The sequence below is a fragment of the Lagenorhynchus albirostris genome, chromosome 5 (genome assembly GCF_949774975.1).
Source record: "Lagenorhynchus albirostris chromosome 5, mLagAlb1.1, whole genome shotgun sequence".
Lineage (NCBI taxonomy): Eukaryota > Metazoa > Chordata > Mammalia > Artiodactyla > Delphinidae > Lagenorhynchus > Lagenorhynchus albirostris.
In genome coordinates, this window is record NC_083099.1 from 80,674,355 (window position 1) to 80,746,443 (window position 72,089).

Consider the following 72,089-nt stretch of genomic DNA (forward strand, 5'->3'; position numbering starts at 1 on the left):
TTGTTAAAGTTATTCCCAAGTGTTTCATCTTTTTGGTGCTATTGTAAAAGTGGTATTATTTTTATTTATTTATTTTTTTAAGGTACACGGGCCTCTCACTGTTGTGGCCTCTCCCGTTGCGGAGCACAGGCTCCAGACGCGCAGGCTCAGCGGCCATGGGTCATGGGCCCAGCCGCTCCGCGGTATGTGAGATCTTCCCGGACTGGGGCACGAACCCGTGTCCCCTGCATCGGCAGGCAGACTCTCAATCACTGCGCCACCAGGGAAGCCCTATTTTTAAATTTTAATTTCCAAATATTCACTACTATTAAATAGAAATATAGTTGATATTCATATATTGACCTTGACTTCTACAGCCTTGGTAAACTAATTTATTAATTAGAATTTTTTGCTTTTTAGTAGGTTCATTAGGATGTTTAATGTAGACAATTGTGTTATCTGCAAATAATCTGTACAGTTTTACTTTTTCCTTTCCAATCTATATGCCTTTTACTTCTTATCTTTGACTTATTGCAATGGCTAGGAACTCCATGTTGAATGGATGTGGTGAGAGCAGACATCCTTTCCTTGTTTCTGATCATAGGAGGAAAGCAACTTTAGCCATTAAGTGAAAGTTGTCTTTTATCATTAAATATAATGTTAGCTCTCTATTTTTTTGTAGATGCTTGTTATCCATTTGTGGAAGTTTCCTACTCTTCCTTGTTTGAAGAGAGTTTTTATGATAAACAGACACTGATTTTTGTCACTTTTTTGGTACCCATTGAAAAGTGTGTGTGTGTGTGTATTTTTTTTAGTATATTGGCTTGGTAAATTATATTGATTTCAAATACTGAGTGAACCTTGCATTTAAAAGGGTAAACGTCACTTTTGTCATTATTAATTATTTTTCTATATATTGCTGGATTCAATTTGCCAGTATTTTGTTAAGGGCTATTATGCCTATATTTAGAAGGGATGTTAGTCAGTAATTTTCTTTGCTTGTATTGTCTTTGTTGGATTTTGGTATCAGGGTAATGTAAGCCTCATAAAATGAGTTGGGGAGTGTTCCCTTTTTTTTCTGGAAGAATTTATATATGGAATTGGCATTATTTTTTCATTAACTGTTTGGCACAGTTCACAGTTGAAGCCATTTGGACCTGGTGTTATCTCGGTGGGAGAATTCTTAAATGCAAATTAATTCATTTTTAAAAAAATGAACATAGGGCTAGTCAGGTTATATCTTTTACAGAGAGCTGTGGTAGTTTGTGTCTTTCAAGGGATTTGTTCATTTCATCTGTTTCCAAGATATTAGCCTAAAGTTATTTATAATATCCCTTTATTATTCTTTTAATGTCTCTGGGATCTGTAGTTATGTCCTTTCCTTCATAATGGTAATTTATGTCTTTTATTTTCTTGATAAGTCTGGTTAGAGATTTATCAATTATTGACTTCTCAGAGAACCAGCTTTTGGTTTCAGTGATTTACTCCATTAATAATTTTCCTTTGTTCATTTTCATTGAATTCTACTGTTATTTTTATACTTTTCTCTTTTGAATTACTTTTTTTTTTTTTTTTCTTTTGTGGTACGCGGGCCTCTCACTGTTGTGGCCTCTCCCGTTGTGGAGCACAGGCTCTGGACGCGCAGGCTCAGTGGCCATGGCTCACGGGCCCAGCCGCTCCATGGCATGTGGGATCTTCCCGGACTGGGGCACAAACCCGTGTTCCCTGCATCGGCAGGCGGACTGTCAACCACTGCGCCACCAGGGAAGCCCTTGACTTACTTTTGATGTAATTTTCTTTTCCTAGTTTCCTAAGGTGGGTGTTTAAGTTTTTGACTATAAACCTTCTTCTTTCATACTGTGAGCATTTAGATGCTATTAATTTTCCTCAGAGTAGTGCTTGGTTGCTTGCCTTAAATTTTGATGTGTTGTATTTTCATTTTTATGCAATTCAAAAAATTTTCTGATTTTCCTTGTAATTTGGCCTTTGACCTGTGAATTATTTAGAAATTAATTTTTATAAATATTTGATGATTTTCTATATTTCTTTCTGTTGAGTTCTAATTTAATTCACATCCCTGTGTGATTTTAATGACTTTAAATTGGTTCAAATTTATTTTGTAGCTCAGAATATGGTCTATCTTGGTGAATGTTCCATGTGCATTTGAAAATAATGCGTATTCCATGATGTTGGGTAGAGTGTCCTAAAAAATCTCAGTTACATTAAGTTCATTTGTAGTGTTGTGTAGGTCTTCTGTATTTTCACTGATTTTTTCTTATTTATTGATTTTTATATATTTGTTTTATGTAATTGTCAATGACAGAAAAGTGTTCCACTCTCTGTGATTGAGATTTTTTCCTTTTTATCCTTTCAGTTCTATCAGTTTTTGCTTCATGTACTCTGAAGCTCTGTTGTTAGATGCATACACATGACTATTATGTTCTTGATGAATTGACCCCTTTATCATTATTTAATGTCCCTCTTTATTCCTATTTTGGTGATTTAGTTCTCTCTTCACATGCTACTTCTTTCAGACTCTCCAACAAGAAGGAAAGTCCTATTGGAGTTACCAGGCACCGTTGTGTTTGGTACATCTTTTGACAAGGATCTTATGACAGCTATTTCATAAACAACTGTCTGGTCTATATGTGACTGATTTGGTCAGGTGCTGATTTCTGGTATACAATCACTTGTAGCCAGGATGTGAATGAGATCCTGTGTTAAAACCATGGTGACCTATGTAAGGAATTGCTTCATTCTGCTTTCCCTGAGGGGAATTTTGGCTGTGGTAGCCATCATATTATCATGTTCATCATAACACTGCAAATCTTGCATCTGCTTTTGTGGCTTGCTTCTTTAGACAGCTAATTATAATCACATTACTCATTTTTACAAAAGGATTTGCAAACACAGATGTTCATAGGAGTCAGGCAGGGATCCTGACTGAGAAAAGTGGTATATTGTAGATAATAGGGAGTGGTGAGGATTGTGGCAATGTGGAGAGCTCAAAATTTGTGTGAAGGGGCGGCACTAATTAATTACCATGAGAAATTCAGGCCCACTATTACTCTTACAGTTTTTTAAGATAAGTTGGTAATCTAGAGTTTTTTATTATTTAATTGTAAGTAATTCGAAGTACTTAAAAACTCTGAGTGGGTCATATAATATAGGCCAAACAAAATATGTATGTAAATCATCTGTAACCTTGCCAGACTGTAGTCAGCCCTGTAAGGGAATTCCTAAATGGAATAGAACAACTATGTCCTAAGTCAGATGTAAAATTAGGGGAGGGTGATAATAATGGGAGACTTGCTGTAGAAGATTCTGATCAAGATCACATGGAGTGTTAGGAATTATTGCTGAGTAGAAGTCTCCCATATAATAGATATGCCGTGGCACGAAGGGGCCGAGTAGGCAGATGTATATACTTTTGATCACTTGAAAAGTGACAAAGGGGCATGCTAATGTAGAGTATGAGCATTGGTTCAGTACAAGGCCTTGGCCTCCCTCTGAACCTCTGTCTAATCTCTGGGCCTGCTCTTTGGAACTATACCTGAGGAAATCATTCCTGTACCTGGGTCCCCTGGCGTGCTGTTTGCCCTTGGCATGCTTCCTGAGGAATGTTTGTGGCTGAAGAGGAGGAGCCAGTGAGAATGCACTGCAGTGGCGTTTAAAGGGGCACCATAATACCATGGAAATACAATACTGTGATACCGTGGCACATGTATGGGGCTACAGTGCTCCAGTCAGAAGATGAGGATGTGTAATTTTATGGTAACCTGCCTTTGTATACCAGCAATAAAGTATGCATATTGTTTACAGAGATTGGCAGTCGTTCTGTAAATTGATTAATGTTGATGACCAGTGCATAATAAAGCCATCTACACTGATCAAATTAACCAGATATTTACTCTTCATTTAGTTTAGTGCTGTGTTGACGGCCAAAGCCTAATTTAATGGCAGTTAACACAAACATTGTTTTTTAGTTAAAATGGCAGTTAAAATTATATAATAATAACAATTGTAAAGATAATTTCATCTGATTAAAATTTGCTTAAAATATGAAGAGAAAGTGATTTCCTTAAAAATCACTACAGTAAAATAAATAGCTAGTGGGAAGCAGCTGCACGGCACAGGGAGATCAGCTCCGTGTTTTGTAACTACTTAGAGGGGTGGGATAGGGAGGGTAGGAGGGAGACGCAAGAGGGAGGAGATATGGGGATATATGTATAGCTGATTCACTTTTTTATAAAGCAGAAACTAACACACCATTGTAAAGCAATTATACTCCAATAAAGATGTTAAAATAAATAAATAAAATATTTAAAACTTAAAAAAATAAAAATCACTGCAATGTTAGAGACTTGTGTTATTCCATAATTTCCTTCAGAAAACGAGTATAGCATAGAATTTTTGTTTTTTTGAAATTTATTTCAGTCTGATGGATCTACAAAACTTAACTTGAACAGTTTAGATGGATTTTATAATTTTTATATGCACGAAACAGCACTTATGAAATCATATGGGAATCGTACAAGCCAATAGGCATTATGTGACCGCTGATATTAACATTTGGGGCAGAAGGACAGCATAGGTCCTCCAAAATGCCATAAGATCCTGTTGATGCTTTGCTGACCACGTTCCTGGAAGGAAGTGGTCTGGCAGTTGGGCTGATCCTGAAACATGAACACATGCTCCATAGATATCAGCAAACACTCTATTTCAACATCTCAGATTTTTGTGCCAGTTCTGCTTCTGAACTTCAGGTGTTCTGGCTCTGATGGATTTGTAGGGGAGGCCTTGTGTCCTTTGAGTCTAGCCAATCACTGTAAAATGTCCTTTGTGTCTTCTCTTGGCTATGCAGTGTGGATGATTCCTCTTCAGACTTCTAAGGATTCTTTGCTGCCAGCTTTTTTTCCTCTAATATGTACCTCTTGGTCTGAGAAAATGTGAATTTCTTCTTGCTTTAAATCTTGGGAAATAGAGGTCTAAAGAAAGAGTATACACAACTGTTATTTATGGTTTCAACTCCTGGGAGGAAATAGGGCCATGTGCTTTATGTCTTTCTTGTTTAATTGCTAGGAGTCATTCAGAATTCATGAGTTGACTTAATTTTTCTTGGGTGAATGTACTAAGAAAAGATTCAAGTCTGCAAAATGCTGCCAATTCAACTGTTAAATTATGCATTTTACATGTAAATATTGCAAATTGTAAGATATTTTAAATGAATTTTTAATTTAGTATTTAGCATTAAAGTTTAAATTCCTGCCCAGAATTTCAAACATGGAAATACACTCTAACAGAAAATAGGGTTTTTAGGGTTTTTTTAAAATAAAATAGAAAAAAAAGAAGCATTTAAAATGTGAAACACACCCATTTCCTTCCTTCTTACTCTTTCTAAGAAATTCTCAATTATATTCAGTTGAATCCGTATTTTAAATAGGAATCCTGAGACACAATCACAAAGCAACTTTTTGTCTTCCACATCTTTTAAAATTTATTCAAGATCCAGGTTTTTCTTTTTCTAGATGAAAATTTAAGCAGGTTACACAACTTTTCTGATCATTCTTAGGTTAAAAATAAAGCAAAGCAAGAAAATCTCAATTTATACACAGAAATATATGTGTAGTTCTCAGAATGCCAGTGACCCACGCTCTAGTCCAGAGGTCTGCCTCCAGCTTCTTTCTCCTGGAAGGCTCATTAGACAGCCCTCTGGGACAGAATCTAAGGGAACCCACATGTGATCCACTCAGATGCCCTTTGCCCTGACAGATTCAGGGAAAGTAGCCCCTTTTGCTGGGTGGGAATGGAATGGAACTTATAGCACACCACAGCTCTCCACAAAATCTGTTTCCAGACATTCATGCCTGATCCATTTATTCTCTGTGTAGTCGTAAAAGTTATATAGCCAGTTTTCATCTGTCTTTGTACAAATCCTTCAGGGTAGTTGATCTTAAAACTCGCTCTGAATGGGCATCATCAGAAAATCTACAAGCAACAAATGCTGGAGAGGGTGTGGAGAAAAGGGAACCCTCTTGCACTGTTGGTGGGAATGTAAATAGATACAGCCACTATGGAGAACAGTATGGAGGTTCCTTAAAAAACTAAAAATAGAACTACCATATGACCCAGCAATCCCACTACTGGGCATATATCCTGAGAAAACCATAATTCAAAAAGAGTCATGTACCAAAATGTTCATTGCAGCTGTATTTACAATAGCCAGGACATGGAAGCAACTGAAGTGTCCATCAACAGATGAATGGATAAAGAAGATGTGGCACATATGTACAATGGAATATTACTCAGCCATAAAAAGGAACGAAACTGAGTTATTTGTAGTAAGGTGGATGGACCTAGAGACTGTCATACAGAGTGAAGTAAGTCAGAAAGAGAAAGACAAATACCGTATGCTAACACATATATATGGAATCTAAAAAAAAAAATGGTCATGAAGAACCTAGGGGCAAGATGGGAATAAAGATGCAGACCTACTAGAGAGTGGACTTGAGGACACAGGGAGGGGGAAGGGTAAGCTGCGACAAAGTGAGAGAGTGGCATGGACATATATACACTACCAAACGTAAAATCGATAGCTAGTGGGAAGCAGCCGCATAGCACAGGGAGATCAGCTCGGTGCTTTGTGACCACCTAGAGGGGTGGGATAGGGAGGGTGGGAGGGAGGGAGATGCAAGAGGGTAGAGGTATGGGGACCAATGTATATGTATAACTGATTCACTTTGTTATAAAGCAGAAGGTAACACAGCATTGTAAAGCAATTATACTCCAATAAAGATGTTAAAAAAAAACAACTCGCTTTGAATGGGCATCATCAGAAAATCTACAAACAACAAAATGCTGGAGAGGGTGTGGAGAAAAGGGAACCCTCTTGCACTGTTGGTGGGAATGTAAATTGATACAGCCACTATGGAGAACAGTATGGACATTCCTTAAAAAACTAAAGATAGAATTACCATATGACCCAGCAATCCCACTACTGGGCATATACCCAGAGAAAACCATAATTCAAAAAGTCACATGCACCCCAATGTTCATTGCAGCACTGTTTACAATAGCCAGGTCATGGAAGCAACCTAAATGCCCATCGGCAGACGAATTGTTAAAGAAGTTGTGGTACATACATATATACAATGTAATATTACTCAGCCATAAAAAGGAACGAAATTGGGTCATTTGTAGAGACATGGATGGACCTAGAGACTGTCATACAGAGTGAAGGAAGTCAGAAAGAGAAAAACAAATATTGCATATTAACGCATATATGTGGAATCTAGAAAAATGGTACAGATGAACTGGTTTGCAAGGCAGAAATAGAGACATAGATGTAGAGAACAAATGTATGGACACCAAGGGGAGAAAGCTGGAGATGGTGGTGATAGTGGTGGGGTGAATTGGGAGATTGGGATTGACATATATGCACAAATATGTATAAAATAGATAACTAATAAAAATAGCTTTAAAAAAAAACTTGCTTTGATATCTCATATCTTATATCTGACATTTTAAGGTGTTGGTTGACTTTCAAAATTGTCTTTCATAGAGAATTCTGATAGCTAAAGAGCAAAGTAGACTTTTTATATTAAGTTCTGTATACATGAGACAGAGTAGAGCAGATATATTTACAAATAAATTGAGTTTTTATTGCTCAGTGCTGGTTCTGTTGGTAAAGAAGTATCTCTTCGCCTTAATCATACTACAAGTAATCGTATCATTTGTTTTCAGAGTTATGGTCTGTGGAAGAGTTTGGAATAGTAGAAAATATACTCTATCAGAAGTCAGAAGAAATAGGTCCTAATCTTAAAACCTTTGGCAAGGCTATCTCTTTGGACCCTAGTATCTTGGTGTGCAAATTGAATTAGATCAATTAAACAATATATATTTATTGAGTTCTTATTGTGTGCTTACAGTAATGGAATTACTCTGGAGTTAATGTACCTCACAGTATTCCAAGGATGTTATCTTAAATAATCACACTGATGAAAATATGATTACAAGTTTGAATAGTGTTCAGAATAACAGGAACACTGCTTTATGAGACCCTGACCTAGGCTGAGGGGTCAGGAAATGCTTATCTGTGAGAAGGTAGCACTTGAGCTAATATGAAGAATGAGTAGGAGGTAATATATTAAGTAAAAGATTGGGTGTGGAACAGAGAAGATCAGAGGAAAGACAGAGGACAGAGCAAAGGCTGTGATGGAAGTAGTCAAGAGAAATTTTATTGGTAAAATGGATCAGATTTGATCGTGGACTAGGTTTGGGAGATGATGAGAGAGTAGGAGGAATCAAGAAAGATTTCTAAATTTCTGACTTGTCCAACTTGATGGCTAGTTGAGCCATTTGCTAGCACAGGGAACTCTAAAAAGGAGCCAGATATACAGGGGACGCAGGCATGGGGGGGAAGATCAAGAGTCTGATCTTGGACGAGTTGACTTGAGGTATCTTTGAGATTTCTGTGTGGAGATGTCTAGGAGGCAGTTGTATATAAGAGGAGAGGTTTGGGTTGGTTAAATTTGGAAGCCATTGGCTTGTGTACGAGAAATGAACCCATGATAGTGAATGAGAGTCTGCAGGGAGAGAGTTTAGAATAAGAAGAGGCAGCCGGGGGCTTCCCTGGTGGCGCAGTGGTTGAGAGCCTGCCGATGCAGGGGACACGGGTTCGTGCCCTGGTCCGGGAGGATCCCACATGCCGTGGAGCGTCTGCGCCCGTGAGCCATGGCCGCTGAGCCTGCGCGTCCGGAGCCTGTGCTCCACAATGGGAGAGGCCACAACAGTGAGAGGTCCGCGTACCGCAAAAGAAAAATAAAAGAAAGAAAAGGCAGCTGATTGAGGAATGCCAACATTTAATAGCTGGGTAGAGAAGGGAGAAACAGCAGAAGAGATTGAGAAGTATCCAGAGATATGGAAAGAAAACCAGAAGTAAATTACATCACTGAAGCTAAGGGAAAGCTGTGTTTCAAGAAGGAGAGGGGAATGGTCATCACTGCTAGATGCTACTGAGAGTCCAAGAATGAATTCAAGAGTCATGGAGCCATCAGAAGGTCTCTGGGAAACCTAGGGAGAACTATGTTAAGAAGTAATGGTGGCAGGAGTGGATTGAAGACTAAATGTAGAAGAGTCTGGAGAGAGGGCAGTCCCTGGAGGGAACTGTGGGGTGGAGGGAGGGAGGAATTTTGTTCTAAGTGGAAATACTTGAGTATGTTTAAATGCTGTCAGGAAGTCTCCAGTGCAGAGCAAGAGGCTGAGGCTACAAGAGAGGGGACAGTCTATGATAAGGTTACTGAGGAGGCCAAGAGGATGAAATATAAAATATGCTCACCTGAGAGGCTGGCCTTAGATGAACTTCTCTAATCTAAGGGGAGAGAGGAAGAAGAGGCAGATCAAAGCTGACTTGGAAGCAGGAAGTTGAGGGAGTTTTTATCTGATGGCTTTATGTAAAAGTCCATACTAACTTAAAATTTGGTGATTGTATAATATAGTAGTGGTGATAAAAACAAACATTTATGGACTGATTTCTGTGTGTTATGTGTGGTCTTTAAGTATATGTTCTCTGTAGATAAACTGTCTGGATTTGAATCCAGAGCTTACCATTTCTTTGAGCTGTGTGACCTATAGCTGGTTTTTAGTCTCTCTGGGCCTAAATTTCTTATGGATAAGAAATTATATATGAAGTATAAGATACTTTATAGTATTAAATGAGTTTGTGTGTGTATACGAGTATGTACATGTATATGTTTACATATAGTGCTTCATGTGGACTCGCTATGTGGTCAGTGTGCCCTAAATGTCAGCAAGCAATAGTGGTGTGGTAATGGTCACTGTCAGCCGTCAGCATCTGGTATTGCCCTCATCCTACCCTTCTAACGATGTGATGATGGTGTTAGCCCTATTTTACAGGTGAGGCAATGGAATCAGAGAATAAGTGAGGCCACACAGTTAAGTAGATGAAAGAGCCAGATTTCAAACTAGACCTATCCAGCTTCAAACCCATACTTTTACAAGTTCTGAAAGCAGCTTATCTAGAGTATTTATTCTGCACCTGTCTCAATGCTTGAGATTTCAGGGTTAACCTTATGTAAAAATGTGAGATAAATAAAGTCAGTCTTTCACAGCTTCTGCCACCCTGGGGGCCCGCCCTCTGCCAGCAGATCTGCTCTGTTTCCCTCAGCTCCCACCCCGATCCTGTGAATCTACTCTTCCTTTACTGGAATCCTGTTGTATTTTGGTAGTTTTCCTATCTACATCTTTATCTTTCATTCATAGTCTGTATTGCCCTTTTTTTCTTTTTAAAATTTGTATCAAAGATTGTGTGAGTTCAGCTTAAAATTAGTAAATTGAGGGTGGGGGGTATATGTTATCCTGTATAATTAGTTTAAGGGGTAGCGTATTCCCTACACTTCTTCCTTGGAGTATTATCTGAAGAATGAAGTGATGGAGGTTTTTTTGCCAGTTTGGTTTCCACACTTACTTTTAAAAATCTCCATTGCATTTATCATAATGATCATAACATATATCCTCCGTTAACCCACTTCTACCCATGAGGTGACTTGTTCCTGCCATTGCCTGTTCCATGCTCAAGTAACCTCCACTTTCTGCCTCTTAGCACCTGAGGTTCATTCATCTTTCCTTTTTAAAACTTAGAGACTTTCCCTAATGTTATTTAACTTAAGACTTTTCCTGATGTTATCAAGTGCTTTATATTCTACCACAGATGGCTCATTTTATGAAACATTTTATCCTGTAAAGTTAACTGCTAAGAGCGTCATTGGACTATATGTGAAGAACACAAAGTTTTATGGAAGGAAGGTGTTATGTATGTTTATTTTTTAAACAAATTGTAATCATAACAGTATGTTATTGTGTTACTTTTTTGGGCGAACTGAGGTAATTTCACTTCAAAATAAAACAGTTTGAGTTACTGCCATGGACAGTGTATTTTTCATAGTTAGAATAGCTTCTTTATTGGATCCCTCTGACCTATTTTAATCTCCTGTTATTCCCATATTGTACTGTAGTCCCAGGGGGCAGGCATTCTTTTCAGAAAAGATGACAGTTGATTTTGACTTGTCAGGAGTTAGCTCTGGTAAGTTACTGTTTTCTTTTTTTTTTAATTTTAATAGCAATACTGCGGTATAATTTACATTCCAAAGAACTCATCCATTTAAAGTATAAAATTCAGGCTTCCCTGGTGGCGCAGTGGTTAAGAATCTGCCTGTCAATGCAGGGAACACGGGTTCGAGCCCTGGTCTGGGAAGATCCCACATGCCATGGAGCAGCTAAGCTCGTGTGCTACAACTACTGAGCCTGTGTTCTAGAGCCTGCGAGCCACAACTACTGAAGCCCACATGCCTAGAGCCCGTGCTCTGCAACATGAGAAGCCACTGCAGTGAGAAGTCTGCACACCGCAACAAAGAGTAGCCCCTGCTCGCCGCAACTAGAGAAAAGCCCGCGTGCAGCAACGGACACCCAACACAGCCAAAAATAAATAAATTTATTTATAAAAAAGTATAAAATTCAATTATTTTTAGTAAATTTATACAACCATCAAAGCAATACAGTTTTAGAAGTTTTCCATTGCCCTAGAAAGTTCCATTGAACCTATTTACATCAATGCCTTTTCCCTTCTCTGTTACCTCATGCAGCCACTGATTTGCTTCCTGTCTCTATAGATTTGCCTTTTCTGGACGTTTCACATAAATGGAATAATACAGTATGTAGACTTTTGAATCTGCCTTCTTTCACTTAGCAAAATGTTTTTGAGAGGCTCATCTATGTTGTAATATGTATCAGTAGCTTGTTGCTTTTTATTTCTGAATAGTATTTCATTGCATGGATAGACCACATTTTGTTTATCCATTCATCAGCTGATGGATATTTGTATTATTTCCATTTGGAGGTATGATATCAATAATGCTGTTATAAGCATTCATGGTCTTTGTGTGGACATATATTTTCATTTTACTTGGGTAGATTCCTAGGAATGGAATTTCTGGGTTGTATGGTAAGTTTGTTCCACGTCTGTGTTAAACTTTTTAAGAAACTGAAGCTGTTTTCCGAAGTGACTGTACAGTTTTACATTTCCACCAGCAGTGAATGAGGAGGATTCCAGTTTCTCTACATCTTTGTTTAGCACGTGGTTTTGTCTTGATTATAACCGTTCCACTGGATGTGTGATGATACCTTATTGTGGTGTGAAAAATAATGTTGAGCAGCTTTCCATGTGCTTGTTATTAACCTTTGTTGAAATACATACTCAGATGTTTTGCCCATTTAATATTAGGTTGTTTGTCTTTTTATTATTGAGGTGTAATCGTTCTTTATATATTCTGTGTACAAGTCCTTTATCAGATATGTAAATTAAAAATATTTTTTCCCAGTCTATACCTTGGCTTTTTATTTTTTTAATTAAGTCTTTTGAATCACAGAAGTTTTTAAAAATTTTAATCAAGTCCAGTTTCTTAATTGTTTTCTTTTACGGTTTATGGTCCTGGTGACATAACTAAGACCACTTTGACTAATCCAAGGCCGCAAATGTTTTCTTCTATGTTTATTTCTGGAAGTTTAATAGTTTTAGCTCTTACATTTAGGTCTATGATACATTTTGAGTCGATTTTTGTATATGCTGTGAGGTAAGGGTCTGAGTTAAATTTTTTGCATATTAATATTGAATTTTTCCAGAATCATTTTTTGAAAAAACTGTTTTTTCCCTCATTTCATTGTCTTGTACCTTTGTTGAAAAGCATTTGATCATAAATAAATAAGATTTATTTCAGAACGATCAATCCTGTGCCATTTGTCTGATGCTCTGTCCTTATGCTAGTATTACACTGTCTTGATTGCTATAGCTAATTTATAGCAAATTTTGAAATCAGATAGTGTAACGTCTCCAAATTTGTTCTTGTTTTTCAATATTCTTTTGGCTATTCTAGTTCTTTGCCTTGTCATGTGTTTTAGAATTAGCTTGTCAATATCTGCAAAAAGCACGCTATGATTTTGATTGGCGTTGCTCTCCATCGTAGATCTATTTGTAGAGGATTGGCATCTTAACAGTGTTGATTCTTCCAACCCATGAACATTGCATATCCATTTATTTAGTCTTATTTGATTTCTTTCATCAGCATTTTATAGTTTTCAGGATATACATCCTGAGCATATTTTGTTGGATTTATATATAAGCATTTAATTTTACAGTGTGCTATTGTGTAATGATTCTTTAAAATACTTTCAGTTTATTTCTTATCCCTCATCACCGTTGAAGCTTTGCTTAGACCCTGTCAGTTGAATTCTCCCAATCTGTATTTGAATCTGGCAAATATCAGATACCGTCTTACAAAATAGAATGTGTCTTCTAATATTTTTCCTTTATAGTTTCTAAGAGGTAAAAGGTTGAAAAATTTTTATTATTTTGACTCAGTGAGTGGTCAGTAGATGTTTAGTAAGACTGTCATATCAGTCTGTTTACATAACTGATAATATAAAACACACAGACCTTTTATGAAGAGATTTGGTCTATCACATAACCTCTTTGTTCCTCCTTCTGTAGGTGTTGCAGCTTCCCTGGAAGTCTCCGAGAGCCCTGGGAGTGTCCAAGTGGCCCGGGGTCAGACAGCAGTCCTGCCCTGTACTTTCACTACCAGTGCCGCCCTCATTAACCTCAATGTCATTTGGATGGTCATTCCTCTCTCCAATGCGAACCAGCCTGAGCAGGTACTTCTGTCCCATCCTGTGCTACCTCTGAAATTTTAATCTTTTCACAAGAGGTGGGTAGGAAAGCATCTTGAGTACATATTTGATTTCTAGAATAAGGTGATACTTCCACTGAACCTAAGCTGTTTTAAGTCCTACTCCTGCATTATTAGTCAACTATCAGAAGAAGCTATCCTCTTTGTAAAAGATTTTTTTTTTTTAGTTAAGAGATGTCAAGGGGATCCTTCCGAGGATTTTATGTAGGAACCTGGAATTTCATCAAAACACATTGCTGACAGGAAATACTAAGACAGAAAAAGCAAAGTATATTTTGACAGGGAGGGACTAGTACTAACATAGGTGGATGAGAGAGTACTTTTTAAAGATAGTGATAGGGCTTCCCTGGTGGCACAGTGGTTAAGAATCCGCCTGCCAGGGTTCAAGCCCTGGTCTGGGAAGATCCCACCTGCTGCGGAGCAGCTAAGCCCGTGCGCCACAACTACTGAGCCTATGTGCCACAACTACTGAAGCCCATGCGCCTAGAGCCCACGCTCTGCAACAAGAGAAGCCACCACATTGAGAAGCCCATGCACCACAACTACTGAGCCTGCACTCTAGAGCCCACGAGCCACAACTACTGAAGCCTGCGCGCCTAGAGCCCATGCTCCGCAACAAGAGAAGCCACCGCAATGAGAAGCCCGTGCACCACAACGAAGAGTAGCCCCCGTTCGCCACAACTAGAGAAAGCCCACGCACAGCAACGAAGACCCAATGCAGCCAAAAATAAATTAATTAAAAATAAATAAATATAGTGATAATATTAAGGAAGTAACATTAGGTAGTAGTACTTGATTTTTTTGGTTAATTGCACAAGTATTTTAAAATAAACAAAGCCAGGCACACTAGATCTCTTCCAAGATTCTCAAATAAGTTAGGGTACATGAAAATAGAAGCTACTATCTAATAAGGTGTATCAGTTATAGGTAAAAGATCCCATAATATGCGATACCCACTGCAGAAAATAATCCTCGGAAAATTAGTGAATTGTGAACATGACTATACCTTCATTCCCAAAATTAACTTATTTCTGTTATGAAGCTTTTCGGCATCAGTAAGCTTTTCACTACCTAAAAATATTTGATAAGCTAAGTTTTCTGATAGGAAATTTAAATTGATATATTTAATAGTAACCTCTTCTATTTCCTTAATCCATGGAACTTTAATAATTAGACTGAGCCTTTGAGATCATTTTGTTTAGATTCATCATTTTAGGAGTCAGTGATAGAGGCAAGAAAAGACTTGATAGAGGCAAGAAAAGACTTGATAGAGGCAAGAAAAGACTTGACCTCAATCTGCCAGACATTTAAGGTAGACATAAGATAAAACCAGGTACCTCACTCTCAGTCCAAAGGCTTTTTGCAGTACCACCGTGAGTCCTCTCCCATGAAGAGTTAACTTTGGTAAGGAAATTGACATAGATAAGCAATCATGGACTCATAACTCTTCTTCCCTTTCATGGCGGTCACTTATATTCAGTCTATAACTGTGAGCTATCATTTTGTGACCTAGTAAGCATGAGAATGGCAGTGTTAATTTTTTTTAACATTTTTTCTGGAATTAATTTTTGCACTGGTAAAAGTATCTATGAACTAATAGTAAGGTATCATAAAATGCACTTTCTATATTCTGTTGAGTTAGGTAAGGATACGATGTTATTCCAGTTTGGTATGTAAGAATTTAGAATCCCTGATATCTACAGATAGGTGCTGTAGTACAAAGTTGGTGACCTAGAGGGGTGGGATAGGGAGGGTGGGAGGGAAGGGATATGGGGATATATGTATACATATAGCTGATTCACTTTGTCATGCAGCAGAAACTAACAGAACATTGTAAAGCAATTATACCCAATAGAGATGTTAATAAAATAAAATAAAATAAAATAAAATAAAATAAAATAAAATGAAAAAGAAAGCCCAACAAATAATTAAAAAAAAAAAGTTGGTGGGGCTTCCCTGGTGGTGCAGTGGTTGAGAGTCTGCCTGCCGATGCAGGGGACACGGGTTCATGCCCCAGTCCAGGAAGATCCCACATGCCGCGGAGCGGCTAGGCCCGTAAGCCATGGCTGCTGAGCCTGCGCGTCCGGAGCCTGTGCTCCGCAACGGGAGAGGTCACAACAGTGAGAGGCCTGCGAACTGCAAAAAAAAAAAAAAAAAAAGTTGGTGACAACTCTAATATTAGAAATATAATTTTCCAATGTTTGGTATAGTCTGCTGTTTACTAGATAGTTATTGTTATGTGTCTAGAAGGAGATGCAGTGGCCAATTTATTTCTTTCGCTTTCCTTTGCAGGTCATTCTGTATCAAAGTGGACAGATGTTTGATGGTGCCCCCCGGTTCCATGGTAGGGTAGGATTTATAGGCACCATGCCAGCCACCAATGTCTCTATCTTCATTAACAACACCCAGCTATCAGATACAGGCACCTACCAGTGTTTGGTTAACAACCTTCCAGATAGAGGGGGCAGGAATATTGGGGTCACCGGTCTCACAGTTTTAGGTGAGTGACAGGAAAATGTTGCAGCTACCTTGGCTTTACTTACGAATTTACTCTCAAGCATATTTACTTCTGCCAGTTTTTCTGTACTCTCTTTCTGCTTGTGTCCTTTTCCTGTCCTCTCTCCTTTCAGCTCCATCTGGACTCTGCTTCTCCATGCTTCTTCCACATAGTCTCCCCACCCATTACTCCATTTCAGGTGGCTCTCGAAAGCTTACTTGTTAAATGACTTTTCCTCAAGGTGGAGAAAGGTGGTATAAAATACCATCAAAAGTGGCCTCTCACTTTTCCTAAGCTTTTATAGGATAGGACTTATTGTTGAGAGCAAATTAAATCAAGAACAATTGATTATAAGCAGGGAGCAGGGGTTTTAGCACACGTGAGAAGAAATTTACTACTACTTCATATCTATGTAATGCTGAGTAGGCCCCCGACAGTTCTAAGCTTTTGCCTCTTGTCCTGGAAGAATTTTAATAATACTTCCTTTTACTCTCAAAAGCATCCTTGTTTGAACGAGAAATTATATGATCAGTTTGGTCTTAATACCGAGATCAAATAGATTTAGAGTCTTTCCCAAGGTTTTATAGACCATGAACAACAATAAAGTTTAGCTTAAAATTTAGGTCTCTGTACTCAAACCAGTATTCTTTCTATTACACCATACAGATAGACTATCTCATGCTAAATTAAATTCATTCTGAGTACATTTTATTTCTCACTTGTGCTGCTTCTGAAATAAAGCGCTGCCTCCTAAATGGGTACTTGTGGTAGAAGTGGCTAGATTCAGCTCATCTGGGGAGGATGAGAAGTGCTTAGAGAAGCCTGATGCTCTGGACTGTCCTCCATCCTACTGAAGTCTCAGAATCGACTCCAGGATTCCTTGGTACATTCTCCCCCTTTTCCCTTCCACTGTTGAGTTACTTGAAGATACCAGTGTTGGGGGTTCTTGCCGTTTTCCTTCTTTGGGCAAGAAAATGCTATAGCCCTGGCGCCTTGTTCTCCCAGTCTTCAAACAGAATAAGAAAACCAAGGACAAGTGGGAGATTTCTGTCCTAGAACTATTATTCATTCAAGTATATTAAAATTATATAGACTTTAAAGCACTCTGAGTACTGAATAAAGAGTACTGTTGGAATTTAACATTATTTTGACGCTTACACCTGTAGTTCAGGTAGTGAGTGAGCTTCCCACATGATCCACATTTATTTTTTCATTTTTTAAAGGAAGAAAAAAACCCTGTAATTTATCTTATAGTTAGTACTACCTTCAAATAATTATTTTGGCTTTCCCCTCATAGCCTCATGATGTCAATGTTTAAAGCAGTAAATTGAGATTGGTTTATCCCATCACAGCAGTTAAGATTCCCTGAGATTTTTCAGTCTTTCTACCTAACCCTTTCATTGTTCTCTCTTCCCCCACCCATTTTCTTTGCCGGTTCCTGTGTGTAGTGCATTCATTTTCCACTCATTCATTCATTTTTGCAAGGTTGAACACATTTATTAAAAAGTCATTAGCATTACAAGTGCATCATCACTTGTATTTAAACTCTACTGTATGCATTATCAAATATGAGAATCCAAGCCATGGGCTTAGTTTATATTTTTATTTGCTTGCTTTTTCACTATAAACTATCACCTTCTTCCTTTAGTATTTTGTTTTTTGTAATTTTTTGTTTCACATCCTTTGTGTCCTTATCTGTATTAATGATTATAAAATGTCCATTGCATTACTATCAAGTACTAGATACACCTGAACCTTGCTCTGACTCCTCCCACCATAAAACAAGTTGGTATAATGTTGGCGTGTCTGGTTTTGTTTGTAAAGTAACAAAGAACTATGGTAAGGTGGTCTTAGGCGAGAGTAGCCGGCAGGGTAAGTGGATGCTGTTCCTTGAGATATCTTCTTTACGAGGGGGCTCTTTCATCAATTAAAAATTTTTAATTGTGGTAAAATATAACAAAATTTACCATCTTAGCCAACTTTTAAGTGAACAATTTAGTATATTCACATTGTTGTGCAACCAATCTCTGGAACTTTCTTCAACTTACAAAAATAAAATTCTCCTCATTAAATGACATTTCTCCCTCAGCTCAGCAGCTGGAAACCACTGTTCTATTTTCTTTTTCTATGAATTTGAGTACCCTAGGTGCTGCATATAAGTGGAATCATACATTATTTGTCTTCTTATAACTGAATTATTTCACTTAGCATGTTCTCAAGGTTCATCCATGTTGTAGCGTGTGTCAGAATTTCCTTATCAAGGTTAAATAATATTCCATTGTATGTATACACTATATTTTGTTTATCCTTCCATCCCTCTATGGACACTTGGGTTGTTTCCACCTTTCAGCTATTGTGAATAATGCTGCTCTGAACATGTGTGTATTCAGTAATGCTTTTAAAAGCAATATGTTGACATGAAGGATCTTAAGAATTCTTCGAATACTTCTTTGGAGGAAGAAGAGTGAAACTAAAGCCATAAGGTATCTTAAAAATATAATCAGAGGGTGTTGCCCCTTATACATATTTGCTCCCTGCCACCTGAAGTTGTAGGCCCTGTACCTATGGCCAAACTTGTGCATCGTACATACCATTCACTGGCTTTGCTCATGAGGTAGTCTTCTGATATGTGTCCCCAAAACAGTGTTACCTGAGGTTCTAGTGCTGAATGTTGATGTCTCCTCTGTCATCACTTGACTCATGGTAAATGTATTCTTTATTGCTTACCCTTCCTATTATAGTTCCTCCTTCTGCCCCACACTGCCAAATACAAGGACCCCAGGATATTGGCAGCGATGTCATCCTGCTCTGTAGCTCAGAGGAAGGCACTCCTCGACCAACTTACCTTTGGGAGAAGCTAGACAGTAGCCTCCAACTACCCCCAACAGCCACTCAGGGTATGTACGGTATTGCTTCGCCCATTTAATTCATTATCATGGAAAATTCTGACTCGCAGGCTCACAAAGTAATTGACTTTAATAGAGTTTGAAAAATAACACACTCTATTTGTAACTGCTGAAAAAGCTATCTGGATCGTTTTGTGTTTTTGACTTTAAAGAGAATAAAAATATCTTCTTTCATCTTCGCAATGCTGCGTTTATGAAATATATCTTATCCAGTGGTAACTATATATGGAAATTCTGTCTCTTTGTAGTGAAGACTTAAAATAGCTAATTGGTAGTTTCCTTGAATTGTTAACTGTAAGACAATCCTTGAAGTTTATAACTGAGAATCTACCTCCTACTTCAGAAAAAACTGCCTAATTTAGTATGAGAAACATCAGCATGGTCATGAGAGGGTTAATCATCCTGTTTTCAGCCTCAAGTCTAATTAGAGGAGGAAGATGGGAAAGAGAACAGGAAAAGGCCTCAGATCATGGGAGATCTAGGAGTTGATCACACCAGACAAGTAAAGATGGAGGAGGCATGAATATCACCAATGGTTTTCTGCATGTAAATCCAGCTGCTTAAATTGATATTAAAGGAAACACCCTTGAAAAATTGAGGAAAATTTATGAAATTACAGAATTATATATGTAATTTCTATTTCAAGAGAATAAAATTTAGCAGTCTTATGTGTTGCATGATCTCTAATACAGAGCATGTCTCTTCTAGCATTCTCAGGGCAGATTTACAAATCTTAACTTAAGGAGTTGGCAGTTAATGGAGAGGTCCCAAACAATCTTAGTTATGCCTGATAAGTTTGAATCATATTTTTGGTATAGACCTGTCATGGAAAGGAAAGTCCTAAGTTGTATGGTGAAGTTAGACATTAAAGAACCAGGATCACCAGCCTCTTAAGAGCTTTTAGGTTTCCTTTAAGAATCCCCACAGAAATTATTAATAGACCTTCCCATCACTTTTTAGTTAACTTAGCCCAGTATTATTTTAAAAAACTTCTTTTCAACATAATAACTTTTGGGTTACTCTAATAATGATTACTGCAATGCTGTTGTTGCCTACTGATTGTTCATTGCTAGATGTTTTAGCCATACTGTGGGCTAAATAGTTTTTTTTTTTTTTTGGTGGACTAATCTGTTAATATTACCATTGTAAGTGGCATGTTTAAATTAGCTCTTGTCTTGAAATCCTGAAAACTATATTCAAGTTCTAGATTTTCCAGTGACTATTTCTGTGACAGTTCACCTCTTTGTTGCCTTGTTGTAAAATAAGGTGATTTAACAATATCATCTCCAAGTTCCTCTGTATCAGCATTAAGATTCTATGATTTAAAAAAAAGATGGCGCCCCAGTGAGAGCCAGGCAGGGAGAGAAAGTCAGAGATGGTGCCCACCAGGCAGCAAATCTAGCTAAGTGCTACATCGGATGCCTGCCTCTCAGGCCGAAGCTCCAGGACAAGCAGACCAGCCTCCCCGACACGAGGTCTGGACGACCAGTGACTGCTTTGCACTGGTCCCTGGAGCAGCATTGCCTTTGAAGATATGTATGTGTTGCTAACAAATGACTGACTCTGGACCTGCACAATGGAAGCCACAGAATGAACAACATACCTGAACAAGTCACACAATCAGTTTTGTTGGAGAGACCTTCAAGATGGCGGAGGAGTAAGAGGTGGAGATCACCTTCCTCCAAACAAATACATCAGAAATACAACTACATGTGGAACAACTCCTACAGAACACCGACTGAATGCTGGCAGAAGACCTCAGACTTCCCAAAAGCTGTGTGACTGACAGAGTCCTGGTGCTCTGGCTGGGTGTCACGCCTGTGCCTCTGAGGTGGGAAAGCCAAGTTCAGGACATTGGTCCACCAGAGACCTCCCTTCTCCACGTAATATCAGACAGCGAAAGCTCTCCCAGGGATCTCCATCTCAATGCTAAGACCCAGCTCCTCTCAACAACCAGCAAGCTCCAGTGCTGGACACCCCTTGCCAGACAACTAACAAGACTAGAACACAGCCCCACCCATTAGCAGAGAGGCTGCCTAAAATCATAATAAGGTCACAGACACCACAAAACACACCACCGGACACGGTCCTGCCCATGAGAAGGACAAGATCCAGCCTCATCCACCAGAACACAGGCACTAGTTCCCTCCACCAGGAAGCCTACACAACCCCCTGAACCAACTTTAGCCACTGGGGGCAGACACCAAAAACAATGGGAACTACGAACCTGCAGCCTGCGAAAAGGAGACCCCAAACACAGCAAGTTAAGCAAAATGAGAAGACAGAGAAACACACAGCAGATGAAGGAGCAAGGTATAAACCCACCTGACCAAACAAATGAAGAGGAAATAGGCAGTCACCTGAAAAAGAATTCAGAGTAATGATAGTAAAGATGATTCAAACTCTTTGAAGTAGAATGGAGAAAATACAGGAAACGTTTAACAAGGACCTAGAAGAACTAAAGAGCAAACAAACAGTCATGAACAACACAATAAATGAAATTAAAAATTCTCTAGAAGGAATAAATAGCAGAAGAATGGATAAGTGACCTGGAAGATAAAATAGTGGAAATAACTACTGCAGAGCAGAATAAAGAAAAAAGGATGAAAAGAATTGAGGACAGTCTCAGAGACCTCTGGGACAACATTAAATGCATCAACATTCGAATTATAGGGGTCCCAGAAGAAGAAGAGAAAAAGAAAGGGACTGAGAAAATATTTGAAGATTATAGTTGAACACTTCCCTAATATGGGAAAGGAAATAGTCAATAAAGTCCAGGAAGCACAGAGAGTCCCATACCAGATAAATCCAAGGAGAAACACGTCAAGACACATATTAATCAAACTATCAAAAATTAAACACAAAGAGAAAACATTAAAAGCAACAAGGGAAAAACAGCAAATAACACACAAGGGAATCCCCATAAGGTTAACAGCTGATCCTTCAACAGAAACTCTGCAAGCCAGAAGGGAGTGACAGATGTATTTAAAGTGTTGAAAGGGAAAAACCTACAACCAAGATTACTCTACTCAGCAAGGATCTCATTCAGATTCGACGGACAAATTAAAACCTTTACAGACAAGCAAAAGCTAAGAGAATTCAGCACCACCAAACCAGCTTTACAACAAATGCTAAAGGAACTTCTCTAGGCACGAAACACAAGAGAAGAAAGAGACCTACAAAAACAAACCCAAAGCAATTAAGAAAATGGTAATGGAACATACATATCAATAACTACCTTAAATGTAAATGGATTAAATGCTGCAACCAAAAGACATAGACTGGCTGAATGGATACAAAAACAAGACCCATATATATGCTTTCTACAAGAGACCCACTTCAGACCTATGGACACATACAGACTGAAAGTGAGGGGATGGAAAAAGATATTCCATGCAAATGGAAATCAAAAGAAAGCTGGAATAGCAATTTTCATATCAGACAAAATAGACTTTAAAGCAAAGACAATTACAAGAGACAAAGAATGACACTACATAATGTTCAAGGGATCAATCCAAGAAGAAGATATAACAATTGTAAATATTTATGCACCCAACATAGGAGCACCTCAATACATAAGGCAAATGCTAACAGCCATAAAAGGGGAAATCGACAGTAACACAATCAGTAGGGGACTTTAACACCCCACTTTCACCAATGGACAGATCATCCAAAGTGAAAATGAATAAGGAAACACAAGCTTTAAATGATACATTAAACAAGATGGACTTAGTTGATATTTATAGGATGTCCCATCCAAAAACAACAGAATACTCTTTCTTCTCAAGTGCTCATGGAACATTTTCCAGGATAGATCATATCTTGGGTCACAAATCAACCCTTAGTAAATTTAAGAAAATTGAAATCATATCAAGTATCTTTTCTGACCACACGCTATGAGACTAAATATCAATTACAGGAAAAACATCTGTAAAAAATACAAACATATGGAGGCTAAACAATACACTACTTAATAACCAAGAGATCACTGAAGAAATCAAAGAGGAAATCAAAAAATACCTAGAAACAAATGACAAGGAAAACACGGTGACCCAAAACCTATGGGATGCAGCAAAAGTAGTTTTAAGAGGGAAGTTTATAGCAATACAATCCTACCTTAAGAAACAAGAAACATCTCAAATAAACAACCTAACCTTACACCTAAAGCAATCAGAGAAAGAATGACAAAAAAACCCCAAAGTTAGCAGAAGAAAAGAAATCATAAAGATCAGATCAGAAATAAATGAAAAAGAAATGAAGGAAACGATAGCAACGATCAATAAAATTAAAAGCTGGTTCTTTGAGAAGATAAACAAAATTGATGAACCATAAGCCAGACTCATCAAGAAAAAAATGGAGAAGACTCAAATCAATAGAGTTAGAAATGAAAAAGGGGAAGTAACAACTGACACTGCAGAAATACAAGGATCATGAGAGACTACTACAAGCAGCTATATGCCAATAAAATGGACAACCTGGAAGAAATGGACAAATTCTTATAAAAGCACAACCTTCTGAGACTGAACCTGGAAGAAATAGAAAATATAAACAGACCAATCACAAGCACTGAAATTGAGACTTGGTTAAAAATCTTCCAACAAAGAAAAGTCCAGGACCAGATGGCTTCACAGGCGAATTCTATCTAACATTTAGAGAAGAGCTAACACCCATCCTCTCAAACTCTTCCAGAATATAGCAGAGGGAGGAACACTCCCAAACTCATTCTTTGAGGCCACCATCACCCTGATACCAAAACCAGACAAAGATGTCACAAAGAAAGAAAACTACAGGCCAATATCACTGATGAACATAGATGTAAAAATCCTCAACGAAATACTAGCAAACAGAATCCAACAACACATTAAAAGGATCATACACTTTGATCAAGTGGGGTTTATCCCAGGAATGCAAGGATTCTTCAATATATGCAAATCAATCAATGTGATACACCATATTAGCAAATAGAAGGATATGAACTGTATGATCATCTCAATAGATGCAGAAAAAGCTTTCGACAAAATTCAGCACCCATTTATGATAAAAACTCTCCAGAAAGTAGGCATAGAGGGAACTTGCCTCAACATAATAAAGGCCATATATGACAAACCCACAGCCAACATCATTCTGAATGGTGAAAAACTGAAAGCATTTCCTCTAAGATCAGGAACAAGACAAGGTTGTCCACTCTCACCACTCTTATTCAACATAGTTTTGGAAGTTTTAGCCACAGCAATCAGAGAAGAAAAAGAAATAAAAGGAATCCAAATTGGGAAAGAAGAAGTAAAGCTGTCACTGTTTGCAGATGACATGATACTATACACAGAGACTCCTAAAGATGCTACCAGAAAACTACTAGAGCTAATCAACGAATTTGGTAAAGTAGCAGGATACAAAATTAATGCAGAAATCTCTTGCATTCCTATACACTAATGATGAAAAATCTGAAAGAGAAATTAAGGAAACACTCCCATTTACCATTGCAACAAAAAGAATAAAATACCTAGGAATAAACCTACCTAAGGAGACAAAAGACTTGTGTGCAGAAAACTATAAGACACTGCTGAAAGAAATTAAAGATTATACAAACAGAAGGAGAGATAAACCACATTCTTGGATTGGAAGAATCCAAGTCATTGTGAAAATGACTGTACTACCCAAAGCAATCTACAGATTCAGTGCAATCCCTATCAAACTACCAATGGCATTTTTCACAGCACTAGAACAAAAAATTTCAGTTTCACAACTGCTGCGGCTGGCAGTTGTGCATCATGAAAGATGAGCCAGAAGAGGTGAAGCCAATTTTGCATGATGCTCTTCATCTTGCCTATAAGACGGCCATCACTTACATTTATGATTTGATGGCCAGCTTATCATTTTTACGGGGTCAGCTTGAAAATGCGGAAAAAATTTTTAGAGCAACAATGAGTTACTTGCTTGGAGGGGCCATGCAACAGAAAGACAATGCAATAATAGAAATCTCTCTAAAGCTGGCCACTATTTATACTGCTCAGAATAGACAGGAATTGGCTCTTGCTGGATATAATTCTGCATTTCAGCTCTAGAGGAAAAAATTGAAAGAGAAAACGAATTATCAGAAGACACTTTGTCAGTGTAAGAGAAAGCCAACGCCCATCTCCTCTTGGGCATGTGCCTAGACACCTATGCCCGCTACCTTCTGTTCTCCAAGCAGCCATCACAGGCACAAAGGATGTATGAAGAAGCTTTACAGATCTCTGAAGAAATACTAGGAGAAAGACACCCACAGACCATTGTGCTGCTGAGTGACCTGGCTACCACCCTGGATGCACAGGGCCGCTCTGATGAGGTCTGTGTTCACGCACAGAGGGCATCAGACCTGACGAGACAGGTGGAGCACCCTGAGCTCCAAGTGCTGCTCAGTAATCTGGCTGCAGCCCTGATGCACAGAGAACGATATGCACAAGTGGAAGAGATCTGCTAGGAAGCACTGAAGCGAGCAAAGCTGAAAAGAGATGAGGTTTCTGCGCAGCACATCAGGGAAGAGCTGGCTGAGATGTCAAGAAAAAGGAGACCTTTGTTGTAGCCTTACCAAGCTCTAGACCCCTTTTTGTTGTAGGGAACGCCTAGTAACACCTCTTATTCCAGTCCCAGCGGCACCATAATCATTGGCTTAAATCCTTTGTCCTTGATACTCAAGTCCCCTCAACTTAGCCTTGGTGGAGGACAAGCTGTATACACTATATACACAGTCACTTCTGTTGTGCAAAGAAAACTTTCACTCCCACCTGATACTGCTTCTAAGGACAGGTGTCAGTTGTTGCTTTCCATTGTAACATGGTTGGTTAGGTGCTGTCCATGCTGGTCCGAGTATAGCTCTAGATTAAGAGACGCCAGTTTCCCTCTGGGGTAGAGTCTGGTATTTCAGCCAGGCGTCTCTCCCATAAGATTTCTGTCCACCGATTTGCTGCCTTCTCTTATTTTATCAATACCTGGCAGACCAGAGCTACCAGTCTCATGGCAAAGGGGGATGACAGTGAGTTATTTTCTCTTATCATCTATCTCCTGAAGCCCAGTGTGGGATTTAATGCATACAAAAGTAATATCTTGGCCTGCCACCAGCATCCAGCATGAAGTTTTAAAGTGGGATTAGGCACTTGAAAGTATAGTGCCCATTTGATTATAAATAAAAGTGAACTGTATGTTTTTGTATGTATCTGGTTATATACAACTATGAAAAAAGGAGGGCAAGGAATGACGACCTCCTGCATCCCTGCCCTCTGAGCATTCACTCCTCTGCATCCAGTCACAGGTGTCCCCAAACCCTCTGACTCCAAGTGGGGCCCTATAGGTGTAGTGTTGAAAGCTTCCCAGTCACTCTGATGTGTCCTACTGGTGCTGTAGAAGAACCAGTGCCCTGGACCCTAGCTCTGGCTTTTGGAGTTTGGGTCTTAGTATCTTCGTGTGTAGTGAGATTGTCTCTTAGCCCTGGGAGAATGCATTTGGTGGATGACCTTGCCTGGATAGGCTGCTATGTTGAGAGCTTTATCACACTGCCTCAGAGCGTGTAAAGTACACAACACAGGGGGCATCGATGATGTTTTCACCCCAGCAGTTCTGCAGTTCTTCTAGGTACCATGAAGGAACCCTGTTGTTGCTGATATGCCTTTGCAGAGGGTGTGGGTGGGCAGGATAAACTGAAGTTTGGGTTCCTATGTACATACTGGGAGAACCCTTTCATAATAAACTAGACACTCTGCAATAAAATAAATAAATAAATAAAATAAAATTATGTTGCAATAAAAGTTACCAAAAAGTTGTCCTCATATAGTTTACATGTGGATACTAGATATTGAGTAAATTTAGAACCAGCATCCTGTGGAGGTGTACTTTGATTTTATACAGAGGAATAATAAAGTGGATTTAGCATTGTTCTTTTGGTATATAAAACTTTGAATTCTAAAATAAGTGAAAACTATGTTTGATGGATATTATCTGAAGCAAAATATAGCAGTCTGGGCAGTGTTTCATTAGGCCTGTATAGTTGGCCCAGGTCCCATTAAGTGGAAACATAATGCATGAGACAGTTCAGCAGCCTCTGCATCAGTGGGTTCTCAACCGGGGACAGTTTAATTTGGCAGTGTCTGGAGACATTTTCGGTTGTCACAGCCTGGAGGAAGGTGCTACTGGCAGCTAGTAGGTAGAGGCCAGGGATGCTGCTGAACATCGTATATGCACAGGTCCGCCCCCACAATAAAGAATTATCCAGCCCCAAATGTCAACAAGTGAATTAAATTAATAGATTTTTCAAACATTGAAACACCCTTGCATTTCTGGAATAAAGTCTGTTTGTGATTAGTTTTTAATAAATTGCTAATATGCAGTATGCCAATTTTTTTTTTTTTTTTTTTTTTTTTGTGGTACGCGGGCCTCTCACTGTTGTGGCCTCTCCCGTTGTGGAGCACAGGCTCCGGACGTGCAAGCTCAGCGGCCATGGCTCACGGGCCCAGCCGCTCCGCGGCATGTGGGATCTTCCCGGACCTGGGCACAAACCCGTGTCCCCTGCATCGGTAGGCGAACTTTCAACCACTGCACCACCAGGGAAGCTCAATATGCTAATATTTTAATAGAACTTTCTCATCTGTGATCATAAGTGAGAATGGCCCATATTTTTCTGTCTTGTGTTATCCTTGGTTGAGCTTTAGTATCAGATGATAAAATGAGTTGGGCAGTTCTTCCTCTTTTTCTATTCTCTGAAACACTACGAATAAGACAGAGGTGTTTTAGGACAAAGAAGACAGTGTGTTTGGCATGGAGTAAGCAAGGCAGAGAATAGTAGGAGCTATTTTGTCCACTTACAGGTGCTACAATGGGGGTATGTATACATATATATTTCTTAAAATTTATATTTGTTGATCATATTATTCAAATACTTTATATCTTTACCAATATTTTATTTGTTTCAGCTACTATTTTATGTGAGAGATTTGTTTAAAAATCACATATTAGGATTGTGGATTTGTCAATTGTGCCTTCTTTTTTTTAACCTATCCTGGGCCTCTGTTGCTTATAGGTTGTTATATCTCACTGATTCTCTATGCTTAATATGCATTTTTGTGTTATTTTAACTGATATTAAAACCCCTGTAGTGGCTTTCTTTGGTTAATCCTTATTGTTATGTTTCTCTTTTATGGTTCATTTACTTTTGGATTTCCATGCTTTATGTTTTAGGTGTATCTCTTGTAAACAGTATGTCTGGATCTAGTTTGGTTTCCAGTCTATAATCTGAGAACATTTTTCCTTTGATTGAATCCATTTACATTAATTTTGATAATGGATATACTTAAGTTAATTTCTGATACCATATTTTATGTTTTTTATTTACCCAGCTTTTTCTTTTACACCCTATCCCATACCTTCTACTGCTTATTTCAATGTTCTTTATAAATTATGCATTTTTCCTTCATGGTTCCTAAGAAATCTTCTGTTGTCCTTATCCTTTCATGATTTAATGCAGCGAAAAGGGATGATTAACTCTCCTGCTTGCTTGAGAACTCTGTGCAGAACCTGGTATGGAGATCATGGATGGAACATCTTAACTGTAGTCCAAGACTATCGTGTTACAAGGGAGGAGACTGAGGCCCAGAGAGGATACCAGGTTTGCCCAAAGTCCACTGACAGAAAGCACTCCCATTCTCCTGCCAGGTTGGGAAGCCTCAGGAATCTTGATTCTCCTTCTTGAACTCCCACTCTGTTTCCCTTCCCAGTGAGAGTGTGTCCATTTTTCTCTCATGGGGAGCAGAAAAGTCTTCAGCCACTTAATTTGCCCAATAAACAGGGGCTTATTTCTTCTTCATCGAGATGTTATCCTGACCAAAGATAAGATTTCCCCTTTGTTTTGCCCTCAGACATAAAGAAGCTAGTCCTATGCAGTGTTCATTACTCCCTCTTCTGAAAAAATTAAATACGAGCGATTATCATAACTGTATTCATTTGTTAATACATTCATCCATTCTTTTAGTGTGTGTGTGTGTGTGTGTGTGTGTGTGTGTGTGTGTACACATACACAGACACAACACTTATTCTGTGCAACTGCTTTAGGGTAGAGTGTTGGGGAAGGTAAAGGAATATAAAAATAAAGAGATATATCTCCATTCTAGAGTTCACTGTCTAATGGGGGAGACCAATATAAAGAGATAACTACAGGGCTATGTATTTAATGCTATAAAAGTGTTTATAGTGCTATAAAATTAAAATGATAGAAGTATTAATTCTCCCTGAAGAGGTTAGGAAGGACTTTATAGGGAATGAAATTCCTGAGAAGAAAAGGATCTTAAGGGATGAGTAGATGTTTTACCAGGTAAAAGTGGTTATTATCAATAGAGAGAACCATGCATGCAAAATCTTACAAGTATAAAAGTTTGACCTTTTTTTGAAGTATAGTTGATTTACAATGTTATATTAGTTTCAGATATACAACATAGTGATTCAATATTTTTATAGATTATACTCCATTTAAAGTTATTGTAAAATATTGGCTGTATTTCCTGTGTTGTACATTACATCATTATATCTTATTTTTTTTTATACCTTGTAGTTTGTACCTCTTAATTCCCTTCCCCTTCCTTGACCCTCCACTAACCACTTTCCCCACTGTTAACCCCTAGTTTGTTCTCTGTGTCTCTGAGTCTGTTTTGTTATGTTCATTCATTTGTTTTATTTTTTAGATTCCATATATAAGTGAAAGCATACAGTTTTTGTCTTTCTTTGTCTGACTTACCTCACTGAACAATACCCTCCAGGCCCATCCATGTTGTTGCAAATGGCACAATTTCAATCTTTTTTATGGATGAGTATTCCTGTGTGTGTGTGTGTGTGTGTGTGTGTGTATCCCCCCCCCCCCCCCCCGCCACATCTTCTTTATCCTTTCATCTGTTGATGGACATTTAGGTTGCTTCTATATTTTGGCTATTGTAAATAATGCTGCTATGAACATTAGGTTGCATACATCTTTTTGAATTTATGTTTTCATTTTCTTTGGATGTATACCCAGCAGTGGAAGTGCTGGATCATATGGAAGTTCTATTTTCAGTTTCTTTGAAAAACCTCCATGCTGTTTTGCATAGTGGGTATAAAAATTTACATTCCCACTGACAGTGTATGTTCCCTTTTCTCTATATCCTTGCCAACATTTATTATTTGTTGTCTTTTTTACAGTAGCAATTCTGACAGTGTGAAGTGATAGCTCATTATGCTTTCAATTTGCATTTCCCTGATGACTAGCAATGTTGAACATATTTTCATATGTCTGTTGGCCATCTGTATGTCTTCTTTGGAAAAATGTCTAGTCAGGTTTTCTGCCCAATTTTTAACCAGGTTGTTTGCTTTTTAGATATTGAGGTGTATGAACTGTTTATGTATCTTGGATATTAATCCATTACCAGACATGTCATTTTCAAATATCTTCTCCCATTCAGTAGGTTATTTTTTTCATTTTGTATGTGGTTTCCTTCACTTTGTAAAAGCCTTTAAGCTTAATTAGATTCCGTTTGTTTATTATTGCTTTTGCTTCCCTTGCCTAAAGAAACAGGTCCAAAAATATTGGTAACACTTATGTGAAAGAGTGTATTGCCTATGTTTTTTTCTAGGAGTTTTATAGTTTTCAATCTTACATTTAAGTCTTTAATCCACTTTGAATTTATTTTTGTATGTGGTGTGAGAAAATGTTCTAATTTCATCTTTTTACAGGTAGCTGTTCAGTTTCCCCAACACCACTCATTGAAGAGACTGACTTTTCCCATTGTATATTTTTGCCTCCTTTCTTGTAGATTAACTGACCCATGTGTGCGTGAGTTTATTTCTGGACTCTCTATTCTGTTTCATTGATCTATGTGTCTGTTTTTTTGTAACATACTGTTTTGATTACTGTAGCTTTGTAGTATATTCTGAAGTCAGGGAGGATTATACCTCCAGCTTTGTTTTTTTTTTCCCCCCTGAAGATTGCTTTGGATATTAGGGGTCTTTGGCAGTTCCATATGAATCTTAGGATCATTTGTTTTAGTTCTGTGAAAAATGTCATGGGTATTTTGATAGGGATTGCATTAAATCTGTAGATTGCTTTGGGTAGTATGGACATTTTAACAATATTAGTTCTTCCAATCCATGAACACAGGATATCTTTCCATATCTTTGTATCATCTTCAGTTTTCTTCACCAGTGTGTTATAGTTCTCTAAGTATAGGCCTTTCATCTCCTTGGTTAAATTTATTCCTAGGTATTTTATTCTTTTTGATATGATTGTAAATGGGATTCTTTCTTGTATTCCCTTTCTGATAGTTTATTATTGATGTATAGAAAAGAAGCAGATCTCTGTATATTGATATTATATCATGCAACTTGATTAAATTCATTTATCAGTTTTAATAGTTTTTTGGTGGAGGATTTAGGGCTTTCTATATATAACATTGTGTCATCTGCAAATAGTGACAGTTTTACTTCTTCCCTTTTTAAATTTTTATTATCTGATTGCTGTGGTTAGGACTTCCAATGTTGTGTTAAATAGAAATAGCGAGAATGGACATGCTTGTCTTGTTCCTGATTTTAGAGGAAAAACTTTCAGATTTTCTCCATTGAGTATGTTGTTAGCTGTGGGTTTGTCATAAATGGCCTTTATTATTTTGAGATATGTTCTTTTATACCAACTATGTTGAGAGTTTTTTATCATGAATGGGTGTTGAATTTCGTCAGATGCTTTTTCTGCATCTATGTAAATGATCATGTGATTTTTATCCTTCCTTTTGTTAATGTGGTATATCACATTGACTGATTTGTGGATACTGAACCATCCTTGCATCCCTGGAATAAATCCCATTTGATCAAGGTGTATGATTCTTTTTATATACTGTTGAATTTGGTTTGCTGATATTTTGTTGAGGGTTTTTGCATCTTTGTTCTTCAGAAATATTGACCTGTAATTTTTAGGGTAGTATTGTTATCTAGTTTTGGTATCAGGGTGACAGTGGCCTCATAGAATGAATTTAGGAGTGTTCCTTCCTCTTTAATTTTTGGAATAGTATAAGATGGATAGGTATGAACTCTTCTGTATATGTTTGGTAGAATTCCCCTGTGAAGCTATCTAGTCCTGGACTTTTCTTTGTTGGGAGGTTTTTTTTTTTTTTTAAATTACTGATTCGTTTTCAATACTAGTAATCAGTTTGTTCAGGTTATCTATTTCTTCCTGATTCAATCTTGGAAGATTGTATGTTTCTAGGAATTTATCCATCTCTTCTAGTTCGACCAATTTGTCGGCATATAACTGTTCATAGTATTCTCTTATGATTGTTTGTATTTCTGTGATATCAGTTGTAATTTATTCTCTTTCATTTCTTATTTTGCTTATTTGTGTCCTCTTTCTTTTTTTCTCAATGAGCCTGGCAAAAAGCTTATTAATTTTGCTTATCTTTTTGAAAAACTAGCTCTTGGTTTCACTGATCTTTTCTTTTGGTCTCTTTTATTTATTTCCACTCTGATCTTTTCCTTCCTTTTTCTGACTTTGTTTTTTTTCCCTCTCATTTCTTTAGGCGGTAGGTTAGGTTGTTTATTTGAGATTTTTCTTGTTTCTTGAAGAAGGCCTGTATTGCTATAAACTTACCCCAGTAGACCTGCTTTTGCTACATCCCATAAATTTTGGAAAATTGTGTTTTTATTTTCATTTGTCTCAAGGTATTTTCTGATTTCCTCTTTGATTTCTTCATTGACCCATTAGCTTTTTGGTAACATGTTGTTTAGTCTCTATGTATTTGTGTTTTTCCTATTTTTCTTCCTATAATTGATTTCTAGTTTCATACAATTATGGTTGGAAAATATGTTTGATATAATTTATATCCCTTTTAATTTTGTTGAGACTTGTTTTGTGGCCTAACAATTGATCTATCCTGGAGAACATTCCATGTGCATTTGAAAAGAATATGCATTCTTTTGTTTTGTATGGAATGTCCTATAGATATCTATTAAGTCCATCTGGTATACTGTGTCATTTAAGGCCACTGTTTCTTTATTGATTTTCTGTCTGGATGATCTATCCATTGATGTAAGTGAGGTGTTAATGTCCCTTACTATTATTGTATTATTGTCAATTTCTTCCTTTATATCTATTAACATTTGCTTTATATATTTTGGTGTTCCTATATTATGTGCATATATGTTAATGAATTTTATATCCTCTTCTTTATATAATGACCTTTTTGTCTTTTTTTATAGACTTTATTTTAAAGTCTACTTTGTCTGATATGAGTGTTGCTACCCCAGCTTTCTTATTGTTTCCATTTGCATGGAATATCTTTTTCCATTCTCCCACTTTTAGTCTATGTGGGTTTTAGCACTGTGAGTCTCTTGTAGGCAGCATATAGATGGGTCTTGTTTGTTTTATCTGATCAGTCACCCTATGTCTTTTGACTGGCGCATTTAGTCCATTGACATTTAAAGTGCTTATTGATAGGTAAGTACTTATTGCCATTTTATTACTTGTTTTCTGGTTGTTTTTGTAGTTCTTCCCTGTTCTTCTTCTTTTAGTCTCTTGCCTTGTGGTTTGGTGATTTTCTTTAGTGTTATGTTTGTGTTTCTTTCTCTGTAGTTTTTGTGTACCTGTTGTAGGTTTTTGATTTGCTCTTACCGTGGAGTTCATACATGTTGACCTATAATTATATTTGCTTGTTTTAAACTGATAGTCACTTAAGTTTAAGCACATTCTAAAAGTACTACATTTTTATTCCTCTCCCCCACATTTTCTGTTTTTGATGTCATATTTTATATCTTTGTGTCAATCCCTTAACTGTTTATTGTAGTTAAAGTTGACTTTACAATTTTTGTCTTTTAACCTTTGTGCTCACTTGCTTAACTGGTTGATTCTCAGCCTTTCCTATATATTTGCTTTTACCAGTGGGATTTTTCCCTTCCTATAATTTCTTATTTCTTGTTGTAGCCTTTTTTACTTAAAGAAGACCCTCTAATGCTTCTTGTAAGGTCAGCTTAGTATTGATGATCTCTCAGTTTTTGCTTGTTTGAGGAGCTTTGTATCTCTCCTTCAATTGTAAATGATAATCTTGCAGGGTAGAGTGTCCTAGGTTGTAGGTTTTCTCCCTTTCAGCACTTTGAATATATCATGCCACTCCCTTCTGGCCTGCAAAGTTTCTGCAGAAAAATCAGCTGATAGCTTTATATTGGTTCCCTTGTATGTGACTCTTGGTTTTTCTCTTGCTGCTTTTAAAATTCTCTCTTTATCTTTAACTTTTGCCATTTTAATTCTTGGTGTGAGTCTCTTTGGGTTCATCTTGTTTGGGACTCTCTGTACTTCCTGGACCTGTATATCTGTTTCCTTTTTCAAGTCCAGGAAGTTTTCAACCATAATTTCATTGAATACATTTTCTACTTCTTTCTCTCTCTCTCTCTTCTCATTCTAGGACTCCTATAATGCAAATGTTAGCACACTTATGTTGTCCTTGAGGTCCTTTAAACTATTCTCATTTTTTAGATCTGTTTTTCTTTTTGCTGTTCTGATTGGGTGATTTCCATTATTCTATCTTTCAGATCACTTGTGCATTCTTCTGTATCACTTTATCTGCTGTTAATTCCCTCTACTGTATTTTTCATTTCACTTACTGTATTCTTCTGCTGTGTCTGGTTCTTTTTTATGTTTTCTAGTTCTCTATTAAAGTTCTCCCTGTGTTCATGTATTATTTTCCCAAGTTCAGTTGTTATTCTCATTACCATTGCTTTGAACTGTTTATCAGGTAAATTACTTATCTCTGTTTTATTAGGGTTTTGTCAAGGTTTTTTGTTTTTGTTTTTTGTTTGAAACATATTCCTTCCTCTTCTTATTTTGTTTAACTTTCTCTGACTCTGAAATTAGGTGAAACAGTTACCTTTCCCAGTCTTGAAGGTGTGTCCTTGTGTGGGAATGTCCCTATGCAGTCTGCATGTGCCCAGGGGCTTTGGTGGGAGAAGTGGATCTGAAATGAGCATGGGCTGTGTCTTCACCTGGGGTGTGCTGGCAGCTACCACCTTGATGGGTGGTAGGGCTGGAGATGGAGGGGCTAGAGCTGGAGCCAGGTGTGAGTTGGAGCTTCTCCTGTGCTCAGTGGCCATCACCATCCTATCAGGAGGTAGGATTGGAGACATAGGGGTTGGAGCAGGACCTCTGAGGGAATTGGATTTCTCCCAGGTGTGATGGCATTCTCAACCTTGGTTTGGGGTATGGCCAGGACCTGAGGATTTGGGGTTGTACTTCTATGGTGCTTTCACTTTTTCCCCAGTGTGTGCACCTGGGCTAGAGGCTAGGTCGGGGCCAGAGGGGTTGGTTCCACACTACTGGGCTGGCTCCCTCCCCAGTATGTGCAGAGACACGTGCTCAGGGGATGGCTGTTTCTGCCCTGGAGTTAGCCATTCACCCTTCTGAGAGTGTGCACCAAAGCGTGCACTGGCCATGGCTGCCTTTGCTCTGGTCAGAGGCAGGGCTGGGGTCAGACCAAGTTCTCTTCTCTCAAAGTGTGTGCACACTTGTTTGCAACAGCAGCCTCCACCTTAGTGGAGAGCAGATTTGGAACAAGAGCGGCTGGAGCAGGTTGCCATTGCCGGATGGGGGCATGCCAGGGTGGTCCTGGCAGGCTGGGCAGAGCTCCACACAGTTTCCAGTCTGCTGCTTCTGTGCTGCGACTGGCAGCAAGCAGGTCTATGCATGTACTCTTCAAGAGTGTAGTCTTGGTTTCTTACAGCCCTCCAGTAAGCCACGTTGGTTTTCAGACCACCAAGGGGGCTTGTCTTCCTAGTGCTGGACCCCAGGGCTGGGCTGCCTAATATGTGGCTCAGACCCCTCGCTCCCCAGGGAGCATCCTCGAGCCTGTGATATCCCCTCGTCTTCTATGTCCCCCTCTAGAGGTGGGGGTCCCAACCAGATCGCTTCTCCTCCCTTCCTACCAGACTCTGTGTGGATCTTCCTTTACAGCCTTGGTTGCAGAAGAGCCATCCTGCTGGTCCCCAGGTTGATTTCAGTGAGATTTATTCTCTATATAGTTGCAGCTTTGATGTATTCATGAGGGAGATGAGCCCAGTCCTCCTACTCTACCATCTTGATCCCACACACACTAAAAATTTTGACATTTTAAAGTGAGAAGAATTATGATTAAAGATTCACGAAGGTTTGACCTTTGATCGTGAATAAAGATTCATGACCTGACATAAAGATTCATGAAGGTTTGACCAGAGAGGAGGTTGGCAAGTTCAGGTCCAGATTGTGAGAGTCATTGTATAGCATTCAAAGAATTTGGGTGGTGTCCTTGAGACTGTGGATATTGACTGGCATTTTTATAAAGCCGGAGAAGATACCTAGATCTGCATTTTAGAAACAGCCTCAGCAAACAGGATGAGAGATTGGCAGCCAGGTCACAGATGGGAGGCTTTGATAATAGCTCCATCAAGAACTGAGGAGGGGGCTTCCCTGGTGGCGCAGTGGTTGAGGGTCCGCCTGCCAATGCAGGGGACACAGGTTCGTGCCCCGGTCTGGGAGGATCCCACGTGCCGCGGAGCGGCTGGGCCCGTGAGCCATGGCCGCTGAGCCTGCGCGTCCGGAGCCTGTGCTCCACAACGGGAGAGGCCACAGCAGTGAGAGGCCTGCATACTGCAAAAAAAAAAAAAAAAGAAAGAAATGAAGAGGGCCTGAACTAAGGACCTGCTCATCAGGATGGAGAATGGATAGAGGCAGGGTGGGATTCGAGAAAGATGGAAGCCAGAAATCAACAAGACATGGAGCTTGTTGATACACTGGGACTCAGAGAAGAGTCAAAGTTAACTGAGATTTCTGTCTTAAGCTATTGAATGAACAGTAACTATTAACTCAGAGAAGATATACTTAGAGTTTTGCTTGAGGGAAGCAGTGAGGTAGTGGTCCTCTGAGACCTCTAGATGGGGACTGAAATAATGATAATGGTAACAGGTGATGTTTCTTGAGCACTAAGCACTATTCTCCTTTGATAATTAAATCTTAACAATCAACATAGAGACATCTTGATCTGAAAGAATCTACTGATGTCAAGTTAAAAGCAAGACTGCTCAGAGTCAGCATTTCTGGGAACCTAGACCGAAATATGTAGGAGAAAAGTAGTCACAAGCTAATCAGTTAGTCTTAATTGTAGCTGTTGCCATGTTGTAAGTGTGTGTTCCTGACCCATCTGTTGCCAGTGATGAGCCATTATATTTTATACAAATGCCATGAGTGGTATTCCAATAAATAACAGATTTAAAAGTAAAATAAATCCTTAGCTTAGTATTTTGATGTGTGATTCTATGCAGTGTTATTAATACCAAGGAGATATAAATCTTGCATTATTCAAATATTGCCCAGTAATGTCCACTGGTGTTTTCTAGTGTTTGAGTATTTGCTGTAGACTACAGTTCTTTGAAAATAATAGCAGAAATGCAAAGAGAAGTAGATGGAAATGTTGCTGTAGAATACACTGACATGAAATCAGAAATAGATTTAAAATCTGAATTGGCAAAAGTAATACCTATTTCAATGACAAAATGAAAATCAGGGCAAAAAGGCAGAGTATTTTCATTGTTAAATAAAGGAGATGAACTAATATGAAGCAGTGTGTGTCTTCACGTGTGCGTCAGAGGTGCTTAGGATGTTCTCTTACTGGGGACAGGTTCTCTCTGTCTCCCCTGTCCATCTCCATCCTAATTCAACCAACATCAACACAGAAAGGAAATAAAATTTTCTTTCCATGTCTGGAAAATTTGGCATGAAACAAAGATCAAGACTGTTGGATACTTAATGCTGTATAGTGTTTTTAAATTTTCTTTTAGAATGACAGAGTTTAAATATTAAGTATTTGTGGGCTTCCCTGGTGGCGCAGTGGTTGAGAGTACGCCTGCCGTTGCAGGGGACATGGGCTTGTGCCCCGGTCCGGGAAGATCCCACGTGCCGTGGAGCAGCTAGGCCCGTGAGCCATGGCCTCTGAGCCTGCGCGTCCGGAGCCTGTGCTCCGCAACGGGAGAGGCCACAACAGTGAGAGAGGCCTGCGTACCGCAAAAAAAAAAAAAAAAAAAAATTAAGTATTTGTGATATTACCTTTGAATTTAAAATAGGTTTTATTTTGGCATTTATTTTGTGTTAATGTTCCCATTTTTACTATTTTTTATCATCAAATGTTTGTATCTGGTTGAGATAATTTTTTACATATTTTTGAAATATATAATATATCATAATATATTGGTTCAAATAACAATAAACCATGTATTCATTATTTTCTTCTACAGAGTACTTCTGAAATTTTTATATAAGAGATGACTCACTGTTTATTATTATGATCATGCATTATTATTGTAAAAATGCATAAATCATATAAAATATAGAGTAATTTGATTTTGGAAGTCTGATCTCTCAACCTCAAATCCTGAGTATTAATATTTATTGGAATTTGGAGACCTTCAACATTTTCCCAATTTCTTTTTTTTTTTTTTTTTCCAATTTCTTGATTTTTCTTATGAATCTGAAAAAGATACAAATTTCCCAAGTGATGCCAAGAGGGAATTCCAACGTGGAAGCCTTGCCAGGCACTATGCATTGTCTCACTCAGTCCTCACAGTAGCCTGTGATGTAGAAGCATGTTGGCAGTTCCATGTCACACACGAGGAATCAAAAACATAGATGCAGAAGAGGCAGCACATTCATGACCACCTAGCTAGCAGGTGGTAGAGCAGGTTCCACCCCAGGCTGCCTGAGTCTAGAACACATGTTCTTAGCCAGTGCACCGTCTACTAGGCAGCAGAGAAGTGGTTCTGGAGCTAAGGAGAAAGGATGGAAGTGGAAATGTGCACTTATATTTATTTCTGTCTAAATTCTGTAGGGCTTCTGGTCCAGGTACAAAGCTTGTGTGGGATACAGTCTTGCTGTGAACTGGGGTGTGATGCAATTTGTTGCTTTCCAAACGGCAGTTCCGCACTGTTGAACTTCCCCTATTCTTTAAAAGAAAGAAGATCTAAAGAATATTTATTCTCTAACTTCATTTCAACAAATTACTCTGCTCCAGAGCAGGCCAAGTGAAGTGACAGATTGAGGAATGAGCCCATTTCATTTCAGAAAGGGCCCTGTGCCCATGGCAGGGAGCAGTCAGGTGCTGGCTGCAGAGGTGCGTTGTTGCCTTGACTACCTCAGCAGCCCTCTTCTGCTTCTGGTTAGACCTGTCTTACTCATGTGTCTGTCCCATTCTCTGATTACGTTCTGAGTTCACTCCGGCGTGGTGTGTCAGCCTCACTGAGGAGGAAAGAACAGTGACTTCACCTTTTTTTTGAAGTTGTCATTTTATTTTATTTTAGAATCTTTACAGTTTACCTCTTTCTGCGTGCCAGAATGCTGCTTAGATCAGCTGTTAAAAATTTCCCAAATTCTCTCTCTGGAAGTGTCAACAAAATCACTGATTTGGTGTGAGCTGATCAAATTTCTAGAATTTCAGGATTTAGGAAAACAACAACACAGTGTGTGAAATTGTGGGGTTAGTTGCCCAGCGATTATGGTTTTCTTGCATGATGACATTTGCTAACGTATTGAAGGTGGAGTTAGACAGATGGCTTAGTTTAATACTCATAGCATTGGGACATTGATTGCAAGGTTAGGAAATATCCTACAGATGCATCCCACAGAATATTGTGGTTTTAAATACCTTACAAGAAAGTCAAGTGTGTGTATGGTGGTTATGAGCTTTGGACATGACAGACCTGATTTTTTGTGCTGCTACTTGTGTACTGTGTGATCTTGGACCAATTGCATAGCTTCTCTGAGCTTTTTTATCTTTGAAAAGTAGGGAATATAAAACTTAAGGTTTGTAAGATTAAATGAGACATGTGAAGCTCTTAGTGCAGTGTATGTGGTACACAATAGACACTCGAGAAGATAGCCCATTTATTTATTTATTGAGCACCTTTCTGTGTGCTGGGTAATTTCTGAGGATGATGATACAGTGATGAACAAGACAAACAAGAGTCCCTTATCTTAATGAGACAAGTAGGCAAGAAATTATAATAGTGGGGTAAGTTCCAGCACTAGGGATTACAGGGTGCTGGGGAGCACGTAGGAGGGATGGTTAAGGAGAGCACGGGAAATCAGATAGAACACGGAGGAGGAGAAAACAGTTTCCCTCCAGACGGACCCAATTATCTGAGTGAATTCACTGAAAAGCCTCATACATTGGTAGCCATCAGAGTTGTTTGTTTTTAAGGAAAAGGAAATAACACACAAGTGTGAACCAAATAACTACCAAGTATATTGACTTGGGTGTGTACAGTACAATTCAAATGTCCAAGTAAGACATAAGTATAAGTCAGTAAGATATCCATATAGTATGGGTTCGACCATTTAAATGCTCCCATTAAAAAACAAAAACAAAAGGAAAACAAAAACCCAACCCTCCCTTCCCTGGCCTGTATATTGAAGTTAATTTCAGTGTGTGTTTGATGAGTCATTTGTTAACATTACCCACTATATTATGTTAGAAGGCAGGGAGATAACCCTGAGGGCGGTTGCTGCCTGGGGGTCTTTCAGAATTTGCTCATCCTCACTAGATGCCCCTCTTAAGCACCCTGTATCCTCTAGTGATGGCGCTTACCCCACTTATTGTGATTTCTCACCTACTCGTCTCTTTAAGGTACAGGGCTGGGTGTGTCTTGTTCATCATGATATAACCATCCTCAAAAATTATCCAGCACACAGAAAGGTGTTCAATAAATATTTATTGGTTAAATGACTCTGCTTCTGCCTTTGATCTAAATAGAAATGAAGGTTACCAGAAGAAACTAGGTGACTAAATCTTAGTTTCATGTAAAAGTTGTCAGCACAGGGTAGAGATAGCTCCAGGTGTTGCCCTAGGAGTATGTGGACTTTGTGCCACCAGTGTGCCACCAGGAGGTTTTTCCTGATTTGCTGCTCCTTTTGAGCGGTGAGTGGCTGGAAGAGTTGTGCACTGCCTGAGGGAGACCGCAGTGCAGCCTGAGCTTAGAGGTCGGACAGCCCTCCGTTCAGTTCCTGTTGCCCAGCTGTGTAATCTTCACTCATGTAGAGCCTCGGTTTCCTTATCTGTTCAATGGGATTGATGATAACAATACTGCTAAGAGTTAGTGTAAAGATTGAGATCATACGTGTAAAAGCTGAGCCAGTGCTTGGCACGTAGTAATAACTATTAACTTAGGTTTTATTATCACTGTAAGTCATTTGTGTTTTGTTTGTAAGGAATAAATCCACTATCCTAACGTTGATAAGTTACTAAAATGTGAACCACTGCAATATTTCTTGGTAATATCAGTGTGGTCACCTGGGAAATGCATGGCTCAGATCTCCTGCTGTGGGAACATAATTGACTGACAGCCCCAGTGGCTTCCCACAGCATCCACCACTGCTTCGCACCCAGGCCATGCTTTGCCTGGGCAGCTCCCAGCCAGTCACTGGGCACAGTGGGGCTGCTAATGCAGGCCCATTCCCGCAAAGTCTAAGATGCCTTTAACAGGTGACCTTGGCTCAAGGACTCCCCATCAGCCTGGTGGAAACTTCCATAAGGCTGTGTTGCAGTCTGAGACGCTGCCTCCTTCCTTCCCTCTCCCCTTCATGGGGGCCAGACCTGTACTGCAGTCTGAGCCTCTCCTTGCTTCCTCCAGGTTCCTCTCCATTTCCCTTACTGCCATTTCCTCCAGTAAACCTCCTGCTTGTCTTGGTGTCCACTCCTTGGAGGAGCTGGACTTACACAAATGGTTATCGTAGTTGTTGGAAGGGAGTAGCAGTCTACACCCTTGAGCACACAGAGGATATGTTTTCCATCAAGTATGAAGCATACATTATTATAATGAGTTTAACTTTGTATGTTATTGCATTTCCTCAGAATTAAAATTTGGTGTTTTTGATCATAAATTCTCTAAAATAGGCATTAGCCAACATTTCCTCAGGGAAGGCTGCTCACCTTTAGGACCTCACACTAATCTGCAGATTAAGTTCTAAGACTGCCCTTATTTAGGACAGTCCTCTATAGCTCCGGGTCTTTAACGTATGTTATTATTTTAGTCTTTAACCTTCATGAACCAAAAACATCTCTCCAAAAAAAGGTATTGATAGCTCTTCACTGTTTATCTCTTTTTATAGTCTTCTGCTGATTTCTTTGGTTTTCTTATTTTCTTTCCTAAATCCTCACTTGACTGTTACTTTTGTGACAGACCAGGTCCAGGGAACAGTCACCATCCGGAACATCAGCGCCCTGTCATCAGGTTTGTACCAGTGCGTGGCTTCTAATGCCATTGGGACCAGCACCTGTCTTTTGGATCTCCAGGTTATTTCTCGTAAGTATATAAAATTCTGATGTCCACTCTGGGTCTGAATGCCAAGATCTTTGTTAAACTAGGGAATGAAAAGTTCTGCTTGTTTAGAGGTTGTTTGAAGATTAAATAGAAATTCTTTTGATTTTAATCATTACTGAAGATATTTAATAGATGTGTTAGTATACTTCTCAGCCTCAGCAATACGACTTCTTCTTTATGATAAAATGTCTTCCCAGGATCATTAGAATCAGATCAGTTTGATTATATAGTGCTATAGACATATTAAAAATTTGTAATGATCTTACAATCATGGCAAGACCTTCTTGTATTTTTTCCTAATCCCTTATATCTGCTTAAATGTTAGGTGCCCAGGTCATACATAAGCAGTGCAGAAATTTTCTCTTTAGTTGAGAATTCTGGGTTGTTTGAATTCCAGTTGCAAAAGGGAATGATCTGGCTGTGATGAGGTAGCAAGTTATCCTGCTGCTTGCCAGGTTCATTTGGGACAGGTCAGGCAAGTAGTCAGGTACGGTCTTTTTCCTGCTCTGACCTGGTTGTGGCGCTCCTACAGCTGTTCGTTTATTGAACGAATTGCTCATTTATTCAGTAAATGTTTGTGAGCCTGTTGTGTGTTAGTCCTAGCCACTGGGGATACAGAAAATTAAGTGAGGTTTAACTTTAAATGGATACAATACAGTAGGCAATTTTGTACATTTTAAGAAAATTCTTTGGTAGCCTTTTATGTTTATGAAGTTGTGTGAGCATATTCTATTTCTCTTTCTCTCTCCTTTTTTTTCTTTAAATATACCTTAAATATATTTTGCAGCCCAGCCCAGGAGCATTGGACTAATAGCTGGAGCCATTGGCACTGGTGCAGTTATTATCATTTTTTGCATTGCACTAATTTTAGGGGCATTCTTTTACTGGAGAAGCAAAAATAAAGCGGAGGAGGAAGAAGAAATTCCTAATGAAATAAGGTTTGTGTGTCAGATAATTTATCCTGACATTGGCATAGCCAATGTCTGTATTTCTATTCATTTTGGCAGCTAAGATTTCTTTGCTAATCTTATGACTTTAACCAAGGTAGTTAAAGTGGCCAAATGATAGTTTCTTGTATGTTATATCACTCTTCCTCATGGTACTTACTCCTCAGCTTTATTTACTGGATCGTGAAAGGCGGGAGGTGGGTAGGGTAGTCTAGCATGTGCCCAACTAGGAGGACACAAGTGAAGAATTCCCCCCTTTCCTCCCATAGCTTCAGGGTGGGTGGGGTTAGGTGGCTGCCATAGTAGAAAAGTGAGTTTAGAACATGTGTTTAATATTGGCATCTGTAAATGATGCGAACATAAAGCAAGAAAGAACAGCACCTGTACAGATAGACCAAAGCAGTATGGCTTGGTTGAAAACAGTTCAGTCAAGAATATGAACATCTTAAGGAAACAGTGTCAAATGATCTTGAAAGAAAGGTGACTCTTGCTGTATTGTGGAGATATGGGGGTTCAGGCTCAGTCTTAGATGGCATCGCATCAATAACCTTATTGAAAATGCTTTAATGACTCCAGTCTACGTAGCATGACATACACAGCCCTTCAGAATCTGACCCTTACCTGCTTCCCTGCTTTTTATCTCTCACAACTTCCCTGATCACTTTGTGTTCCAGCCTGTTGTCTTCTCTCATGCCTTAGGGCCTTTCCTGTAGCCTCCACCTTGTTCCTGGACCATATACTCCTTCCCTTTGCATCCATCTCTTCAGTACATTCCTTGGTCTGGTTTAAGTCTAGTCCAGGCATCACCTCCTCACATAAGTTGACTTAGGCCCTTGTCCAACCTTTAAGACTTGCAGATGTTCCTGCGTTGATTGTCACCCTCATTTGACCATAGGCTTCTTGGGTAGAGGAGCTGTCTTTTTCTCACATGAAACATCTAGTAAAATGCCTGGTACTCAGAAAATGGTAATTGAATTAGTTAACATCTTAAATTAACTTAATGACTTCTCTTAGCCTCTTATAATTCTTAAGGGTTTGGACCCTATGCAGGGACAGATTTCATCCCAGTGTAAGATTAATGAGAAAAACCTCTCATCAGCATACCACAGTGATTTCTCAAACCCCAAAAGGCAATAAAATCAGGCCAATTCTAATAGTTTTTTGAAGTTCCTACACCCGTAGTTTGGTTTCCTAGCTTTACAGCAGCTAGTTCGGTGGATTTCTTCATGGACTATTTTCCTATTTAGAGGAAAAAAAAATATATATATATATATACACACACACACACACACACACACACACGCACATATACATACACACACACATATATTTTTCAGTTATATTGGAAGACACAGTTTTTGAGAGATTTGATACTACTTTCTTGGTTACTCTTGGGGACTGAGAAGCTGAGGGAGAATTTTTCCTAAGCATTGTCTTAAAGGGAATGAATATCAAAGCCGAGGCCACCAGGACTGCCGTGTTTGCTTTCATCATAGTGTGGTCGTCCTGAGGGTTTGAATTTCACAGACATATTCACCTGAACATGGGAAGACAGAGTCCTGGGCAGGTAGGTAGGGTAAACCTCAAGTAAATCCTAACAACAGCTTTATTTTTTTCGTTTTCAGAGAGGATGATCTTCCACCTAAATGTCCTTCTTCTGCCAAAGCATTTCACACCGAGGTGTCCTCCTCAGAGAGCAACACATTTACCTCTTCCAATACCTATAACAGCCGCTGCTGGAGCAACAATCCCAAAGTGCACAGAAACACAGAGTCGCTCGACCACTTCAGTGACTTGCGCCAGTCCTTCTCCCTCCACTCGGGCCACGCCAACATACCATCCGTCTATGCCAACGGCAGCCATCTGGCCCCAGCCCCACCGAAGACCCTGTCAGTGACAGCCAACAGAGGGTCGTCGCCGCAGGCCGTGTCCAGGAGCAATGGCTCAGTCAGCAGGAAGCCCCGGGCTCAGTACACACACTCCTACACCATCAGCCAAGCAAGCCTGGAGCGCATTGGTGCTGTCCCTGTCATGGTTCCAGCCCAGAGTCGGGCTGGCTCCCTGGTCTAGGACGCAAGCAGATGGAGTGTGCAGAGAAGAAGCCAAGGGAGCCCCCATTCCAGCGGGGGGCGGGGTGGTGGCGTGTTGGGAAAGACACTTTCCTGACAATGATCCTAGTAAAAAGCACAAAGAAGGAGGCAGGGCTGTGACCCGGCCACTAAGATTGGTAAAATGAACTGGAGTGCTCCGGCATGAAGACTTGTTCGTTCCCCCACCCCAGCTGTCCCAGGATTCTGTTCAAAACGCTGGATCTCACAGATGTGCCAAGCCAAGGAAAAAGGTAGAAGAGCAGAATAGCATTAAAAACCCAAACTGCAGTCCAGATGGGCTTATTTTTTAATTCATGTCTAACGTAATAATTTTTCAAGAGACTAAAGTGCCAGATGGAGTTTAAATAATGAAATTATTTAAAAAGATAGGTGTCTTTAGAAACATACTGAGCAACCCTGTGTTACATCCTGCCTTTCCCCGTCCCCTCTTGATGTAGGGGACCAAATGGCATAAATGGCGAATACTGGTCCTAGCAGGGCTGGCTTTTGTATCGTAGAATCAAAACTTTTTACACCAACAGAATTCAGTAAGGAATGGGTGAAAACTATAAACTTCTTTGAGGAGCCCCTTCATATTTATTTATTTATCTCTTCCTGGACCATGAATTTCATATTTGGAATATTGCTATATGGACAGATTATTGCCTGTCTATGTTTTTCTAGGGTCTGTTATAGGTCCATGACAGTTACTGTTCATTATTTCCTGGGAAAATATTTTTTAAAAGAAAACTGTTGTTTTTAAAAAAAAAAATAGGAGAGAGGCATTGGGTTAGGAAGGAAAAGACTACTGTCAACGCCACGTCCAGTGAGCTTGTTCGTGGATTCCGGCAGGCGGCAAGACCTAGGTCGTGCAGGCAGCACAGGAGCAGGGAGGAGGGTGGAAGGGAATTCCTGGCAGCCTCTCAGAGCAGGGCCTTCCAGGTCTCCCTTGCTGTCACACCAGGTTACTCTTAATGAGGGCAGCACCCCATGCCTCTGTACTGGGGTAGATAACTTTCTCCTTGTTTGACAAGTTGAGGTTACTGGGTTGTTACAGGGAGGGCAGGAGTTGCTTTGTTTCTGTTTTTCTCAAAATGATTATTTTTGCAAAAGAGATAAGACTGAGACAAAAGGGATGTCTTCAGATATGCTCCTGGGAGGCTCTGCCCTGTTCTTGTCACAGCTCAGGGTTGCAACTTTGCCCAGATGTGTTTTACACCACTGTAAAAAGATTCTTTGTGATTAATTACCTGGCCTTGGGAGTTCACCAGGTAATTTGCAGACTCTCCACTCTATTTGTGCTCTGTAGATCTGGCTGTGCTTGTATCGGTGACTCTCTCGCCTTAATCACACTTTAAGCAACACAAATGATTTCTTCCCAGATTTGTTTCCTAAATTATTTATGATGCTGACCCCGGGATTGGATAAGAGCATCTTTTCTTTCCCCGAGGTAGTCTCTCATTCCCTCTTCCCACTATGCTTTTGCCCTCTTTTCCTGCAAGCACAGTCGTCACAGGAAGTGGCCTTCTGGTTTTCAGACTTATTTGAATAATGGAAACCAACAGCTGCTGCATACACTATTTTTCCAAGAGGGCTAAGCTCAGAACCTAACCATTGCAATCATTCCAATATTGATGAAGAACTGAATTTACTTTAGCATTACTTATTTTTTCCGTTTGACGGTTCTTGACTTTGTAAAAATTTAAATAAATGAATGTCTATACTTTTTATAAAGAAGAGTGAAAATGCCATGACAGATAAGATGATACTATCAGATGTTGTTTAGAAAGCATTTATCTTGCATTTCTTTATTCTTTCTAATGATCTAAAATTCAATAAAAGTTTTATTCATATAAAAACAAGTTGTCATTAATTGTCGTATACTAATGAATATATGATTTTGTACTTAGTGTTCTCTTAATGTTGTAAACATTTTCCATTCTGTTAAATAGTATTTATAATAATTTTAATGAGCATATAGTATTCCAAAAATTACTTAAGTCTACTCTTATCATTAGAAATTTGAGTCCATTTATCACATGTGTGATTGAAGATGTGATGATCCTTTTCATACACTGAGCCATTTTCATGTTTCTTTATCTGGAAGTTCATGAAGACAGGATCCATGGCTATCTTTTTCACCCTATATCTCTGTCACCTAGCACAGTGCCTAATATGGGTATTGAGTAGATAAATGATGATTTCTGAACTGGAGTTGCCAAGTTTCAGTTCAGAAAGTTATGGTCATGATTGTAGCTCTTGATGTATATTGGGTCATTGCTTTAACTTTTTATTTGAGATAATTATGTATTTACATGCAGTTTATAAGAAATAATAGAGATTCCCACATACCCTTCACCTAATTTTTCCAAAGGGTAATATCTTGCATAACTATTATACAGTGTCACATACTGATATGGATACAATCCATCTACCTTATTAGATTTCAACATTGTACATGCACTGCTGTGTGTGTGTGTGTGTGTGTGTGTGTGTGTATGTGTGTGCGTGCACATGCACATGCGTACATGTGCATCAGTTTTATGGAATTTTATCACCTGTGTAGATTTGTGTGGCCACCACCACACTCAGGCTACAGGATTCCTTGAGTTATTCTTTTATAGTCATAGCCCCCTCCTTCCTCCCCAAGTCCATAATCCCTAATCTCTTCTCCATCTCTATAATTTGTCATTTCAAGAATGCTATATGAGTGGAATCATGTAGTATGTAACGTTTGAGGATTGACTTTTTCTCACACCGCATAACTTTCTCGAGATTCATCCAAGTAGTTGCATGTATCAATAGTTCATTCCTTTTTATTGATGAGTAGAATTCATGGTACAGATATACCACAGTTTGTTTAACCATTTACCCACTGAAGGGTATGAAGGATATTTGAGTTGTTTCCAGTTTTTGACTACTACACATAAAGCTGCTGTGAACATTTTTTGCAGGTTTTTATGTAAACGTAAGTTTTCATTTCTCTGAGATAAATGCCCAAGTGTATAGTGGCTCCAGCAGTATTTATTGAAAAGTCTATTCTTCCTCCAGTGAATTGCTTTAGCACCTTTGGAAAAAATCATTTTAGTCGTATATGTGTGGGTCTCTTTCTGAGTTCTCTAGCTATTCCTCTGATTTTTGTGTCTGTTCCTTCACCAATACTATGCTGACCATTGTAGCTAATTAACAATATTTAACACCTAGTAGAGTGGTTCCTCGTACTTTATTCTTCTTTTTCAAAATTATTTTAGCTATTCTAGGTCCTGTACCCTTTCTATATAAATTTTGGAATAAGATGGTCTATGCCAACAAAACACCTTGCTGTTTTAATAGGAATTGCACTAAGCCTACAGATCAGTTTGGGAAGAACTGGCATCTTTACTATATTGTCTTCCAGTCCATGAACATGTTTTGTCTCTATTACTTAGGTCTTCTTTGATTTATTTCATCAGCATTTTGCAATTTGCAAGATACAGATCCTGTACATGTTTTGTTGGATTTATCCCTAAGTATTTAACCATTATGTAATGTCCCTTTTTATTTCTAGTAATTTTTTTTTGCTCTGAAGTCTACTTTCTGATATTAATTTACCACTCTTGCATTTAAAAAATTAATGTCTGCATACTCTTATAACATTACTGTCATTGTATTTGAAGGGAGTTTCTTATAGACAGCACATTGTTGGATTGTATTTTTGTGTCCACTTTGTAAATACCTGTCTTTTAATTGGTATATTTAGACCATTTACATTTAAGGTAATTATTGATATGTTTAGGGCTTAAAGCTGCTATTTTCTTTTTTGTTTTCTGTTTTTTTCCTCCTCTATTTCCTATTATCTATTCCTCTTTTCTTACCTTATTGTGGGTTACTTGAACAGTTTTTAGGATCTCTTCTTGATATATTTACAGTGTTTTTGAGTATATCACTTTGTATATTTTTAAAAGTTTATTCTAGGTATTACAATAAGCATGTATAACATATCACAGTCTACTTGTATCAAGATTTTACCACTTTGAGTGAAGTGTGAAAACTTACTTCCATATATATTCCTTTTCTTTCCCCACTTTTAAATATCTTTATCTTGATAAGATAGTGTATAATTTTTGTTTCAATCATGAAACATAATTTAAAAACTCATGAAAAATTTATTGTATGCACCCATATATGTGCTTTTTTGTTTTTCTTTCTTTTTTCCTGTTGGTCCAAGATTCCTTTTTTTTTTTTTTAATCATTCCCTTTGTGTTTGAAGAACTCCCTTTAGCCAATTTGTAAGGGTAGGTCTGCTAGCAAAAAATTCTATTAGTTTTCTTTTGTCCAAAAATGTCTTCATTTCCCTTTCATTCCTCACTGGGTATAGTATTCATGGTTGACAGTTCTTTTCTTTCAACCCTTGAAAAATTTGGGAAGTATTCAGCCATTATTTCTTAAAATACTCTTCCGGTCCCACCCTCTTTCTCAAATCTTTCTGAGACTCTGATGATGAATCTTTTATTATTGTTCCACTGGCTCCTGAGGCTCTCTTCATTTTTTCAGTCTATTTTCTCTCTGTTGTTCAGAGTAAATCCTGTTCATCTGTCCTCAAGTTTACTGATTTCTGTCTTCTGTTGTTTCCTCTCTTCTGTTGAGCCCATCCAGCAAGTTTTTAATTTCAGTCACTGTATTTTTTAGTTTGATAACTTACATTTGATTCCTTTTTTAAAGAAAATTTAATTAGTAATTTAAATTTCAACCTATATTATATTGAGATATAATTTATATAACAAAGTTCACTTATATAAAGCGTACAAATCAGTAATTTTTATTATGTTTACAGAGTTGCACAGTCATCACCAAAATTTAATTTTAGGACCTTTTTCATCACCCCAAAAAGAACCTGTACCCACTGACAGTCACTCCTTTTTCCATGCCATCTTCAGCCCCAGGTAACCACTGATCTACTTTCTGTTTCAATAGATTTGCCTACTCTGGGAGATTTCATATAAATGGTATCATACAATATGTGTATGTTTTTGTGTGTGTGTGACTGACTTAATTTACTTACCATAATATTTTTTAGGTTCGTCCATGTTGTAGCATATGTTATTACTTCATTCCTATTTCTTTACCAAGATTTTCTAATTTTTCAGTTTCAAAAGAATTCATAATTGCTTACTGAAGAATTATTGAAACACTTTTATTATAGCTGTGTTAAAAATCTTCTCTGATTCGTCTTGATGTTGGCATTTATTGACGATCTTTTCTCATTCAGGTTGTGATTTTCCTGGTTCTTAGGGTAATGAGTGATTTTTAATTTTCTCTTGGACAATTTGGATATTACATTATGAGATTCTGGAAACTTTTTAATATTTTATTTTATTTTTTAGCAGGCATTCTCTTTGTGGAGGTGTAGCACAAGGACCAGATGGGTGTATATGTTTAGTTGCCTGCTAGGCTCCACCTCAGCAGAAGTGGAGTGTTTACATGGTCTCTCTGCAGATGCGGGGGTGTAGAAGGATGACTCCCCCTCAGCTCGATTTCCCCTTCTTGGTGAAAGTGGAGCACACCATGCTGTTGCCTTCAAGTGGAAGTGTAAGCTCAGCTCCTGCTGGGCCTGCTGACACCCAGGAGGGAGGAAGCAGAGTGCTGACTTGCACCATTTGCTGCTGCAGGGGGGCAACAGAAACTCAACTCCACCCTGCCCCCACCAACATCAGTGGAGGTGGGGAGGGAGCTGGAGTGCACCTCACTGGTTAATGGTAGGTGGGGTGGAGGCTCCCCTCCCCACTGGGCCTGCTGAAACTGGGGGGAGGGGGAGGAGGAAGTGGAGTGACAACTACCCTACCTGTACCACCTCTTTCCACTTCATTGGTGCTGGGTGTGAGTGCAGGCTCCGCTCCCCTACTAGGGGTTGCCAAGGTCCCTAGGAAGTGTGTCTTCCTTCCACTGTTTAGAGTCTTCCTGTGCTTATGTGTTGTGTTATGTCCAGGTTTTTTTCATTGTAAGAGGGAAGACTGTCTTACAATAGGACTTATAATGGGGCTATTCCATCTTGGCTGGAACCAGAAATCCTGGAACTTTCCTTTTTAAAATAATCAGCAGTTAAACACATCTTGTAGTACTCTACTATTTGATAGCTTTGAGGATTCTCAATTGTGTTTTAAATAAAATTCTTACTCCTTGGCTTGACTCATTCCATTCCTTCCAGAAATGGTTCACTGTCTTTCCATTCTCAACTCCTGCTAGCCTTCTACATGCAAACTTTACTCCAGGCCCGTTTATCTTTTCTTGAATTAGCTTGTTCTTTTTTCCTTTTTCCTCTATATTTTTCCTACTTTATTTTTTTCTACATCTTCCACCTATCCCCACCCAAATCTTCCTGTACCACAAGTCCAGTTCAAATGCTCTGTCTTCCATAAATATTCTCTTTTTCAGTCTAGTGAGAAGTCACTGCTTCTTCTCACAAGCCATATAACATTTACTAACTTTGAGGGAATTGTCATAATCCGTATTATATTCCTGTATTTGTATACATGATTGAACTCCTCTGCTGGACTATAAACTGAGTTATGCTAGAATCTTTTTTTTTTTTTTTTGCGGTACGCGGGCCTCTCACTGTTGTGGCCTCTCCCATTGTGGAGCACAGGCTCCGGACGCGCAGGCTCAGCGGCCATGGCTCACGGGCCCAGCCGCTCCGCGGCATGTGGGATCTTCCCGGACCGGGGCACGAACCCGTGTCCCCGGCATCGGCAGGCAGACTCTCAACCACTGTGCCACCAAGGAAGCCTTGCCAGAATCATTTTTGATCCCTTACTATGTGCTAAACACTGTTCTAGGTATTGGAAATAAAAACAGAAAATAAGCAAGAAAATAAGCTGTCCTTGAGGAGCTCATATTACAGGAGGAATCAGCAAATAATTACACTTAGTATCACAAGTATATGAATGGATATATATACAAGTTCAGGCAGACAGTATGATCTCTTCTAGATCTCGGTGGTCATCACAACACTTAGCACATTGCTTCACTCAGAGAAAATGCTTGAAGGATATGCTAACTTGATAAAACTGAAAATATAGGGTTGGTCTCTTAATCTCAGGTATTAAAAGTAGTAGTCAGATATCAGTAAATTCCTAAAGTAATGGTGCATCAGAATCATTCATCCAAGGGGCAAATGATTGTACCAATTTCCTGGGTGGCATTTGCTCTTATACTAGAGATGCAGTATTCTTTGGGAAAGCTGTAGAGATAGTATACTAAATGCGGTGATTTGGAAGAAACCTGTGTTTTTCAGTCCTCCTGTCTGAGTGAACCCATGTCTGGAGGAGAGATACGGGGTCCTGGTTGTTTTGCCTTCTAACGGTCCTCTTTCAGACAGCCCTCTAACTTGTGTTTAGTAAAATAATATTCAATCTCACAGCAGAATGTGGAGAAGATGAATGCAATCTAGAGAAAGGGTGCTTGTAAATTCTGTGTGTATATAGTTATTTATAGCTTTTCCTCACAGCTCCCTTGTGAATAAGGTATTTGTCCCTATTTTAGGTAAAGGCAGGGTACAAAATTATGACTTAATCATAAGACATTAATGATAGAGACAAAAGTATTAAAGCAATAGGTGTGAGTGCCTGCTGTGTATTTAACACTGTGAGTTCAGTTGATAGTTGACTAATTTTGGCAGGTTGGATAACTAGATAATTTAGACTAAAAAAATTTCCATTGAAGCTACATTTCTATACCATCCATCACTGCTCCCCAAGTTCATCACATTTACAGCAGTTTTGCATTTTGGGCTTGGACAAATTTATATGTCCATGTGTATGTACATGGATGCATTGCAATTGTCCATTTTATAGGACAAGTTACAAAATTCAAGAAGGCTAAAATTCATCTATGAAACAGACATAACAGGGACTTCCCTGGTGGCACAATGGTTAAGAATCCACCTGCCAATGCAGGGGACACCAGTTTGAGCCCTGCTCCGGGAAGATCCCACGTGCTGCGGAGCAACTAAGCCTGTGCACCACAACTACTGAGCCTGCTCTCTAGAGCCCGTGCTCCACAACAAGAGAAGCCACTGTAATAAGAAGCCCGCGCACCACAACGAAAAGTAGCCCCCACTTGCCACAACTAGAGAAAGCCCATGTGCAGCAACGAAGACCCAATGCAGCCAAAATTAAATAAATACATTAAAAAAAATAGAGATAGGGCTTCTCTGGTGGCACAGTGGTTAAGATTACACCTGCCAATGCAGGGGACACGGGTTCCAGCCCTGGTCCGGGAAGATCCCACGTGCTGTGGAGCAACTAAGCCCATGCGCCACAACTACTGAGCCTGCACTCTAGAGCCCACGTGCCACAGCTACTGAGTCCATGAGCCACAACTACTGAAGCCCACGCGCCTAGAGCCCGTGTTCCGCAACAAGAGAAGCCGCCGCTCGGCACAAATAAAGCCTGCGTGCAGCAACGAAGACCCAACGCAGCCAAAAACAAGTAAATAAATAAATAAATTTATTTTTAAAAAAAGGTTTAAAAAAATAGAAATAACAGTAGCTACCTTTGAGGTTGTGAGGATTGGATGAAATAATGGACGTAAAGTGAATAGCATATTGTTTGGCTATAGTAAACACTCAATATTAGACATTATTATTAGTAGTTCAGAAGCTTACATTTCCAGGCTATAGTTAAGTCATTTACACCTACTCAGTATTCCAACTCTTCTTGCCAGAGATGCTATTTGAGTGCTGCTGCATATAAACTAGCCCTTAGAGATTCTTTTGGTTTAAGAGAAAGGAAAAGACTTGGCAATTATTGTCTGTCTGACCAAATAAACCCTTGTTTCCTATTTTCCCACATTTTATCCCCAAATAGCAAATCTATGTTCTGGTTACCATCGATTTTTAAATCACTGAGGAGAACTAAAAGGGAGGGTGGGAAAACATTAGCATTTATAGAGCACCTGCTGTATGCCAGCATGCTAATCACTTTGCGTGCATCCTATTTAATCCTCAGGACACACTTCCAAGTTTAGTGTCATGCTAATTATACAGATGAGGAAACCAAGGCTTTGGGTTAAGTAATTTGCTCAAGGTCACAAAGCTAGTAAGCTGTAGAGCCAACAGTATTACTCGTGTTGTCATAGACTACTCATCCATTAAGATAGCTGATAAATATTAAAAGTCTTGGCATTGCCTCAAATTTGGCATGGCATAGACAGAACTCAATACCTTTTAGTCATTCGTTGCCCAAGTGTTTTTAATGATTGGAGAAGATTTCCATCTCTGACCTTCTAGAAAATTAGATTAATTTTCTCTACACAGTCAAGGTTTTTGAGTCTTCCTTTTTAACTCCTATACATTAGGAAGCCCCACAGCCTTTTACTTTTTTTTATTGGTTTCCTAGGGCATTCGCAGTTTACATAAAATACTGATCCCCTCACCACCTTTAGCTCTCCATAGAGCTGTTGTGAGAGGAGGATGCATTTGAGGAAATTCTCTTAGAGGAGAAGTCCCTTCTCCTTTAGGGACAAGAAAGTCCCTAAAGGCACTGCGCAAATTTGGAAGAAACGGCTAACCAGACAGATGCACTGATTACCCTGGAACCTGAGCTTCAGTCCCTGCTCCATCACTTCCTAACTGACTTTTTAGGCAAGTTGTTTAGCCTCTCTGAGCCTTGTTTCCTTCACCTATAAGATGAAGATCATCATTTCTGCATCACAGTTCTGAGGATTCAATTAGATAATGCATGTAAAATGGCATAGTCAATAAATTGGAGCTGTTACTGTTTTGTTTTTTTTTTTAAGGGAGGTTGCAATTCTAATTTATTAATTTATTATTTATTTATGGCTGTGTTGGGTCTTCGTTTCTGTGCGAGGGCTTTCTCTAGTTGTGGCAAGCGGGGGTCACTGTTCATCGCGGAGCGCAGACCTCTCACTATTGTAGCCTCTCTTGTGGCAGAGCAGAGGCTCCAGACGTGCAGGCTCAGTAATTGTGGCTCACGGGCCCAGTTGCTCCGTGGCACGTGGGATCTTCCCAGACCAGGGCTTGAACCCGTGTCCCCTGCGTTGGCAGGCAGATTCTCAACCACTGCGCCACCAGGGAAGCCCCTGTTACTGTTTTTACTTTATAAGTAATTTATTTGAATTTTATAAGGAGGGGGGAAAAGTTCCGGTGGAGAGACTACAGAAGATCTGGGTCTCAGATACAACCAGTTCATCATGCTCACTCTTCTTTACTTCCTTTTCCCCAGTCATCAAGAAGGCGAGGCTGTGTCCACCCCTCCAACTTCACAGAGCTACTCCTTTATTATGATGTAGGTAGAGGCTATGATTTTCCAAGCCCCAATCCCTTTTGTGTAGGCATCACAACTTCAAATGCCAGATGTTAAGGAAATGAGAGGATTAGGCCAAGTGGGTGGTCGTGACCTGGAGACTGGCTCCATGCCCACGATTTAGCAGCTACTCAGCACCCACCTAGACTTGTCAGGAAGACTCCAGGCCTGCCCGGGATGGCCAAATCTCTCGAATCTACAAGAGAAGCTAGAAATGCTGATTTGTTTATCTCCTAAGTCATGTATGTTGATAATAACGTGTTTGGAAAGTTAAACCCTGTTCAAGTTAACTATGCATGTCTGTGGGCCTTAGTTGGCCTGTGGTCCAGTACTTAGTTAGAATCTCTCTTATAGAGCAGACCCAGTTCTAGCAGTGCCATGGGTTGATCCAGCCTGAGCTCTCCTCTGCTGTGTAGTGTCTGGTGACCAGAAACCATGTGCCAGGCACTCTTCTAAGCACTTCACATCTATTAACTCATTTTAATCCTCACAACAACGCTATGAGGTAGATACTATAACCACCCATTTTACAGATGAGGAGAAGAGGCACCAGCAAGTAAGTAGCCCCAGGCTACTTAATAGCGGCAGAGCTGGGACTAGGATTCAAATGAAGACAACCAGGCTCTTAATTGCCAGGTTTTCTTATTTATAGTGGTTTGTGATGTTTATGCTTCCAGAAGAAGGAGAAAAGTTGCCTTTCTGATCTTTTTTTTTGACTTTCTTTGAGGTTCCCCGGCCTCTCACTGCCGTAGCCTCTCCCGTTGCGGAGCACAGGCTCTGGACGCGCAGGCTCAGCGGCCATGGCTCACGGGCCCAGCCGCTCCGCGGCATGTGGGATCTTCCCGGACCGGGGCACGAACTCGCGTCCGCTGCGTCAGCAGGCGGACTCTCAACCACTGCGCCAGCAGGGAAGCCTCTTTCTGATCATTTTTAAATGAAGAGGAAGATTTGAATGATTTAGATCAGTACACCCCTCTCCACAGTTCTCCTCATAACAATCTGGGCTTCACACTTGGAAAGGAAGGGACAGGGCTGGTCCAGGAGCCCGACTTCTTGGACTAGGTTCTTCTGAAGTACATGGAACTGAAAGCCCCCATTGTGTAAACTCCCAGTCCCCCTCCCCCCAGTGAGAAATCATGAGCAAATCTTGAGTCTCTACATCTCTAGAGGCCTATGGAGGGAAACTCTTCATTAACAATGCATTGATTTGTGACTGTACTTTTATAAAAAGAACAGCTTTAATAGAGGCCTCTGCAGACTTTTTTTTTTTTTTTTTAAGGTGCAGTGTTTTTGGTTAATTGCAAAGCACTGAAGAGGAATTAACTTTCAGATGGGTACAAAGAATCTTCAGATGTGTTGCTGCTAGCACTTTTTTTTTTTCATTGAGTATATGGGTGAAAAGAATGTTACCTTTCGGGGAGGATTATCAGGAAAGAGAATTTCTTCTCATTGTTGAAACGCAGCCAAAAGGGGGGGGGAATCTTTCACCTAGCTTTGACTTTAATTATTCCATATGATGAAAAAATTTCCTCTGTCTTGTCTGAAAAAGAAAGTAAAAACTTGTTACTTTAGTCTTGCGCTAGCAAACTTATAAATACGTTTAAGAAGGGAAAACAGAGCTGGGTAGAAATTTTGGTCAGACAAGAGGAGGTCTGGGGCCTTAGTCACTGCTGTCCAGGAAAAGGAAGTGATTTATCGAGAGCTTACCATGTGCCAGACACAGTCCATACATTATCTTATTTATTCTCACTTCCAATCCATGAGGTAAGTATTATTTTCCCCAAGGTGTTCTAAAAGGCAGTCATGTTTCCCTCCTCCACCCTCAGACACTAGTGGCTTCAGGAAGAGGAGCTGCTTGGAGGTGGTACTCTACTGGAAAGTGGGCAACGGGGAGGAAGGGAAAGTGGAGGATTTTTCCTATCCTTCTGTTAGCATAGCAAATACCTGCTTTCATTTTACCTGTTTGTTTAGGAGGGCTGCAGGAGATTATGGGGGAGCTAAACCTCCCAGCACCAAACCCACCCTTTGCCACCACTGACTCCATATAATCCAGGCTGTGGACTCGACATTTCAGTATCCTTCCCCTCCTCTCCTTCCCAACTGCCTTTTCTTTAGCCTGTGTTTTTTCCCCCGTATTCACTTGGACTGTCATGATGGTCTCTTTAGCTGGGCTTCCTGCCTTCAGTCTGTCCACTTCCAATCCACTCTCCACACTGTTGCTGGTTGGAAATGTGATATTACACCTCTGCTTATTGCACTCCTTAAATAGCCTCTCATTGCCTACAGAAAGAGGTTGAGCAAACAGTAAAAAATGGTAGATCTCACACAGGACCGACAAATCAGTATTATTGGGGGGTGAGCCAGGCATCTGCAGTTTTTAAAGCTGTGCAGGTGATGATGATGGGCATCCTCGTTAAGATCCAAGGACCCAGAGTGTCCAGGCTCCTTGGCATGGCACACAGGCCCTCTGTGACCCTGCCCTTGCTCAACTCTCCAGCCTCTCTTCTCACTGCAGTCCCTACATTACCTTATGCTCCTGTCATACCAAGATGCCTCACGCACCCCCAATTCAGCCTGCGCGGTCACCATTCCCTGTTCGGCACCCCACTGCTCCATCCTTCTATCTGGAATGCTCTTCTTTTCTTCCTTGCTCCTTGGGGGCAAACACATCTTTTATCTCAGCTCAGGAATCATCATCTCTCAGCAGAAATGAGGACTCTCTCTCTTTGGGGTACCCATTGTACATCTTATGTCCATCTGCAAAACCAGCGCATTAATTTGTTTCAATGTCTGCTTTCCCATGGTAGATTTGGAGCACCTTTGCATTTTGAGTACTCAGCGCATAATGTTTATTGCTAATATAGGTTTATTGAAAAAAAATGAATCTACTTTACAATTAATTCAAGGTCACGTAGGGCTCTAGGACTGCCTAAATCACCTGCTCTTCTGTTCTGCTCCCTACAAGAAACTATGACAAAGAAATATTAGGCAAATTGTGGATACAATAAAGTACCCTATCTCTTATGTATAGCCCCAGAGAAACATCCCAAGGCACACATGCTTAAAAAACATTAAAATCAGGCTATATGGATAATTGATAACTTGATTTTTAAATCACTTAATATTATATTAATGTATTCTTACTGATTAAGTGGTTTTTAAGAAATATTTATGTAGCTAAATAATATTCCATTTTAGTGTTATCATATTTTTAATCTAGTGTTTCTCAGACTGTAGCTCACAACTCACTAACAGGTTTAGTGAGTTGCAATCAACACTTTAAAAAATGAAATTGAATGCATTGTATGGAGTAGAAACATGTATTGTCTCATGAAGCTTTTGTTTTGGATTATATATATATATATATATATATATAAAAACATGCAAATGTGTTTGGTGTGTGAATATATTTACAGTAGTCAAGAAAGTTCAAAAGCTACTGCCAATAGCAGGACATTTAGGTTACTTACATTTCTTACTATTGTAAGTAACACTGTAATGGATTTTTCTGTGGATAATTTTTTTTTTTTTTGGCCACACCACGCGGCTTCTGGGATTTTAGTTCCCCGACCAGGGATAGAACCGGGGCCCTCAGCAATGAGAATGCGAAGTCCTAACCACTGGACCGCCAGGTAATCCCCTGTGGATAATTTTTTGAGTTTGCTTCCCTAGAACATATAGATATGGCAAATAATTGGGTCAAAGATATTAATTTTTAACCTTTTGATTTTTTTGCCAAGTTATTGTCTAGAAATATTATATAGCAGGTTACCCTACCAGCAATAACATATGGTACATAAAGGCGATTTTTTAGAACTGGGCCCTGAGTAGTGAGCATTTCCAGGCATTCAATGAGGGAGGAAAGCACATTCCAGGCACAGAAAGCAGAATAATCAAAGGAATTGGGCCAGAGGTGCTAGAAGTACCTATTAATTTTGAGGAATAGCAGGTAGTGTTGTGTATGGGTGTTATTGAAAAAGAGCAGGAATTTAGTCAGATAGCTTAGGGCCGGGATTCAGGGGCTTTGTATGCCTTGCTACATTTTGGGTCTTTATTCTTTAAGAACGGGAGCACCATAAGGTTTGAAAGCAGAAAGTGAAGTGATGAGACCTATATTATAGAAAGACAAAATGGTGGAGAAACTAACCTTTAGAAATGAGTTAGGGGTTATTTCAGTGATTCAGGTAAGGAATGCTGAGAAACGGAACTAGAGTCAGAAAGTGGGGTTAGAAAAGAGGGTCCCACTTTGAGAGATAGTTCTGACATAGAATAAGACGACTTGAGAGTATATAGTTAGATGAGTCCTATGTAGTAACAGAAATGGGGACCCAGTTTGTTTGAAGAGAGTGGATGGTAATAGTAACACCCTAGCCCACCAGGCAAGTGCCATGGAATGCTGTCTTGCCTTCCAATGTAAAAGTCATGGAATGACCTACCTGAGATGTTCCATGGGACCCTAGAGCGCTCTTCAGCCTCTGGTCCTGATGCACTGGTTCCAACCTCCTTATGGCTTAGGTTTGGGGTGTGTTTCTGGAACAATTTGATAGTGGGATGAGATGGGACACAATTCAAGTATGCGACCACTGGGAAGCATACTTGGTTTTTCACTGGACTATGTCCTTCTCAAAAACTCAGGAAGACATTTGATGGACAAAACTTGGAAAACAATACCTTTGGGGGGGGGTGGGACCTTTGACTTTGGATACAAGATTCTGATCTGGAGAATGATCGTGAAGAACTTTAATATTTGAGTATGGCATTTATGAATGCTGGGGAGATGACAAGGGCTCAGGGAAAAGGCAGGATTTCCTACTGCCAAAAGTCTCATTTTCTCGTTCTGTTTATTGAATAGATTAAGATATAAAATGGAAGATATTTACCTCCATACTGGAAGTGACTGAGGAAAACATAGAAAGCTGAATTATGTAATGGCACAGTGTACCCATTTTCACTTGTGTTCCTTTCCCCTTTGCTGTTTTCAGGATTTCATTCATCATTTTTTTCAACAAATATTTATTAAGCATTTACTATGTGCCAGGGACTCTTCTAGGTGCTGGAGATGCAACAATAAACAGAACAAAGTTTCTTTCCTCAAAGAAACTTACGTTCTAGAAATTAGCATAAATCAGTATTAGGAAAGTCACCCCAGCCATATCAAATCATAGATATGCATCGCACTTTGAATTAACCAGAAAGTTCCATTTTTAAAATTATTTTAGATTCTAGATAAACTGGAGATTATGGTTTCATGGCTATTGAGACCTTTGAAACCATCATTTTTCAGTCAAAATTTACCTAGGATGGAACGTTCATAAGTTATACTAATATGTACATAAGACTCTGGTTCCTCTTCCACGACAGCAGAGTGTGTTCTGGACTTGGATTCAGAAGAAACAGTACTTGGCTGACGACCTGTGCAACCTGGTCAATTGACTTAACCTCTCCGGTCTAGTTCCACTTTTCTGAGACAAGTACAATAATATCTGCCCTAGTCATTGTACAATGTAGTTATAAATTTCAAATGAGATTACACAATGAAAAATATTTTGAAAAGTATAAAAGGTAAAACAAATATAAGGTTATTATCTCCCATGATCTTATATAGGCCTGAAAGGGCTTGTTCAGACCTAGGGACAGTCAAGTTCATTATGACTGTTGATTCTGGAAAAGAGCAAAGGAGGCAGGGAGAGGACAGTGTGCTATTAGGGGTAGCATTGCATAGAGAAAGAAGATTCCAAATCTGAGTGAAAATCATAAGGACTTGGGGAATATCAAAACAACAGAACAAGGACTACCTTTGAAAAATCTACTTTAACATTCTGTCACTCTCCATCGCTTAGCACACAGCTGTTGTCCTACAGACACTTCCTGATTGATAGTCAAAGGGAGGAGGGTAGAGTGAGGAGAAATAATCTGCTAAACAGCTGTTATCTGCAGTGTAATGTGAAACGGTGCAATGGTTTTGCTTTTTTGTTTTTATTTTGTATTGTGAAATGTAGGTGGTGTTCTGCATTACGTGATGTGCATTACACTGGTTCTCTCTCTTGATACTGTCAGGTCCAGGCATTGATTGTTCAGTAGCTCTCGGGTGACACTTGCTGCAAATTGTAGGAACTGCACCACTTAAAAATTCCACATTTGGGTTTCCGCAGGCTTCTGAGGTGTGACGGGTTAGTAATAACACTGATTCCATAAACCTCCCATGAAAACCAGTTTCACTGTGCCACGGCATACCACATTCCTGTTTAATTGATGTACACCTGGGAATTAAAAGCGCGTCAATATACATCACCGAGCGCCCACACTGTGCACTGTGCTGCCACCGTGTGGCGGGACAGGAGTGGGGCGTAGTGGGGCGCCCTGGCCTTGGAATCAGGCAACCTGCAGCTCTGTAACATTTCTGTGGGTCATAAACCTCCCTTGCCTACGCAACTGGGTTGTTATGTGGTTTAAATAACGTGTATGTGACAACTTTTGTAAATTATGTATAATGTGGTTATCCTAAGACGACCTAAGGGACTTACATTCTCGTGGAGTGTAACATAAGCAGTAAATGATAACGACACAAGACCCATACACAATACGGCAGCAGGAATAACAACACTAGTTAACACTTTGTGGTGGTTTCACACTGGGACAGCTGTGCTCAGCTGGCACCATCACCCCAGGTTTCCTTCCTTGCCTGGTTGTGGGTTAGGGCTGCCCGAGGAGAAATCCACGCGAGATTTGGAAGGCGGAAGTGACGCGGCAGCTCGCGTGCTGGGCGGGTTGGTGCAGGGCGTAGAAGAAGGGTGGCTCGCGCTGTTTTGACTTCGCTGCAGTCAAGCCTCAGCTGTGACTGTGGCGGCTCCTGCTCCCACCAGCTCTCCTTCGGCTTCTTCCGGTTCAGGTAGGTACATGCTGCTCGGCGAAGGCACCCGCTTCTTTTTCTGGTCACCAGCACTGTGTGGTTAAACGCTGTGAGAGGCAGTCGTGGGTTCCAGTTTTCCTTGCTTTCCTCAGCTTTGGTCTCGAGTTTCTTCCCCATCGGCCTACTCTTCTGACCTAACTCCTCCAGCAGATTCAGAGGCAGCCTTCTCAGCACTGGTCTTCTTCGTCAGCTTTCCTTTGTGGTTCCTAATAAGTGATTTTTCTCTCATCCTCCAGCGTTGCAGACCTTTACTTATCCAGATTTCCCCACAGTTGTGTAAGGGAATCCCTGTAATAAAACCCTTATTCCATTATTAGTCATATGGTTCTGCTTCCCTGATCGCACCCTCCATGATACTCGCATATGGACTCTTCTAAGCATTTCACTCATGTTTACATATTTGATTTCCAACACAAGCCTGGTGAACAGGTCCGTTTTATCTGCATTTTGAAGACGAGAACATTGAGGCATAGAAAAACTAAATTACTTATTTAACATCATAGAGTCACTAAGGGGCAGAGCTGGGATTTGAGTCCCAGCTTCAGTTTTTCCAGAGTCTAGGGTCTTATTCTCTGTACTATACAGTCTGTCCTGGCATTATTTTCATTGCTGCTGCCTTTGTTCAGTGTCAGGGGAGAGCCATGAGAACTGAAGTTGTCTCTCAAGGGCAAGGAGAGTTGTGTGAAAAAGCTGAGCCTGAAAGTGCTGGTCCTGAGAACCAGAGCAAAGGTGACCTCTAGGCTGCAGCACCAATCCACAAGGGAGAAAGGATGGGCAAACGGTCAGAATTGAATCTGAGGTCCAGGGGCTGAATGGAGGAGTGGGGTTTATTAGGTTCTCTGAGGAATCCCATGCAGGTTGGCATGAGAGAGATCCAGCCACAGGTGTTGAGAAGCTGCTTAAAAGGACCTGCAGGTCAGGAATGGGAATCCAGTGGGAATTCATCTTCTGGACACGATTATGGTGTAAGCCGAAAAAGAGGAACTGGTAGTCAAGTCAGCTGTTAGTACCGACCTTCCTAATTCCCCTTGCCTTGTCACTGAGTCCAAGGTCTTGGGCAGTTTAAGCCCACAGTGGTCGTTAAATGGATATATGTGATTTGTGCCACATCTCTTCCTTTGGGGACCCATCTTCTGAGATTCTGTGTGATTCATGTGGGTCTGATCGGTCCCCTCATTCCACCCCCAGCTCCAGAGAGGAGCATGTGACCAGGTGTGTGCAGTCAGAGCCTTGTTTGCCCGAACTATTGTAGACAATGTAGGTAGGTTGGAGTTGGCCCTGTTCCCCTGGCCTCAGTGATTGGTTATGGATTTTCAGGAGAACCAAACAATGCTATCAGAACAATGTTGTCTTCTCCTCTGATACCGTGAGCTACAAACACAATATAAGTTGGAATTACTTGTGGGTCATCTTGCCTGGCCAAATGAAGGTATCTCTCTTTTGGGAGAGGATGAGCCCAATATGCAAAGAAAAGCAAAGCTGAGAGAGAGCCCAAACCACACTGTTGAATGCCTGGATCCAGCTAAACCTGAAGGTCTAGCTCTAGGCCTGTGCTGTCTAACATGGTAACCACTAGCACGTGTGAGCACTTGAAATATAGCTAGTCCAATTTGATATGTCCTGGAGATGTAAGATAGACACCAGATTTTGAAGACTTTGTGTGTTAAAGAAAAAGAGTAAAATATCTCAAATAATTTTAACTTTCTGATTAAATGTTGAAAGTAGGATAATTATAGATATATTGGATTCATAAAGTATACTATTAAAGTGAGTTTCACCTGGATCTTTTAACGTTAAAATGTGTCTGTTAACAATTTTAAAATTATATATGTGTTCACATTATATTTCTATTGCTTAGCACTTCTCTAGACTCTTTACTTACAGTAGCCAATGAATTCCCTTTTTACTGATTCTGATTTGAATTGAGTTTTTGTCATTCACAGATGAGAGTTAGGACAGGCACATATTGGATCTCAGCTCAGGCAGATAGAAGTTGGGAGTGCTGCCACACAGAGCCCTGCATACATCATCAGGATGGAGACTGCAGAACATTACGCGCTCCATGTATGTGGCTTCTGTGACCTCCTAAATTGTATCTCTTTTCCTCATTCGTTTTCTGAGCACTAGGCACAGATTAATAGATGTTAGGTAGATATTTCCCTTTGGCCATTCCCTACCGCAAAGTCAGCATGTTTATAACCAAATTGCCAGGTCTTTCTGGTCAACCATATTCAAAGATTTGAAGTCATTCTTGATCACACCACCTTTCCCTACTTCTTGATTTTCAACGAAACAGACTTTTGAGCCAGAATGAACTTCTTAAGTTCCTGTAGTGGGGTGTAAACTCAATTCATAGGTATGAAAACTGATTAGTCAGGAAGTTTGTTAAATCTTTCTCCATGCTGTTTGCCTGTCCTAAGTCTTCCCAAGTGATGAGAGCAAGCAGTTGCTGCATTCTGGCCGTCCTTTTCTCCAGGAGGAAGCCCCTGGCCTCCTCCTCTGACTCCTGGCATTGTAACTGCTTGGGTTAAATGATCTGCTTGATTGCACTGCCCCCTTGTGGTACCAACAAACGTTAGTTAGTGGTGCACCCTATAAAAAAGAATAGTCAAGGATTAGAAAAGTTATATTAATTTGGTTTTCATTTACTTATTTGTTTTCATACAAGAAGAGACATATAACATTTGACTAATTTACTTATCAAATTAATTCTTGAGAAGAAATCTTATTCATTAAGTTAAAAATAATTAAAAAGCATACTTCAATATTAAGGGTGAAAGAAAGGAAAAGAGCAGAAAAGGGAATGATAAGGAGTAAGAGACAAAGGCAGACCTTAAGAATGGGGCAGAGAGAGAATAAAGAAAATATATTTAAAAAATAAAGAGACAGGAAAGTTAGAGTGAGAAACACAGAGACACCCAAGGGAAGAGACCTTTAAATGAGAAGAGCCATCCCTGTGGAATGAGGCTTCTGCAGAGTCCAGCACTGTCTTCCCAAGAAGGATTGTTAGCAGTTCAAGACAAGGACTGGACCCTTTCTGGGTGGTGATTAATTGGGCCTTCTGAGAAAATAGTCAAGAGGCATCAGGGAACTGCCAGCTGAGACTGTTCAGGGCCTGGTGGGCAGGGTGCGGTGGGCAACAACACTTGATGCTCCTCCCCTAGTGCCTCTGACTTTGCTTCCAGTGGGGCATCTCTGAACATCTTGTAGGAAGGACTGTAAGGAACTGAGGAAAGAGGGCCACAAACTTAACACGTGACAAGGCAAGTCCATCCTGTTTGGGACTATATTAGTCAGCTCAAGCTGCTGTAACAAAATACCACAGACTGGGTGGCTTAAACAACAGAAATTTATTTTCTCACAGTTCTTGAGGCTAGAAGTCCAAGATCAAGGTGCCAGCAGGGTTGGTTTCTGATGAGACCTCGCTTTGTGGATTGCAAACTGCTGCCTTCTCACTGTGTCCTCACACAGTGGAGGAAGAGAGAGAGTTTTGGTGTCTCTTCCTCTTATAAGGACACCAATCTTACCAAATTAGGAGCTCACTCTTACGGTCCTTATGACCTCATTTAACCTTAGTTACCTCCTAAAAGCCGCATCTTTAAATGTAGACATATTGGGGGTAAGGGCTTCAGCAAATGGATTTTGGAGGGACCAATTTAGAATGTTGGAACGTTAGTGATGAGACAGTCCTCTCCCACCTCAGCAGTGTGGTCAGTGTGGGAGAGGTCAGTGAGGCACCAGGGAGCGGAGGGATGGCGGCAGTGTGGCGATCATGAGGTGGGAATGGCTGGCCCAGGGGGATGAGGCCTACCTGCATCAGCGATGGGTCAGGTCCTCACATCACCTGCCATGTAACAGAGACAAGAATAGTAACTTTAAAACTAACGCAACATTGTAAAGCAACTATACTCCAATAAAAATTATTTAAAAAAAATGAGAAAATAATAATTTCAGCTCCAAGAGGACCAGAGGAGACATTTGCTCTATGACCATAAAGGTGAACTTGTACAGTAATTACTCTCAGGCATAATGACCCACTCAAGAAGCCTGTCAGGAAAAGGGAGGAGCTCTGGCAGGACTGGATTCTAATGTTTTCACTGGCAAGGACTTAGTTTCATTTTGTAAAGCTGCCCACACCTTTCTCAGTCTTGTGATGGCTAGGAGACATAAAGATGGCGGTGCTGAGGGAGATAGCAGGGGTGTGGGCTGCTGGGTGTCTGAGGATTGACTGAGGGAAGTAGGAGACAGACTGAGCCACACACACACACACACACACACACACACACACACACACACACACACACACACACACACACACACACACACACACACAGCGCTGAGCTCCAGATGTACTAATAAATCCAGAGGTATCTTCTGTAACAGACAGCCTTTATTATCTGGCCTTCTGGTTTACCATGGTTAAAGACCTAAATTCAAGGTCATGTTTTCCCAGTCACAGGTGTGGGGGAAATGACTCTTGGTCTTTGCTGCTGAGATGGACGGCATTGAACTGAATGCTGGGATCTGGTTTGGGGACCAGGGGTCCCTTTGTATTCACTCCCTGCCGAGTGGAGCTGGTAGAAAGCCCACTGGAAGACTCCTCCCACCATTTCCTCATAAGCAGCTGCTCTTTGAGACGTGGTTAGGCCCCAGTGCATCCTGCAACCAGCCTCTCCTAACACCAGTGAAGAGTGTAGCTGAGCAGAGTCATAATCTGCACGTTCACACATCAGTTAGGGATGTTAGGAGAAGCGGGAGGTGACTAGGAGCTCACACTCAGAAGACCCGGGCCTTTTTGCCATTGCTGGAGGGAAGGCAACAAAAGGGACTGGGGACTAATGAAAATCAACTTGCCATGTAAGTTCAGATACCTCGAAGATCTTGCCTAAGCCCTTTAGAAAGCAGGGCACACCCGGGCCAGTTTCACAGAGCTCAGTATCCCTGGACCAGTGACCGCCTGTGGTGGGTGGACACAGCCACCTTCTCAGAGGCCAGGGTAGAGGAGGCATCGGGCAGTCATCAGGGGAGCAGCACGGCCGGGGCCACGAGCCCCCAGAGCTCCCACGCAGCACCTGGTGCAGCGACCCTCAGCCCCGAAGCCTGCCGTCTTCCCTCCCTCGCGTGCAGATCCATGAGCTAGCTAGCAAGGGGAGCATGTTTAGCAGCAGAATGACCAAGGCAGGAGGTTTCCTCTGTGGGGGGCTTTGTGTGCAGGAGACTGAATGCCACCGGCGAGCTAGGCCAGCAGGTGAAAGAGCCAAGAGTTTAGAGATGGGAGTGAGAGCAAGTTGAGGGACTCATTGGTGCCTGGGGGAGAGTGCGCCCGCGCGCGTGCGTGCGTGCGTGCGTGCGTGCGTGTGTGTGTGTGAGGTCACTTGCCTCTCAGTTCTCACATTCCCGAAATCCTGTGTCTGTATTTGCTGTTGTTATTTACTCCTTCTGGGGTAGAGTTGAAAGCCCAGTCCCTTGGAGAGGAGGGTATTTCTTTGCAAGGTTTATTTCAATTATATGGTTGGTAACATAACTGTCCCCGTGTTCAGAGGTCCGAGGGTGAAAGTCCCCAGGATTACACTCCAAGTGCCACATCTTGTTAGGAGGGCGGGAGCCAGTGTTGGGTGTCTGTATTGTGGCTTGGTGCCTCTGAAGACACTTGTCTCCTGAGATTCTGCTGGCTGGGTGGCTCTGCTTTGACCTTTCGGCCATATAAACGCTAGAGACCCGCCTGACCTTTGGTTGCTTGCTGATATCATGATAGTAGGAGACGCAATGCAAAAGGACCTGCTTGCAGAACTAAACTGTCCCAGGATTTTACAAGGTTCAACTCCCTCCTTTAGAGGAGGGGTTGGCCTACTTTTTCTGTAAAGGGCCAGGTAGTAAACATTTTAGCCTTTGTGGGCCAGTTTCTGTTACAACCAGTCAGTTCTGCCATTTGTAGTATAAAAGCAGCCGTAAACAATATGTAAACAAATGAGCATGGCTATGTTCCAGTAAAACTCTCTTTCCAAAAATGGGGGGGCAGGCTGCTGCCTGGATTTGGCCTACAGGCCACAGTTCGCTGATCCCTGCTGTAAAATATCTTTTATATAATACTCTCCCTTCTTAAACTCCTGGCATCACCAGAACAACCTGTATTCCATAGTTATCAGGAGAGGTGGGAGAGGCTGGAAAATCCAGGGTATTTGTTTAGACATTTCTCACTGGGGTCTTGGCCTTGATAAGCTCAGGTTATGTACCCCTGATCAATCAGCATTTGAAAACCCTCTGGGCATGAGTTACTGAACAGAGTTCTAAGTGTCCTCCCCACTGTCCTGTAGCAATAGACAAGTCAAACACGGGATTATATTGCTTCTACCTAGAAGTGTGGGGATGATGATGAAAGGAGTATCTAAAGTGTTTCCAGTTAAAAATAGAATTCAGGATAAAGATAAGGAAATGTGGGTGGTATAAACGCAAACGTAGTTTTACTAGAGGTTGCCATTTTGCGTATCTGCCAGCTAAGAATCAGAGCAAATGTTTTCCTGTAGCCTCACCCAAAGGGTTTATGATTAGACTCATGGGCTTTGCTGGGAAATGGTGTATCAGTGTTGTTTTAATTTGTGTTTCTCCCGTTAGGAGTGAGGTAAAGGTCATTTCATATGTTTATGAAATGTTTCTTTATCTGTGAATTTATTTGTTCACATCTGCTGCCCTGTATTTTTATTGGGTTATTTGCCTTTTGTGCTACAAATTTTTTTTAAAGAGCCCTTTTATACTTATGGAGACTAGTGTTGTTTTTTTTTGATATAAGTTGCATTTGCCCCAGTGTGGTCACTTTTGTTTTTTTTTAATGTTTTAAAATTTTATAACAGCTTTATTAAGGCACAATTTGCATGCAATAAAATTCACCCATCATAGCTGAACATTTTGATGAGTTTTAGCTATTGGATACAGTTGTGTAACCACCACTACACTCAAGATGCTTCCAGCATCCCCCCAAATTCCCTTGTGCCAATTTGTAGTCGACCCTCTCCCCTCCTCCCTGCCCCAGATAACCACCCATCTGATTCTGGAAGGTCATGTACTTGGAACCATACAGTGTGTAGCTCTTTGAGTCTGGCTTCTTTCACTCAGAATAATACTTTTGAGATTCATCCATGTTGTAGCATGAATCAGTAGTTTGTTCCTTTTTATTGCTGAGAAGTATTCCATTGTATGGCTATATGGTATTTGTCCATTCATCAGTCGATACGTTTAGGTTGTTACCGGTTTTTATGAATTTGTGAATTATGAATAATGCTGCTATGAACATTCATATATAAATCTTTATATGTATATATGTTTTCAGTTCTCTTGGGTAAATACCTAGGAGTGGGTTGGCTGGGTTGTATGGTAAGTATATAGTTTAACTATGCAAGAAACTGTCAAAGTGTGTCCCAAAGATGCTGTGCCATTTTGCATTCCCTTCAGCGCATGAGAATTGTAGTTTTTCTTGTCAACACTTAGTAGAATCAATGTTTAAAAAACTTTCCTGATGACTAGGGATGCTGGGCATCTTTTCATATGCTTGCTGGTCATTCTTATTTAAAGTGTTTTAAACCTATCTTTAAAAATATGATTATATTGAAATGTAATTATATGATATGACTATATTGTAGAGACTTTGGTACAGAAATTTGCCCTGGATCTAAGAGGAATTTATCACTAATAGAGGATTTTTAAGCCCATCAAGAATGGGTTTAAAGCAAGAAAGGGCCTTTGAAAGGATCCTGTGGATAGAATGTGGTAGGGGTGGAGGGGTATTTTATTTTATTATATTTTGAATTTTACTTTCTTTTTTTATACAGCAGATTCTTTTTAGTTATCTATTTTATACATATTAGTGTATATGTGTCAATCCCAATCTCCCAATTCATCCCCACCCCCGCCCCGCTTTTTCCCCTTGGTGTCCATACGTTTGTTTTCCACATCTGTGTCTCTATTTCTGCTTTGCAAACCAGTTCATCTGTACCATTTTTCTAGATTTCCACATATATGTGTTAATATACAATATTTGTTTTTCTCTTTCTGACTTACTTCACTCTGTATGACAGTCTCTATTTCCATCCACGTCTCTACAAATGACCCAATTTCGTTCCTTTTTATGGCTGAATAATATTACATTGTATATATGCACCACATCTTCTTTATCCATTTGTCTGTCGATGGGCATTCCATGACCTGGCTATTGTAAATAGTGCTGCAATGAACATTGGGGTGCATGTGTCTTTTTGAATTATGGTTTTCTCTGGGTATATGCCCAGTAGTGGGATTGCTGGGTCATATGGTTGTTCTATTTTTAGTTTTTTTAAGAAACCTCCATACTGTTCTCCATAGTGGTTTTATCAATTTACATTCCCACCAACAGTGCAAGAGGGTTCCCTTTTCTTCACACCCTCTCCAGCATTTGTTGTTTGTAGATTTTCTGATTATGCCCATTCTAGCTGGTGTGAGGTGATACCTCATTGTGGTTTTGATTTGCATTTCTCTAATATTAGTGATGCTGAGCAGCTTTTCATGTGCTTCTTGGCCATCTGTATGTCTTCTTTGGAGAAATGTCTATTTAGGGCTTCTGCCCATTTTTGGATTGGGTTGTTTGTTTCTTTAACATTGAACTGCATGAGCTGTTTATATATTTTGGAGATTAATCCTTTGTCCATTGATTCATTTGCAAATATTTTCTCCCATTCTGAGGGTTGTCTTTTCGTCTTGTTTATAGTTTCCTTTGCTGTGAAAAAGCTTTTAAGTTTCATTAGGTCCCATTTATTTATTTTTGTTTTTATTTCCATTACTCTAGGAGGTGGGTCAGAAAAGATCTTGCTGTGATTTATGTCAAAGCGTGTTCTGCCTATGTTTTCCTCTAAGAGTTTTATAGTGCCCGGTCTTACATTTAGGTCTTTAATCCATTTTGAGCTTATTTTTGTGTATGGTGTTAGGGAGTGTTCTGATTTCATTCTTTTACATGTAGCTGTCCAGTTTTCCCAGCACCACTTATTGAAGAGACTGTCTTTTCTCTGCTGTATATCCTTGCCTATTTTGTCATAGATTAGTTGACCATATGTGCATGGGTTAATTTCTGGTCTTTCTTTCCTGTTCCATTTATCTGTATTTCTGTTTTTGTTCCAGTATCATACTGTCTTGATTACTGTAGCTTTGTAGTATAGTCTGAAGTCAGGGAATCTGATTCCTCCAGCTGAGTTTTTTTCCCTCAAGACTGCTTTGGCTATTCAGGGTCTTTTGTGTCTCCATACAAATTTTAAGATTTTTTGTTCTAGTTTTGTAAAAAATGCCACTGGTGATTTGATAGGGATTGCATTGAA

The 72,089-nt window shown here is 39.9% G+C and overlaps 2 protein-coding genes across 2 annotated transcripts; both read left to right on the forward strand.

The window, feature by feature from the left end:
- Positions 1-11,043: 11,043 nt before the first annotated feature.
- On the forward strand, positions 11,044-47,299 carry IGSF11 (immunoglobulin superfamily member 11). Its single transcript, XM_060149043.1, has 7 exons — positions 11,044-11,080; positions 13,541-13,704; positions 16,032-16,239; positions 18,978-19,133; positions 42,366-42,488; positions 43,294-43,444; positions 45,079-47,299. The coding sequence occupies exons 1-7, from the start codon at positions 11,044-11,046 to the stop codon at positions 45,521-45,523; spliced, it is 1,284 nt and encodes a 427-aa protein (XP_060005026.1). The 3' UTR covers positions 45,524-47,299.
- Positions 25,264-25,705, forward strand: LOC132520591 (tetratricopeptide repeat protein 19, mitochondrial-like). Its single transcript, XM_060149333.1, has one exon. It carries the CDS (start codon positions 25,288-25,290, stop codon positions 25,600-25,602), a length of 315 nt encoding a protein of 104 aa, XP_060005316.1. The 5' UTR covers positions 25,264-25,287; the 3' UTR covers positions 25,603-25,705.
- Positions 47,300-72,089: the final 24,790 nt, after the last annotated feature.

What these genes read in the sequence shown, in the direction of transcription:
- IGSF11 (XM_060149043.1), top strand. Translation starts at nt 11,044, where the DNA reads ATGACAGTTGATTTTGACTTGTCAGGAGTTAGCTCTG. An exon ending in CTTGTCAGGAGTTAGCTCTG is followed by an intron (nt 11,081 to 13,540) that starts GTAAGTTACTGT and finishes CTCCTTCTGTAG; the next exon opens with GTGTTGCAGCTTCCCTGGAA. An exon ending in CACCGGTCTCACAGTTTTAG is followed by an intron (nt 16,240 to 18,977) that starts GTGAGTGACAGG and finishes TTCCTATTATAG; the next exon opens with TTCCTCCTTCTGCCCCACAC.
- LOC132520591 (XM_060149333.1), top strand. Translation starts at nt 25,288, where the DNA reads ATGTGCCTAGACACCTATGCCCGCTACCTTCTGTTCTCCAAGCAGCCA.